The following is a 72,089-nucleotide window of genomic DNA, read 5'->3' as shown; positions in this document are numbered from 1 at the left end:
GACATGGCACTTCAGGACATGGTTTAATGGCCATTAGGGTCTTAGGTTGATGGTTGGACTCAATGATGGTAGAGGTCTTTTCCAGCAGAAACAATTCTATGAATAACACATCCTTTGACTTTCAAGGCTCAGAAGCATTTCGACTCACGATAAAGACTACTGAAAATATATAAAAAATAAGAAGACAGACTTACTTTCCACTGTGTCATGGCTCTCATACAAAAGTATTACTATTTGCTGTGATATCCCATTTTATTTCCTTTAGGAACAAAACTGTTCAGGCAAATGTAGAAAATTATGATATTCCTCCCACAACAATGTATTTTCACATGCCACAACAAGTGTATCTTTGGTGATTTGGTATCTACATACCATGCTCCTTATAATAGCTCGTATTTAAAACATGCCTAGGAAACTTAAATGTCTAGTTCTGTTTATGTTCCAAATCCAAATTTGTTAACATTGGCATATACAAGTATCACAAAAGGTGCTAGGGGCCATGGTTTAACCCCAGGGTTGGTAGAGTTTGAGAATGATTGGACTTGATGGTCTTGAATCTTTTCTCCAGCCAAAACCATTCTATGATTCTCTGATTCTGTGGAACTTGATTAGGCAATCGTATGAAATTACAAGGGGTTGTTCTTTCACATGAAAAACATAATGACTGTAACCCTTTGCATTAGTAGTACTGCTTCCTGTATGGACTGAAATAGGATTGATACAGTTTCTCCTTTCCACCTAGGTCTTACATCACTAGCTTGTCTGTGCCTTTGACTCCTGTCACAGAAATAGCATGGAGGCAATATATATGTTAAAAAGCAGAATAAATTAAAAAGTCAAAGGTCCATTAGTTAAAGGAACATGCACCACCCTCTCTCCACATAAAATATTGACAATTCTGACTGAGAAGAAATTGAGTTTTCCAAGTGGACTGGCAGTTTTCCATCAACAACATCTCAGGTTGAATCTGTATGTCTGGATAAAAGTCACACATCAGTGAAATAATTTTAGTGTTTGAAAAGTGAAAAAAACCTTACCCCTTAAATGAAAAAATCAAGCTCTGTAAGCTTTACTAAAACTAATAGTTTTGCTAAAATTCAGAGATTGGCATCCTCTTTTGATCTAGAGGTATAAATCCACCCTTAAACACTTCTAATAAAGGAAATATGTTTGAAATTCACTGAACAGCCTTTCAAATATGGCATCTGTTCTACATAATCTCTAAAAATCCAGTCTCCTTTTTACTTTTGCTTAAACATACATGTCTACCTCAGCATCATTGCTCTTTAGGGAGAAATACCAGGATAACTATGACTCCTCTGAAAGTTACTGTAGTATCTAAGAATATCTTTAATAAACAGAAGCTTTAGAGTCATCAGAATACCATCAAAATGTACACATCCAAAAAAAAAGCAGATGTCTCACATCATTTTATAATATGAATGGCCCATGAGGCTGGATAAGTGCTGTACTACCATCAGTTCTCTGGAAGGACTGGTTTGCCATGAATATGTAAGACCATGGTCCCAGTTCTGATGTTGTTTCAAATGCTCTATTCTGTCAAAAGCTGTGAAGCTGTTGAAGTACTTGGATGTCCTTATTCCATCTTTGCCACTAGTGCAATCCTTGTGAAAAAAAGACTGCTCAGAATCCAACCCTATGGATGGCACCAGAACAAGAGGACACAGACTCAAGCTGTGCCAGGGGAGGATCTGACTGGATGTTTGAAAGAAATTCTTCACAGAGAGACTGATTGCCCATTGGAATGTGCTGCCCGGGGAGGTGGTGGAGTCACCATCATTAGAGGTGTTCAGGAGGAGACTTGATAGGGTGCTTGGTGCCATGGTTTAATTGATTAGGTGGTGATGGATGATGGGTTGGACACGATGATCTTGAAGATCTCTTCCAACCTGGGCTATTCTATTCTATTCTATTCTATTCTATTCTATTCTATTCTATTCTATTCTATTCTATTCTATTCTATTTGCCATCAAAATCTTCTTAAAACATTTTGTAGGGTAGAGTGGAACAAAGAGATATGTTTTATTTAGCTTTTGTACATGATAATTTGTGTACTTTAAAAATCTTCTGCAGCCCCATGGACACTTCTGCAAGTGAATTGGATTTTGCCTTTTAACAGTTTTAGTCAAAGACAAGTTAACCTTATCACTATGCCACTTGACAATTGAGTACTTTGAAAACAGAGAAAATGAATCAATGAACAGCTTCTTTAATTGAATTTTGTGCTAATCAGCAGCAATTACAACATTCTCACAACTCTGAATTCTCAACTGAGGTCTCAGAAGTACTGCTAAGAAAAGAATGTGGGTTTTTTTTTAATGGAAAAAAGTTTAGAAGAAAAAAAAAAGAAGAAAGTAGGAAGGCAGAAAGGCAGGCAAGAATGAAGGAAGGAATTTTGAAGGAAAGAATTTAGAAGGAGGACAGGAAGAAAAAAAAAGGAAAGGGAGAAAGAAAGGAATAAAGGAAGAAAAAGAAATACAGAGAAAGAAAGGATGAAAAAGTGAGAGATATGAGAAAGAGAAAAAGAGAAAGAGAAAGAGAGAAAGAGAAGAGAAAAAGAGAAAAAAGAGAGAGAAAGAGAAGAGAAAAAGAGAAAAAAGAGAAAGAGAAAGAGAAAGAGAAAGGGGGAAAGGGAGAAGGAAGGAAGGAAGGAAGGAAGGAAGGAAGGAAGGAAGGAAGGAAGGAAGGAAGGAAAAGGAAGGGAGGAAGGGAGGAAGGAAGGAAGGAAGGAAGGAAAAGGAAGGAAGGAAAGGGAGGAAGGAAAGGGAGGGAGGGAGGAAGAAAGGATAAGAAGGAAGGATGAAAACAAAAAAGCAAACTAGCCTGTTATTGTCTTTGGCTATAAAACTATATTAGTATTCTCTGTCTAAAAATTAGCTTAATCAGCTGATGCATTCCTGTGTGATCTGGTATAGGTGATCCTACTCTGGCAGGGAGTTTGGACTGGATGATCTTTCGAAGTCCCTTCCAGTCCTTTCACATTCTGTGATTCTGTGAAATTTAGCACCACAATCAGTTTGGACCAAACATTTGCCTTTAAACAGAGAGACTAACTGAATACTAACAGTGGTGTTTATTGTTGTGTTGTTTTTTTACAGTGTTTCCTCAGTTCCCGTGGTTTTCTTCTGCAGCAGTGTTTCATAGCAATTTCCTGAATAATGGTGAGAATAGCAACCCCATTTAGCAGTGATCAGGTTTAAATCTGTACATAGAAAGAAGTTTGAGAACTGGAGGTATTTGCCTCTAAAGACCCCCACAGATATGTCAAAACTCAAAGAAAAAGTGTCAGGGCATTCATTGTCAAAGTATAGATTATACTTTGTGGGTAAGAGGCAGCTTGGTGAATAGGATTATTGCCATCTTTCTACATATTATATCGAAAGGCAAATTAATACCTTGACCAGCTATACAAACTTATAAAAGACACAGTTCAATTGATGTAGACCATTATGAAATTGTAAAGGTGACAAAGAAGACAATGTTAGTCTTACAGTTATTTTTATTGCTTTTAAATTGTAACATTAAACACATAACAGCATTATAAACAAGCTGAAAAGTTCACATAATATGTTACAACTGGGCTTCAAAGGTTGCAGTTATCCTTTGCATGTGTCCTAAGAAGACTGCATATTAAGTCTGCCTAACAAGGATGTTTAGGCTTCAAAAGAAACTGCAAAGTCTACCTTTTCAGAGAGAGAGCTTGCATTCAGGTGTAACTCTCTGTTTCATGAACTGGACATAGGCTGTTTTGTTTGGTTAACTGTATTGGAGAAAATGTCATGAAGCACACAGAAAATGCCATTTTTAAAGCCAGGTATGAATTAAGGGTGTGTTTTATCTGGGTGTTCGGGCTAGACACTCAAATGCAAGGTGCTTGCATAGTCGTATGGGAATGGGGTTTTTCTACTGAAAGGCCATAGCACTGAAGCTAGTGAACTTAGCAGACTTGTGTTGGTACCTGGACCACTAAAGCTTTACTTCATAACTGAAATTCACCTGCTGACCAAGGACAATGCATTTGCGGGAACGATCAACCTTTCTCTTGTGAAGTTGCTTCTGAACTGAACATAAGCTTAACCCAAAACATTTGCCAGGAAGTCCATTCAGATAATATGAAGCTTCCTTCTTAGCTCTGTACTATATTTAAAAAGCTGTACTAATAACTAAAAGTTAGCTAAAGAGCTAATTTTAAACCAAGTTATTTTACCTTTGGAATCCAATGCAGGAATGAGAAACTGGCAAATTCAATTCTTGTTGGAAAGATGAAAAAGCAAGGGATGGGTGGCAATGGTCCATGAAGGAAAATTTTGTATTTTTAAGGCAAAAATGTTACAGAACAGGTAGAACAATCCTGACAGAAAAGAAAGAGAGTGAGAGAGAGATAGAAGGTACTGGTTAGGAGCTCTTTGAGGAGGTATGTTTGAAGGCTGAATGAACAGAAATCAAGTGGGATTTGGGCTTTTTGTTGCTATTTTGGTTGGTGGGTTTTCTTTCTGATTTCATTTTTTCCCCTGCTAAGTGAACAGTATTCATATGACAAATATTCCTATTTTTTATCTCAGTTTTTCGTGAACCCCCAAGATGGTGAGTATAGTTATCAGCCTGAGGCAAAAGAGCAGCACACCTGTGAGCAGCAGTTCTGAAGGAGATACTGCAGTCCTTCAGGATGAAGTCTGTTTCATTGGAATCTCACACCACAGCGAAGGTTCAGACACATGGATGTGTTTATTTTGGTCACTTTGGTAATTAGTACATTTCTCAGTCAGCTACAAGCCAAGTAGTTACTCACAACACCCCAAATTTAACTAAGTCATATTACTCACCTAATGAACAAATCTTACTGTAGAAATATATAACAGAGTCTTCAAAAACTGTTACTTACTATATGCTGAAAGTGGAGGGACTTCTTAGGACATCAGGTAGTGATAGGACTAGGGGGAATGGAATGAAGCTGGGGGTGGGGAGATTCAGACTGGACGTGAGGAAGAAGTTCTTCACTGTGGGAGTGGTGAAGCCCTGGAATGGGTTGTCCATGGGTTGAGGCCCATCCCTGGAGGTGTTTAAGAGCAGGCTGGATGAGGCCCTGGCCAGCCTGAATCTAGTGTGGGGTGTCCCTGTCCATGGCATGGGGTTGGAACTAGATGATCCTTGTGGTCCCTTCCAACCCTGACTGATTCTATGACTCTATGATTCTGTGACCTGGCAATCAGGATTTGTAATAGAGAAATGGAAGGTATAAGCTTTTAAATTATTCTTATGCTTTTGAATTTGCAGTTTGAAGGCTGATTTAGGAGAACACAACAATGTGGTAGCACAGCAGCCACAGGAGAACACTACAACCCACTTGGGAATTATCAAACTATCTCAAATATGACATAAACTCCCCAAAATTCTTCACGCAGGGAGAGCAAAGAATTTTGCATGAATTGGAATACTCAGACTTTGGGCTGTTAGATGTGTGTGCTTCTACTAGATTGTATTTCCAAGACATGTTGTCATACAAGACAATGTTTTGAATAGCATTGATTTAATCTAATGGCAAATTTGGTTATCTGGTCCAGAAAAAAATGCTCTCTGAAAAGAATAACTTAATGATTGTATCCTGTTACTTTGCAGCAGATACAGAGGGAAGCAAAAATCCATGAAGTTAGTAAACTCAAACTCCCCCAAGACAACATCAGCCATGCATACACTGCATTTATGGAGGTGATATAGAAAGCTTAATTATTTTAAGCATACTTTGGCATATTAAGGTGAGGATTAAGTATCCTTCACAAGCATAAGAAATATACAAACATTTCATCAACTGGTTTTACAATGCAGGAAACAGAAGACAGGATTTCCAAGTAAGTGTCCCAAACTCCAAAAACCTCAAAGTAATTCTTCCTTTTTTCTCCTGAAATGGAATACATCCTTCCCTCCTTTGGTGAACTGTCTCTGTTTCCATAGTTATGCATATTAGAAAAGAAAAGTGTAAAACTAGGTTTACATTGTTAGAGCATTTACATTAAAAAGAAGGGCCGGTTGGATGAGCCAGGGAATTCCAGGCCTGCCAGCCTGACCTCAGTGCCAAGCAAGGTTATGGAACAGGTCATCCTGAGTGCAGTCACACAGCACTTACAGGATGGCCAAGGGATCAGGCCCAGCCAGCATGGATTTAGGAAGGGCAGGTCCTGCCTGGTGGATGTGGGGCAGACCTGTAGATGTAGTCTGCCTGGACTTCAGCAAGGGCCTTTGACACTGTCCCCCACAGGCAAACTGCTGGCCAAGCTGTCAGCCCCTGGCTTGGACAGCAGCACTGTGTACTGGGTTAGGAACTGGCTGGAGGGCCGAGCCCAGAGAGTGGTGGTGAATAGTGCCACATCCAGCTGGCGGCCAGTCACCAGTGGCGTCCCCCAGGGATCAGTGCTGAGCCCCATCCTTTTCACTATCTTTATTGATGATCTGGATGAAGGGATTGAGTCCATCATCAGTAAGTTTGCAGATAACACCAAGCTGGGGGCAGGAGTCGATCTGTTAGAGGGTAGGAGAGCTCTGCAGAGGGACCTCGACAGGCTGGACAGTTGGGCAGAGTCCAAGGGCATGAGATTTAATACATCTAAGTGCCGGGTTCTAGACATTGGGAACAACAACCTCATGCAGTGCTACAGGCTGGGGTCAGAGTGGCTGGAGAGTGGCCAGGCAGACAGGGAGCTGGGGGTGCTGGTTGACAGCTGGCTGAACATGAGCCAGCAGTGTGCCCAGGTGGCCAAGAAGTCCAATGGCGTCCTGGACTGTATAGAATAGAATAGAATAAACCAGGTTGGAAGTGGCCAGCAGGAGCAGGGAGGTCATTCTGCCCCTGTACACTGCACTGGTAGGCCACACCTCGAGTGCTGTGTCCAGTTCTGGGCCCCTCAGTTTAGGAAGGATGTTGACTTGCTGGAACATGTCCAGAGAAGGGCAACAAAGTTGGTGAGGGGCTTGGAGCACAAGCCCTATGAGGAGAGACTGAGGGAGCTGGGGTTGCTTACCCTGGAGAAGAGGAGGCTCAGAGGAGACCTTATTGCTGTCTACAACTACCTGAATTGGAGGTTGTGGACAGGTGGGGTTTGGTCTTTCTCCCGGGTGGTCAGCACCAGAACAAGAGGACACAGTCTTACAGATGTGCCAGGGGATGTTTAGGCTGGATATTAGAAGAGTTCTTCATAGAAAGAGAGATTTGGCTATTGGAATGTGCTGCCCAAGGAGGTGATGGAGTCACCATCACTGAAGGTGTTTAGGAAGAGACTTGATGAGGCGCTTGGTGCCATGGTTAAGTTGATTAGATGACTCCATGATCTCTAAGATGTTTTCCAACCTGGTTAATTCTATTCTATTCTATTCTATTCCTATTCTATTCTATTCTATTCTATTCTATTCTATTCTATTCTATTCTATTCTATTCTATTCTATTCTATTCTAAATTATGTATCAAATGAAAACGGACAATGAGTACAATTTTATTTAATTCATGAAAAGCAACAGCTTTATGCAAGAAAGTAGTTTCTTAATGAGCAATTATGTCATAGAATCACAGGATATCTTGACGTGGAATGGAGTCATGAAGATCACCAAATCCACTTTCTGAGTACAAAAGGAGCAACCTAAAAGATAAACCATGTAACTAAGGGCATTTACAAAACGCTTCTTGAGCACCAGCAGGTTTGGGGCTATGATCACTTCCCTGGGCATCTTCTTCCAGTGCTTGACCACCCTCTCAGTGAAAAGCTTTCCATAGTATAATATCCAATCTGAGCCTCCCTTGATGGAGATTTAAACCATGCCCTCATGTCACACTCACTGAGTATGAGAGAAGAAAAACCCTTACTGCATTCTTCCTCGGTAGGAAGTTGTAGACAGGAGTGAAGTCTTACCTCAGGCCTCTTAGTAAATACATTAAACTCCCCAAACACTGTATTTGAAACTATGCTGTGGTATCATGTTATATTTAGTTTATTCTCTTTCAAGTTTCTATGTTTATCATGACACTAATGTCTGCACTAAAATTGCCTCAGCATGATGTCAATAGGAAGTGCTCTCAAGAATCTTATTTTTTTCTGTTGAAGAGCACTAATGCAATACAGGAACACAGTTTGTAAAAGACAATGAGTCATCTTAGTTACTACAGGAAAGTGCATCAGATTTTTCCAGACATCTTTCCCCACCCCCACCCCTCCCCCTCTTCTTTTTTTCCAAATAGCTATTAAAAATCTGATTATTCTTATCTCTGCACTTCCTTAAACCTCATTTTTGGTGCTCTTTGTAAGTCTTTATTTATTGGAGAGTGGGAAAACAATCATGTGTTCACCAATAACTTCTCTCAGACCTTATTTGGATATACATTATTCATACATTATACAAACTCTAAATCCAAATTTTAAATTCAGATACATTCAAAGATGGAACACACACACAAAAAAACCCACACCAAAATTACTGTAGCCCACTGCTCACTTGGATTGAAGCTTTAGGCTGCCAAAATTGAATGCTAAGCTCAAATTTTCCGGAGTAGAACTAATACTCTCTGACGAGATAGGTGGCAGATCAGTTTGAAGATAGGCAAAGCATGGACTGCAACAAACCCCTGCCTGTTCCCAGGCTATTCTAAGTAAAATCATCTCTTACTAAAATCCCTTTACACTGGACAATTGTTTTTATGGTTTTTATTATGGCTCATTGACTGTAGTATCCATTGGTTTGTGGGGAGTTGCAAGAGCACTCCTGAATAAAAAAGGGCTCAACCTTGAAAATGAAAATCCCTTCTGCTTTCTTGTGTAGGTTTTGGCAGTCTCCTCTTCCACAGCAGGTGCCCATTGCCTCCACTTACCACAGACCAGTTGTGTACCACCTGATGTCATTACCTCCAGAAGATATTACCATATTCCACATATTACCTTCTAGTTCTGATTTTGCAGCATGTTTTTCTAGCTTTGTTTTGTAGGTTTTTTGTGGTGGGGGTTTGTGGGGTTTGTTTGGTTGGTTTGGTCTTAATTTTTAGACTGTCTTCTAGTGCTTGTGTTTTCAGAATAAGTTACTGGCACATGATGTTCAGAACTTAGTGTAAGTGCTTTTTAACCCTGGGTTTAAAAGTATTATTGTCATTGTTCCCTTGTCAAAAATAAATTACAGAAGTTAAAGCTAAACAGCTTATAAATTATTTGATTTTGTAACAGTGCAGCTTTTACTTGGATGTTTGTACTCTTCCTGTGTTGCCGTTTCCTGATATGTATGATCTGTAAAGAATCAAGTAAGAGAGCAGTGTAAATTATTTTCAAAACAGAACCTGGTGAAGCTTAAGCAACCAGAAAAGGAATGTATTGTTTAATTGCTAGTCTTCATGTAAAAATGCTTTCAGAGTAACTACAGAGATACATCACAGTACAGTAGAGGTTGGAAAGGACCTCCAGAGATCATCGAGTCCAACCCCCCTGCCAAAGGAGGATCACCCAGGGTAATTTGCACAGGAATGCATCCAGATGGGTTTGGAAAGTCTCCAGAGCAGGAGACTCCACAACTTCTCTGGGCAGCCCACCCCAGTGCTCCTTTACCCTCACTGTAAAGAAGTTTCTTCTCATGTTGAGGTGAAATCCTCTATATTCAAGTTTGAACCTGTTGTTCCTTATCTTATTACTTATTACACACCACCGAAAAGAGCTTGGCCCCCTCCACTCAACACCCACCCCTCAGATATTGATAGCCATTGATCAGATCCCCTCTCAGCCTTCTCAGGTCTAATCAGCCCTAGGGATCTCAGTCTGTCTTCACAGGGGAGATGCTCAAGTCCCCTAATCATCCTCGTGGCTCTCTGTTGAACTCTTTCCAGCAGGTCTCTGTCTCTCTTAAACTGGGGAGCCAAAAACTGGACACAGTATTCCAGGTGTGGCCTCACCAGGGCAGAATAGAGGGGGAGAAGAGCTTTCCTAGACCTGCTGGACACACTTTTCTTGATGCATCCCAGGATGCCATTTGCTCTCTTGGCCACAAGGGCACATTGCTGTCCCCTGAAGAACTTGCTGTCTGACAGGACTCCGAGGTCTTTGTGGAGCTGCTTTCTGGTAAAGCAGCCACTAACCTGTACTGGTGCCTGTGTCTTGTATGGATGGCTGAAATGGAGACTTGAAGCAAGGGTCAGAATTTTGTGACATTCAAATATCTAAATGAACAAAGTTAACAAAAGATTAGTAGATAAACCTTTTATTTTTTTTGCAAGATAACACTTCAGGTGTTATACACAAATAAATAAGAACCTTTCATTGGGAACTAGAGTGAAGTGGGGGTACTGATTGACACCCGCCTAAACATGAGCCAGCAGTGTGCCCAGGTGGCCAAGAAGGCCAATGGCATCCTGGCCTGTATTAGGAATAGTGTGGCCAGCAGGAGCAGGGAGGTCATTGTGCCCCTGTACTCTGCATTGGTTAGGCCACACCTTGAGTACTGTGTCCAGTTCTGGGCCCCTCAGTTTAAGAAGGACATCAAGACACTTGAACGTGTCCAGAGAAGGGCAACAAGGCTGGTGAGAGGCCTTGAGCACAGCCCTATGAGGAGAGGCTGAGGGAGCTGGGATTGTTTAGCCTGGAGAAGAGAAGGATCAGAGGCGACCTCATTGCCCTCTACAACTACCTGAAAGGTGGTTGTAGACAGGAGGGGGTTGGTCTCTTCTCCCAGGCAACCAGCACCAGAACAAGGGGACACAGTCTCAAGTTGTGCCAGGGGAGGTTTAGACTCAAGGTGAGGAAAAAGTTCTTCACTGAGCGAGTCATTCGTCATTGGAATGGGCTGCCCAGGGAGGTGGTGGAGTCGCCGTCCCTGGAGGTGTTCAAGGGGATTGGACGTGGCACTTGCTGACATGATCTAGTTGTGAGGTCTGTTGGAACAGGTTGGACTTGATGATCCTTGGGGTCTCTTCCAACCTTAGTTACTGTGATACTGTGATACTGTGAAATGCAGGAGATACTGACTCAAAGAAATTAATATAGATACATATCAGTGAAAGATGCAAACATCAAAATAATAGGTATTGGTCAGCTGTAATTAAATGAAAGGTGTAAGTGTGGTGGAGTTCCACATTTGAGTTTTAAAATGTATTGTAAAAATGACATTTCTGGGGGGAAAAAACAGAAGCTGGCAGCTTTGGTCAGGGGGACTTCTTTCTTTATTTATTTATTTATTTAGCTTTGGTTTTCTGTGTGGAATATTTGGGTTTGTTTTTGTTTTCGTTTTGTTTCAGAAATAGAAATTTAAACCATACTAGGTAATCAAAGAATATAAATTCATTTTCACTTGAGAATTGTTCAGCAAGATACATGCTGGATGGACATGACTTATCCATCAGCATTAAGCTTTTCCCCAGAGACTGTAATCTGCAATGCTCCTACTTCTTTGCAAAGTGATTGTTGTATTCTTCAAACACAAAGCTGACCTGACGTATTTCCTCATGCTAGGAGGAAAAGCAGAGACAAGGCAACAACAGCAACTGATGACAACAAAACAGAATGACATTTACCAGGTGAGTTTCATCAAAGGTTAGCTTGAACAGTTTGGTAAAGTCTACTCCATGGGGGAATTTAGTTATGTACTTTAAATTAATTTTAAGTGTAATCTGGAGACAAGAAAATACATGAGCCTGGGAAACACAAAAATAATAGTTGTGTGCGTATTTCCCTCTTACAGCATCTCTTGCCAGTCCCCAACAGCTGTGTTTACAGTCAATCCACAAGCATAAGAAAGTCCTTGTTTGATGTAGAGAACTTTCCTTTAAAGCATGCAGTTTGTGTATATATGGCTCAGAAAAGGCTGTTATGGTTTTCATAAGAAAATACACACGTGCTCCCAGAAGTCAATAATTCTTTGGACACATAAATCTTTTGCTGTGATTAACTGGAGAGAGAGGAAATAATTTGCTGTAGCTCATTGAAAATCATTTAGCTGAGATCCCATCTTTACTTCCTGCTTCCTTCAAGAATCAGGGACTCTCCATTTTACTGTTTTCTTTTGGAGTTTGTCCTTTTCTATTTTTTCCCCATTAACGGATCATATATGAATGTTTACTAATGTTTTCTCATATTTACCTTCTATATGCCAGTCCTTAACAGCATGTACACAGGCACAAAACAGGAAGAGCATTACTAAATCACAGCAGATAAATAGCTGTTTTCTGTCCTCTTCTCCTGTAATTCAGATGAAGACAGCTTAGTGAGTAGATCATAATTTTACACTTCTTCAATGTTTCATTAAATATTTGTTTCTGCAATTTATCCTCTGGAATGCAAGAAGGCTAAGTTGTTTTTTTCCCTAGGTAATGATGACAGTCTATCAGAATGTAAATAGGTACTGAGTTGCTGAAAAGGCAGGCTCAATGAGTTGACAAAGGAAAATGTTTTCCTAATGAAATGATCTGTTTCAAACAAAATGGCAAAAACTCCATTCAGAGTATACCCAGCTTTCATTTTTCTTTCAAAGGGAAAAGCAGTGCTGACAGATTTAGTGTGAAACAATGTAATTTTACTAGCAACTGTGGAAGTGTATTTATACTAGGAAAATCTAGGATAACATATTTCCATTAAAATTAATGTGTGTAATAAGACGGCCTCTGAAAGCTCTAACAGCAATACTCATTTTCAAGTATGACATGTTGGGCTGAGATGGAGTAAAAGGATTAGTTCCTCTAGAATCTGTATCTTGAAATCTGAAGTGCCCTCTTTTTTCCCTAGTGGAAGCAAGAGTATGATGCAGAAAACATTCTTGTGCTTACCCTTGAAGTCAGGACTAAGTGCAACAAAGATAGAGACAATTTATATTACCAAGATCCTAGGAATAATGTAGAAAGTTATCCTGGATCAAGTTCTGTCTTCATTGATTTGGAAGTGTGGTTCAAGCAAAGGTATAAATACATCTCAAAGGCCTTCAGTGTAAATGAGTGCTAAGGTCAGTGTAATAATTTATACTTCAATGCAATATTTTATTCAGCAAAATCCTTGACTCTGTGTTCTGAAATTATTTGAGTCTGACAATGTGATATGGCTTTTAGAGACAAGAAATTGCTGATACTGCTCAGCCTGAAGACATTTTTCATTAAGTTGTCCACGGGGGCACTGATGCTTTCTTCTAATAAAACCAGCTGGGTGGACTCTGCTTATGTTGTGTGTTGCAGGTGATTTCCCAGATTTCTGTTTCTGCACTAAATCTATTCTCAGCTGTGTAAAGAACATTTTGTTCTCCATGAATGTGATGCTGCTTCTGAAATCAGAAAGCATTCTGTCTCCAATGAATCTTACCTTTTAATTCTGTCAGAAGACAACAGACTCAATGTTGTTCTGAACTTCAAGGGCCATGAAGTAAGCTTTGTAGATTACTTTTCATCTGTGTAGCAGTAAATATCAAATATGTAGCTTTAGTTTGCAATACTTCTCCACTAAAATATCATATACTTTTCAGTAGTTGCTTGCTTATCCTCATTTAAAGGTAGCAGTTAGGGTCATGTGGTTTGTGACTAACAATTCTAATTGCAAAAAAACCTATCCTTTTAGAAGCTTCATTTTTATTTTTTTTTGACAGCTTTGACATCCAGAAGGATAAATAGGCACTGTCTTACTGTCTTGAAATAAAAACAAATTGTTCCTAGGCAGCTGAAGAGGAGGACTTCCAACAGAAGTATCTTCCAACAGAGAACTCTGCTTCCCTTCCAGTTCCAACACCACCAGAGCAACTAGGATAGACAACTGTCTTCAGCATCTGGCAGATAAATACATTTCATTTTCATTCATCAAAGCCATGGCAAAGAGGCTGCCAGAGGAATTTGATTTATTTCAGTGTTTTTATCCATCAAAGGAAGGGCAAAGACCTAGGTGGAGATTGCAAAGGGCCAGCTACTTCTTTAAAACAAAAATCTGAACTATGCAGAAGAGTATAAGAAAAAGCAGAATAGTATAAGTACAAGCAGAGTACAGAATTAACCAGGTTGGAAAAGACCTTCAAGATCATCAAGTCCAACCTATCACCCAAAACCATCTAATCAACTAAACTATGGCAACAAGTGTCTCATCCAGTCTCTTTTTCAACATTTCTAGTGATGGTGACTCCACCACATCCCTGGGCAGCACATTCCAAGGGCCAATCTCTCTTTCTGTGAAGAATTTCTTCCTCACATCCAGCCTAAACCTCCCCTGGCACAGATTGAGGCTGTGTCCTCTTGTTCTGTCACTGATTGCCTGGGAGAAGAGACCAGCCCCCACCTGTCTACAACCTCCCTTCATGCAGTTGTAGAGAGCAGTATGGTCTCTCCTGAGCCTCCTCTTCTCCAGGCTAAGCAATCCCAGCTCCCTCAGCCTCTCCTCACAGGGCTGTGCTCCAAACCCCTCCCCAGCTTTGTTGCCCTTTTCTGGACACGTTCCAGCATCTCAACATCTTTCTTAAACTGAGGGGCCCAGAACTGGACAGAGGACTCAAGGTGTGGCCTAACCAGCACTGAGTACAGGAGCACAATGACTTCCATTGAGGGCACTCGTACTATCACTACATGGGCACGCAGTGCCTACTCAACACCATGTGGTAATAAATGGAGTGTATCCACTTTTAAGTTGGCCAATTTAGAGTTCCTTTTTTCACTTTGTAATTATTACTTCACCCCATCAGACTATTTGCAGAAATGAGCCTAAGCATAATACAAATAATTTTCCCAAAGCATGTTGCAGGCAATGGAACAGAGCATTCTGTGTGTTACAGCTCATTTCTTTGCCATTAATTCAGAACATAACTGTCACAAATTCTTAATTATTTTAGTAATTAGATAAGGAAATCGACAATGCTTAAGAAAAGATAGCTACTTGCAATTGTTCCTTAAGGATGCTTAATGTAGCATGCATATATGCCTTAATCTCTGGATGGAGGAGAAAAATAAGGCAGATGAATAAACAAGTTCTGCTTTATGCACTATATATATTTGGCTTCTCTGGCTACGTATGATGGGATGTACTTACCTTCTCCTGCCCTGACTGAATCCAAAGGACCAGACAGCTACCTGCTTCTTGATAGGCAATTATGAATATAATCCTTGGTTGAAAATGTAAACTTGTTGAACATCTTTAGACTTTCAAAAATTTCTCAGTGTTACTCATCAAACAAAATAAGAAGTAGCCCTTGAAGATAATAATTGCAATTTAAAACAGAGTCCCTGTAGAGTCAAGTAGGTATTTAACACTCATAACCATATCAGAATCTGGCCTTTTGCCCAGAAGACCTAGACTATTTTAATTTCAAAATTATTGGAATATAAAAGCTTTACAGGGTCAGGTTTTATCACTCTTTAGTAACTTCTGTCCTGAGGGTTCACTGAGTACATGTGAAGAGACACACTAAGCTCTGCTGTCTGACAGAATATGAGTCACAGGTTTGAAGTTTCATAACAAGGAACAGAATACACCACATTTTTAGTGTGCTGGCAGAGTGGCATAGGATTTAGTAAGAACTTTCCATTTCTCATTGTCTCCATTAGGACATTTGCCATCACAGACTTGGGTGCTAAGGACAAACACACAAATTCTACTAGTCGGTTCCCGTTAAATCAAATGAAAGGGGTTTGATGGAGTTAAGATTTTCATATGCTTAGCTTTGGCTGATGAATGAGTTTGCCCTACTAGAGGAAGAGGGTGTCAGTATTTGAGAGAAGATAGCAGTTACTTCTCTTGATTGGTTTCTCCTCTTTTCCCAGCTGCTCTGTGGTAGGAAACAGCTGGCCAAACTTTAGTATGCTACCTTTAGTCAGTATATCTGTTTTTACATTATTCAGGCCGAAACTAACAAAACAAGAACAAACAAAGAAGAACTAACAAAACAAGAACAAAAACCCAACCAAACAAAAGCCCCCAACCAACCAAAACCTCCTCAAAACCACAAACAAAACCCCTAACAAGCTGCCAAAGAAACAAAGCAAAGCAAAGCAAACAAACCCAACAAACCAAATAAGCAAAAAAACCCACGACAAAACCAACTAACTAAAATAACACACCACAAAATAAAGAAAAAACCCCACACCAAATTGCAAAGTCAATAAATGGTGAATATGCCTTCCTTCTCGTGTGGCATGTCTTGGAGGTATAGGGTTTTTTTGTAGTGGGCTCATAGAATCCATGCTCTTTAAAATCCCAGTTAGACATCTGGAAATGTCTCATGGGTAAGGATCAGATAACAAGTTTAGGAATCTTCCCCATTCAAAGCTCTACAAAATCCAACAAGAAAAAAAATGTTTCTGCACCTTCCTCTAATTCACAACAAATTCTCTGTCCATGCACAGCAATGTGTAAAATTGTGCCTGCTTCTACTCTTCTTTCTTTAAAGCAAGAAAAGGTTCCTTAAAACTTTTGATGTAAATCATTTCTGTATAGTAAAGGCAAATAAAATCAGCTGAAGCATCAGCTGTTAGAGGTAGTCCTGACACATAAGAACTGCAGCTTTTTCTTAGATGTCACAAGGCTGTTTCCTATGAATCTTTGGCATTCACAACAATTTACCCAGCAAGGGTTGTGTGATATATTTATTTTTGGAGGTGCTTGCCACTGGCAATTCTTCTGTGTGTTTAAGTGGGCACATGTAATGGGAGGGGGATGAATAAAAAAGACCATACTTATTTCATGAAGTTGACATGTAACAGATTGCATTACATCAGATAATAAATAAGAATGTGATGAGCCACAGACTGGCTAAATGGGATAGACTGCTCAGTGTGTGTGCCTCCATTGGTGGTGGCACCATCTCGTGCAATGGCAGCTGACATCAGCCCTGGAACACACCTAAAGGAAAATACTGCCAAGCATTCTGTCCTTCTGACTTAAGAACTTTCTGGCAGCTAAAGAAACATTTTGTAATAGGATGGTGCCTTAATTAATTTTCTGGCTTTTCTGAAGGTAAGCATTGTTGAGTGAACATTGCTACTTACCTGTGCTCTGGTATTTTAGTGTTCAGCCATCCTAGTTACTAGCAGTGCTGAAAATGCTGCTAGCATGTTCTTAAAAGCATATTATTATATTCTTAGATTAAAAACAAATAAAACCAACCAGAAAACAAACAAACAAAACCCAAACAAAATAACGACTATAATATCTTTAAAAACTAGAACAGTCCATTTTCAACTTCTTTGTCCAATATGGCCAGTGCCAGTTCTGTTGGCAGCAGGAGGCAGTGCATGTGGTCTCTGTTAGGAGAGGCCAAGGGCTGTCCACGCCAGACACAGGCAGCTCCAGATGGTTCTAGTTGTCTCCAAAGCAGACCCACCACAAGGCACAGATGGGTCGACCACCCACACTGGGAATGCCTCTGCAAAAACATGTTTAAAGAAGGATGAAAAATGCTGTACAGTAGCTGTGAAAGAACAGAGTGAGAAAATTGAGAAGCAGCTCTGCAGACACCAAAGCTGATGAAGAAGGAGGGGAAACAAGGAGATGTTTCATACAGTAGGTTGTAGACTTATCGTGACTATCCAGCTTGATTGGGCTGTTATGCAGCTTTGGTCAAGACTGAGACATGTTTTAAATAAAGATTTGAATGATGACGATGATGATGATGATGATGATGATGATGATGATGATGATGATGATGATGATGATGATGATGATGATGATGTGTAAGGTTTATGGTGGGAATTCTCCAAGGTGTAGCTGAGTGTTTTGGATGTCCTTGGAGGGGGAGTGTCACGAACAGCAGGGAGAGAACAGTTCTGGACTTGGGAACAGTTCAGAAGATGTGCAATAATCTGTGCCTGCATGTATGCCTATTTCAATGACTATCAATAAAAAATAAGGACATCTATTTTTAATCATTCTCAGCTAACTCTAGAGTCAGTTTCAGTTTTGAATTGTCAGTAGGTTTGCTCTGTATGTGACTCAAACAGAAAGGCAAGTTTTCATTATTACCCCCCTGTCCCTATTTCTAGTTGTTTTATAGAACAAAACTTGAATTTCAAGATTTCCTGTTGTCATAACCCTGTGTCACTACTACCATGTTCGTATTAGATTAATAATGGGCTGGAAAGTGCCAGTTCAGTGTGACAGTTTGATGTACACGTGGAAACGGGAGAAGAAAAAGGAAACTAACATAGTATGACTGAGTCTTTTGGTAGAAGATGAAAAATTAAACTGTATTTGATAACAGAAAAAGATATGAGTAACTTACATAGACAAGAGAACAGAGGCATCCTGGGGACAACAAGAAAAATTTAAATCAAAGAAAACAAAACAAACAAAAAGCAAACAGAAACAGACAATAGCCTGCAACAATGCCTCCTAAGTTCCATGACCAAGGCATCAGCAGGAAATCCCATCTGCAGAGGCAATAAACTGTTACCTTTATGCTACACCTTCACAGTTACAATACTAACTATGCATCTTTGTACTTACCTGATTACTGTTTCAACATCTGATGGTGTAAGCACCATGAACAGGAAGGAACATGTGCAGAAACCATATGGATACTTTGTGGCATGGTGCTAAAGAGTAAGCTGTTGTAGTGCAGCTGGTGATTAAAACCTCTTTGGAACTAATCAGGCTCCAGCATCTGGTCTGCTGAAATGTGCAGACTCCCAGCTGCAAGCTGTGGGCATTTATTTGACTTAATGTGATGGACAGCAAGAATGGCCAGTGAGAAGCAGTCCAGAAAATAATTCTGCTGAAAAATAACACCCAAACCAAAACAAACAGCCAAACAGAACAAAGCCAACCAAACAGAACTGCAAAACTGTTTAAATTGTGGGAGTATTAATCTGAGGAGGGTAAGATCACATCAGAGTGACAATTACAAATTTTGACAAAAACTTAGGTTTTGAAATACAAGTAATGAGAAATAGTTATTATGGGAAAAGGCTAGAGGAGGTATCCTTGCTTGCCTTACAGGGCAGCTCTAGCCAGCAAGAAATACTTGAAAAGTTTGCATTCAAAGCACAATATTTTGAAATTTATTTTGTTTGGAAAGAAAATGTTACATTTTGTGTGCCTAGAGTGTACCTTCCCTCTCCTTCCTTCATCATGTCAGCTTTTTCCATGCCAGGAAAAGCACCAGATCAAAAGTGAAATGTATTCCTGAAAGGGTGAATTGGATCAGGAGATCTGTCTAGCAGTCAGAAAAGTTAGAAGTGAAAGGGATCCACTTCACTGTGTAATGCATCTTCTGACCAATGCCAAACTGTGGATATTTTTAGCCAGAGCAGCACAGTGTTAGTAATAGAAATGTTTAAATACCTTTCTATCTATATACATATGCATTGACTGACAGATTTTCTATTGGCACATGTAGCTTTTCTGATACTACTGACATCAGTAGCACTCAGATACACCTCTGCAGTCAGTGATGAATTGTTGAGCCATTTGTGGGTATCAGGTTATTTGAAATGATGCATTGATCTTTCACAGGGAGGTTTAGGCTGGATGTTAGGAATAAATTCTTCACAGAAAAGAGTGATTTGCCATTGGAATGGACTGTCCAGGGAGGTGGTGGAGTCACCATCCCTGGATGTGATTAAAAAGAGACTGGATGAGGCACTTAGTGCCATGGTTTAGTTGATTAGGTGGTGTTGGGTAATAGGTTGGACTGGATGATCTCAAAGGTCTTTTCCAACCTGCTTTATTCTGTATTCTGTATGGCTGACATGTTGCAGAATGGTATCTTGCGTGTTAAAACAACTGTAGAATTTCAAGCTAGCTCCATGGTGCACCATAAGAATTTTAATTTACATATGTTAAAAATGAAATGTAACAATTCCCATTAGAAGCCCAAAATACCTTTTCAGAGTGAGTATGCCTGAGATTCTTGTGGCTTGAATATCTTTCACGCAGAGAGCTTGCACACTGCAAGGCAAAGCTAAAAGTGTAGCAGCACATGGGCTAAAACTGGGTTGCTATAGAATAGAATAGAATAGAATAGAATAGAATAGAATAGAATAGAATAGAATAGAATAGAATAGAATAGAATAGAATAGAATAGAATAGAATTAACCAGGTTGGAAGAGACCTTCGAGACCATCATGTCCAACCTATTATCCAACACTACCCAATCAACTAAACCATAGAATAGAATACATAGAATACATACATAGAATAAACCAGGTTGGAAGAGACCTTCAAGATCATCGCGTCCAACCCATCAACCAATCCAACTCCGCCCAAGCAACTAACCCACAGCACCAAGTACCCATACAACCAAGCATCCTGTCAAGCCTCGCCCTGAACACCCCCAGCGACGGCGACCCTACCACCTCCTCAGGCAGCCCATTCCAGTGGGCAATCACTCTCTCTGTGTAAAACTTCCTCCTAACCTCCAGCCTAAACCTCCCCTGACGCAGCCTAAGACTGTGTCCTCTTGTTCTGGTACTGGTTGCCTGGGAGAAGAGACCAACCTCCGCCTCACTACAACCCCCCTTCAGGTAGTTGTAGAGAGCAATAAGGTCACCCCTGAGTCTCCTCTTCTCCAGACTAAGCAACCCCAGCTCCCTCAATCTCTCCTCATAGGGCTTGTGCTCCAAGCCCCTCACCAACCTTGTTGCCCTTTTCTGGACACGCTCCAGCAAGTCAACCTCCTTCCTAAACTGAGGGGCCCAGAACTGGACACAGTACTCGAGGTGCGGCCTAAACAGTGCAGTGTACAGGGGCAGAATGACCTCCCTGCTCCTGCTGGCCACACTGTTCCTGATGCAGGCCAGGATGCCATTGGCCCTCCTGGCTGCCTGGGCACACTGCAGGCTCATGTTCAGTCTACCGTCAACCAGCACCCCCAGGTCCCTCTCAGCCTGACTGCTCTCCAGCCACTCTGACCCCAGCCTGTAGCTCTGCATGGGGTTATTGTGGCCAATGTGCAGAACCCGGCACTTGGATGTGTTAAATCTCATGCCGTTGGACTCTGCCCATCTGCCCAGCCTGTCGAGGTCCCTCTATAGATAGATAGGTAGGTAGATAGACAGATAGATAGATAGATAGATAGATAGATAGATAGATAGATAGATAGATGCATGCATACATACATGCATACATAGACAGACACACACTGAGAGACTTTAAGGTCTATTTTATGTAGTCAGTGCCTGGGAAGAGATTCCAGCTTACATAATAAAAGATTTTTTTAAAAGTTATTTTTGGAGGAAGAGCTGAAATGATTCACCAGAACAGGCCATAAAGCTCCTTAGCAGCCTTCATTAAATAGAAACACAGAATCACAACAATGAAGGTTGGAACTGACAAGGTCATCTAAGGTTGAAGTGTCTCCAGGGAGATTGCACCACAGTTCTGATGTTGTTGCCATCACAAATAAAACAATATTTGAATTCAGAGTCTTGCAAACTGTGCCTGTTGCATCTTGCTCTTCTGTTTTATTCTCCAAGAAAATCTGGTCTCCATCCTCTCTATATTTTCCCATTAGGTAGCTTTATAACAGCTCTAACAAGCCATGCTTTTATGCTTTTCCAGTTTCCACTTGCAGTATTCCAGCACCCACCAATCACTGAAGTCCTGCAGTGAGTCACTCTGATGTGTTAGCATCTTTCTTGTAGTAGAGAGGCCAAAATGAGATGTGACCAAAAGGACAGCTTTTGTGTATGAATATCGTTCATATTTATACCTGGATACATCAACATGACTCTGTATCAATATGGGGAAATCATACTCTGCTTTATATGCAAATCAGTATTTTAAAGCATGCTTCTATTACATATATTTGAATAAAGGGTCCCAGTTTTCCACCATACTAAGTATTAAAACATATTGTTCTAACTAATAGAAGATTTGAGTATTTTTAACCACTTTTTTTGGTACTTCACTAGCAAAAGCTCTAATGTAGAAGTGTGAAGTACTAAAATAGGAGTAACACTTCCCAAGTTACTGCTTCAGTTCTTCTCAATTCAGGTGAAAATTACATTTCATTAGGGCTAAAATAGATCTCCTTGATTCATATGTCCAGTTCTGGGCCCCTCAGTTTAAGAAGGTCTTCAAGACACTTGAGTGTGTCCAGAGAAGGGCAATGAGGCTGGGGAGAGGCCTCTAGCACAGCCCTGTGAGGAGAGGCTGAGGGAGCTGGGGGTGTTCAGCCTGGAGAAGAGGAGGCTCAGAGGAGACCTTATTGCTGTCTACAACTACCTGAAGGGTGGTTGTAGCCAGGTGGGGGCTGGTCTCTTCTCCTGAGTGGCCAGCACCAGGACAAGAGGACACAGTCTCAAGCTGTGCCAGGGGAAATTTAGGCTGGAGGTAAGGAGAAAGTTCTCCACTGAGAGAGCTGTTAGCCATTGGAATGTGCTGGCCAGGGAGGTGGTGGTGTCATCATCCCTGGAAGTGTTCAACAGGGAATTGGATGTGGCACTTGGTGCCATGGTTTAGTCATGAGGTCTGTGGTGACAGGTTGGACTTGATGATCTTTTAGGTCTCTTCCAACCTTGGTGATGCTGTGATTCTGTGATTCTTTGCCAAAATAAACTGAAAGCCCTCTTAGAAACTATCAGTAAAATCATGGAAACCCAACATTGTTCTCCCTTCTGTGACAAGGAAGATCTGAGTGTAATCAGTTAGATCTTATATTCTGAAGAAAATTTATAAGACTTCACGAGATACATTTTGAAGTACAAAATGGAGGCAGCTAAAAGATTTAGACATCATTCATGGTGGTACTTCTGAAAACTGAAAATCTGTCATGAGAAACGGTGAACTTTTAGTGATGGACTGTCCAGAGAAGGGCAACAAAGCTGGTGAGGGGTTTGGAGCACAAGCCCTGTGAGGAGAGACTGAGGGAGCTGGGGTTGCTTAGCCTGGAGAAGAGGAGGCTCAGAGGAGACCTTATTGCTGTCTACATCTACCAGAGGGGAGGTTGTAGACAGGTGGGGTTTGGCCTCTTCTCCCAGGCAACCAGCACCAGAACAAGAGGACACAGTCTCAAGCTGTGCCAGGGGATGTTTAGGCTGGACGTTAGGAAGAAGTTCTTCACAGAAAGAGAGATTGGCCATTGGAATGTGCTACCTGGGGAGGTGGTGGAGTCACCATCACTGGAGGTGTTTAAAAAGAGTGCATGAGGCACTTGGTGCCATGGTTTAGTTGATTAGAGAGTGTTGGGTGATAGGTTGGAGTCAATGGTCTCAAAGGTCTTTCCCAAACTGGTTAATTCTATTCTATTCTGTCCTATCCTATCCTATCCTATCCTATCCTATCCTATCCTATCCTATCCTATCCTATTCTTTCTGAAAAAAATCATGCATGCCAGACTTTCCCTAGTTTGCCATCTTAGACAATCACATATTAAAGTCTTAAAAGAGGCAAAAATACCTTAACATCTTGTACTGTAGACTGTATCAGTTAGGGTTTTTTTTATTTGGTTGGGTAGGGTTTTTTTTAATTGGTTGGTTTTTATATCACAGCATCACAGAATGTTATGAGCTGGAAGGGACCTCGAGAGATCATCCAGTCCAAGCCCCTGCCAGGGCAGGATCAGCTATACCAGGTCACACAGGAACTCATCCAGGTTGGTCTTGAATATCTCCAGAGGGGGAGACTCCACAACTCCCCTGGGCAGCCTGTTCCAGTGTTCTGTCACCCTCACAGTGAAGTAATTCTTCCTCCTGTTGCTATGGAACTTCTTATGCCTCAGCTTCTACCCATTGCCCCTTGCTGTCATTGGGCATCACTGAGCAGAGCCTGGCTTCATCCTCTGGGCACGCAGCCTTTACATATTTATAAACATGAATGAGGTAACCCCTCAGTCTCCTCTTCTCCAAGATGAAGAGCTCCCAGCTCCCTCAGTCTCTCCTCGTAAGGAAGATATTCCACTGCCTTAATAATTTTTATGGCTCTGTGCTGGTCTCTTTCATGCAGTTCCCTGAGGTCTTTCTTGAACTGAGGGGCCCAGAACTGGACACAATATTCCAGATGTGGCCCCACCAGGGCAGAGTAGAGAGGGAGGAGAACCTCTCTTGACTGACTGACCACACCCCTTCTAATACAACCCAGGATAGCATTAGCCTTCTTGGCCACAAGAATATATTGCTGGCTCCTATCATTCATACCAATTCCTGCTAGTGAAATTGAATTCTGCAAGAAAAGCAGCTTTTTCATTATTACTTTCCACGTAATGAACCTACTCTAAATGTTTGTGAAGTACTAGAACTAATTTATAGGTGATTAGCACTCATTCCTGCTGCTAAGGACAGATCTTAAAGCTCTTTTCTTCCTATGGTGAAAGTTATTAGTAATAGAGTTTGTGTGGAAGACGAAAGCAAAAATAAAGCTTTAAGATGCAGCCTGAAAAAACCCATAAAATATAATCTGCTATGCTGTAATTGCATTTATTGTTATCCTTGGTGAATGTTACAAGCCTTTCCATTGAGCAGGCCCAGATGGGAGAACTGAGTAAAACCTGCAATATTTTCCCATGAAATACAAGCTTTTGAAATGCAAACCCCAGCATTTTTGATGAAGAAAATATGCTGTCAATAAAAGAAAGGCTCTTCCAAAAGGAAATGTCTTGTAACACCATACAAGTTGGTCGACGGTAGACTGAACATGAGCCTGCAGTGTGCCCAGGCAGCTAAGAGGGCCAATGGCATCCTGGCCTGCATCAGGAACAGTGTGGCCAGCAGGAGCAGGGAGGTCATTCTGCCCCTGTACACTGCACTGGTTAGGCCGCACCTCGAGTACTGTGTCCAGTTCTGGGCCCCTCAGTTTAGGAAGGAGGTTGACTTGCTGGAACGAGTCCAGAGAAGAGCAACAAAGTTGGTGAGGGGTTTGGAACATAAGCCCTACGAGGAGAGGCTGAGGGAGCTGGGGTTGCTTAGCCTGGAGAAGAGGAGACTGAGGGGTGACCTTATTACTCTCTACAACTACCTGAAGGGAGGTTGTAGACAGACGGATGTTGGTCTCTTCTCCCAGGCAAGCAGTACCAGAACAAGAGGACACAGTCTCAGGCTGCGCCAGGGGAGATACAGGCTGGATGTTAGAAAAAAAGTTCTATACAGAAAGAGTGATTGCCCATTGGAATGGGCTGCCTGGGGAGGTGGTGGAGTCACCATCGCTGGAGGTTTTAGGAGAAGACTTGACGGGGTACTTGGTGCTGTGGGTTAGTTGCTTGGGCGGAGTTGGATTGGTTGATGGGTTGGACGCGATGATCTTGAAGGTCTCTTCCAACCTGGTTTATTCTATGTATTCTATGTATTCTATGTAAGTGGTAGGAGGCATTCAAAATACATACACAAAAATAGTTGCATACATTTTTAGCAGTCTGAGAAAGTGTTCATGAAGTCATAGGATCATAGGATGGTTTTGGGTTGGAAGGGCCCTTTAAATCTCATTTAGTCCAGCTCCTCTGTGGTAAGTGGGGACAACTAGATCACACTGCTCAGAGCCCCATATAATCTGAACCTGAATGTTTCCAGGGGTCAGCAACCTACCATGTCTCTAGGCAAACTGGGCCAGTGTTTCACCACTTCACCATTTCTTCCTTCTACCTAGTCAGCACCTAACCTCCTTTATCATAGAATCAGTAATGTTGGAAAAGACCTTTAAGATTATCAAGCTCAACGCAGCTACCATAACCACTAAGCTATATCCTGAAGCACCACATCTATATGCTTCTTCCACATCACCCTTGTCCTGCCACGATAAGTTCTGTTTCTCTCTGAGTTCTTTAAAAGAATGTGTGAATGTGAGCAGATGAGGAGTGAATACTTGTCTCAGCCCAACACAGAACCTGGTTTATTCTATTCTATTCTATTCTATTCTATTCTATTCTATTCTATTCTATTCTATTCTATTCTATTCTATTCTAAGAACTGAAAAACTAGCAAGACAATTTCAGAGAGCAGTGTGCTTGAGCTAGCTTCAAACCACTGGGGACAGCCAGTATCATGGCAGTGAGTATGATGTAGAGTTTGATAATGGGGATCATATGATAGCTGAATGTTTCCAGGGGTAACTTTTATTTGTGCTGTGTTTTCAGTATAGCTTGTAGAAACCCACTAAATCAGAAATTTGGTGTAACATCAAATATGTTCACATGAGTAAGTTTTATGTTAAACATTACGCCTCTGTGTGGGATGTGTGGAGTACCTGAAAGAACTCCACCAGAGAGTATTGGATGATTCACAGATTGCAATGATTTGGAAGGGACCCTCAAATGTCATCTTGCCCAACCCTCCCCTGCAGTCAGCAGGGACATCTCCAGCTAAATCAGGCTGCCCAAGGTCACATTGAGTCTGATCTTGAATGCCTCCAGGGACAGGGTCTCAACAATATCTCTGGGCATCTTGTTCCAATATTTTACCATTCTCATTGTAAAGAACTTCCTCCTGATGTCCAATCTAAATCTACCCAGCTCCAGTTCAAAACCTCTGCCCCTTGCCCTGTCATCCTTCTAAACTGTCCCTCTCCAGCCTTCCTTCCAGGACTGGTTCAGATATTGAAATGCAGCTATGAGGTCTCCCCAGTCTTCTCATCTCCAGGGTGAACAGCCCCAGTTCTTTAAGACTGTCTTCACAGGAGAGGTACTCCAGCCCTTTGATCAGCTTTGTGGCCCTCCCCTGGACCCATTCCATCAGGTCCATGTCCTTGTTTTGGGGGCCCCATAGTTGTGCACAGTACTCCAGGTGATATCTTACCAGAGCAGAGTGGGAGAATGACCTCTCTTGTCTTGCTGACCATGCTTCTTTAATGCAGCCCAGGATGCTGCTGGCCGCCTGGACTGCAATTGCACATCTGCTAGCTCATGTCCAGCTTCTCATCCACCAGCACCTCCAAGTCCTTTTCTGCAGGGCTGCTCAGGAGTTGATCTGCTGGAGGGTAGAGAGGCTCTGCAGAGGGACCTCGACAGGCTGGGCAGATGGGCAGAGTCCAACGGCATGAGATTGAACACATCCAAGTGCTGGGTTCTGCACATTGGCCACAACAACCCCATGCAGTGCTACAGGCTGGGGTCAGAGTGGCTGGAGAGCAGTCAGGCTGAGAGGGACCTGGGGGTGCTGGTTGACGGTAGACTGAATATGAGCCTGCAGTGTGCCCAGGCAGCTAAGAGGGCCAATGGCATCCTGGCCTGCATCAGGAACAGTGTGGCCAGCAGGAGCAGGGAGGTCATTCTGCCCCTGTACACTGCACTGGTTAGGCCGCACCTCGAGTACTGTGTCCAGTTCTGGGCCCCTCAGTTTAGGAAGGATGTTGACTTGCTGGAACGAGTCCAGAGATGAGCAACAAAGTTGGTGAGGGGTTTGGAACATAAGCCCTACGAGGAGAGGCTGAGGGAGCTGGGGTTGCTTAGCCTGGAGAAGAGGAGACTCAGGGGTGACCTTATTACTCTCTACAACTACCTGAAGGGAGGTTGTAGACAGACGGATGTTGGTCTCTTCTCCCAGGCGGCCAGTACCAGAACAAGAGGACACAGTCTCAGGCTGTGCCAGGGGAGGTTCAGGCTGGATATTAGGAAAAAGTTCTATACAGAAAGAGTGATTGCCCATTGGAATGGGCTGCCTGGGGAGGGGGTAGAGTCGCCATCACTGGAGGTTTTCACTGCGGTTTACACTGGGGTGTACTAAAAACCAGAGTTCTCTGTGCATAATACAGACTTTACTACTGCAGGGTTAGGTCCCTCTGTCCAACAGTGTTACAGTGAACCTTTCAGAGGCATATACATATGCTCTAAAAATCACATGCATGAAAGGATGAAAACATCTTATTGTCCCTACCCATTCCCAAGCCTAGAAAACACTTACCTAATACGTGACCAAGGTAACTTGTTTAAGTTCTGGCCATACTGCTGGTGCAGAGCATCAAGATCTTTATCAGTGAGGATGAGTCTGAGGAGCTGTGTGTGCTAAAAGCTGAAGGCTGATGATTCGCTTCATAATATTGTTCCCTTGGAGTATGGAGAAGGCTGGGAGGAGTAAAAGGAAGACTAGGTTATGAGATTACCCATTATGCTGTTGTCTTTTCAACACTGACACAGTAGCATATAGTTACTGGCTGGGGGACTTGGGTTCACTCTTTAACTCACATCACTGAAACAAAGCAAAGAGTTCTCCTAAGTTCAGTAAAAAACTTAAGTAAATCTGAAAGTAAATATTAGGGTTTTTATGTAACAATAAAAATTGGAATTAAAATAAAATCTTGCTCATTTTGTCTGGCCAAGCAAATTGTACTTTAAATTATGTTTGTTTGTGTTGTTCTCCTCAAAGAGTATCTCTGTTCTGAAAATCACCTTCTCACCATAATGAAGCTTAATTTGCTTTTTAGGCAAATAGATGCAATTCTCTAAAGACAGATAATCAGAGAAGCAGTTTTAAGCATCTGAAAATTGATCTTCTCTACAAATACCAGTGTATTTCTAACTTCTCAGAATGTCCTGCATGCTCTAAATTGCCTCTCAACTCATTACCAAAGGCCCAAATGCACCTGCATAAACTCTCTTGATGTCCAATCTTAAGGCAGAACTTTCATTTGATTTCTAATCAAACTATTTCTTTCATCTCAGTCTCAACCTTCTGATAAACTGAACAAAGCAAGATTATCTGTTGTATCTCTGTGTGTGCATACAGATCTGTACATATAGGAACACACAGAAAGACCTAGGATGCCACTTGAAGAATCTAAATATGTTTTGACCAATATTTTGTCCATATCTACAGTGTTCTACAAGAAAATGTTTATACCCAGAGGCTGGAATGATAAGGTCAAAGGAGACAGAGAACCTTCAGGTCACTTGATAGGTCAAGTGTCAAAATTAATATCCATATATTAATGTTTTTCTACTCCATTTTTATGTAAGCTCACTGTTTTAGGTTTTAGAGTTGATGTTCCTTTTTTATGAGTTAGTAAGGAGTTTTTCAGCTTAACCTAGGTATCCATGTAGCTATTTTCTTGCCATGTTTTGCTAAAACCCCATCATAACAAAACAAAACAAAAACCCCATTGGTTTTGTTTTCATATTTCTAGCTTTTAGATGCATAATGCAGTGCATCTTGACATTTTCCAGCCACCTGAAATCACCATGGCAACTCGCTCATGAACTATTTTATTTGATGCAGAAGCCAAGAGTATTTAGTAAAATAATACAGACACAAAAAGGGAAGCATTTATTGAACCACTGAATATAGGCATGCAGTGAATACTGCTAGGGTATACTGCATTAACACCAGACCTAAGAAAAAGTAAACAAAGCGGGGTGTGGAGGGGGGTGGGGAAAGGAAAGATACAGTTTCAAGGAGTGTTTAATAGTCTGATTAAAGGTGAAATTCAGCATGCTGATTTTTCAGGCTGATGAGATCATCCAACAAAGTGTTGATGATGACTGAAAGCCCACTTTAGAAATTATTTGCAAAGCTAATTCTTGTGTTCTATACTGTTGGGTTTTTTCCTCCAGGATGTCTCTAAATGTCCTTTTAAAGACTTCTAGCCTGCATTCCTTATGCATCTAGGGATTGAATTGAACATGATTAGCAATCATCCTAGACTTCTTACCTAATTGTGTGTGTGACTTTGTGGCATATATCACAAATCATGGCATTTTGGGTTAGTTCTCTGTGCTAATCTCTGTATTTCCCGGATACAGTCCTGACAAGGCAGAGTAAGTGATAGGTTCTTGGCTCCTTTAGGTGCAGGAAAGAATATAGGATAGGATAGGATAGGATAGGATAGGATAGGATAGGATAGGATAGGATAGGATAGGATAGGATAGGATAGGATAGCATAGGATAGGATAGGATAGGATAGGATAGAATAGAATAGAATAGAATAGAATAGAATAGAATAGAAAAGAAAACCAGGTTGGAAGAGACCTTCAAGATCATTGTGTCCAACCCATCATCCAACACCACCTAATCAACTAAACCATGCAACCAAGCACCCTATCAAGTCTTCTCCTGAACACCTCCAGTGATGGTGACTCCACCACCTCCCTGGGCAGCACATTCCAATGGCCAATCTCTCCTTCTATGAAGAACTTCTTCCTAACGTCCAGCCTAAACCTCCCCTGGCACGGCTTGAGACTGTGTCCTCTTGTTCTGGTGCTGGCCACCCGGGAGAAGAGACCAACCCCCACCTGGCTACAACCTCCCTTCAGGCAGATGTAGACAGCAATAAGGTCTCCCCTGAGCCTCCTCTTCTCCAGGCTAAGTAATCCCAGCTCCCTCAGCCTCTCCTCATAGGGCTTGTTTTCCAAACCCCTCACCAACTTTGCTGCCCTGCTCTGGGCATGTTCCAGCGAGTCAACATCTTTCCTAAACTGAGTGGCCCAGAACTGGACACAATACTCAAGGTGAAGCCTAACCAGTGCAGTGTACAGGGGCAGAAAGGAGCAGGTATTTTCAGAAGAGCTTATTTTGTACTCAAGTCAATTAAAATCTCGTCTATGATAATTTTGTCTGAGCAATTTGTAAGGCTTGTTCCTAATTTCTCTGAAGCTTATTTCCACATCTACAAAAAACAGGCAGCAGTGATTCCTCTTTGCTTTTCATCTCATGTTTTTCAGCTTGTAAGCCCTTTGAGACATACCTCATTCTGTACTGTGTACATGAAGTCTGACTGCTGCTTTAAAGAAAATAACTCAAAAAACCTTCTGTGTGTGGTGGGTTTGCTCTTGATGGATGAGAGGGTGGACCAGGTACCCATCAAAGCTGTTCTATCACTCCGCTCCTTAGATGGACAGCTTAGCTCTTCCCCGTTGAGCAATACAGAGGGATGAGTAATGAGTGTTGTGGTCAGTTTGTTTCATGTTGTCTCTCATGCTTCTTCCTACCCAGGAGATGGTCTCCTGACTCTCTTCCTCTGCCAGCATGGGATTCCTTACATAGCAGATAGTCCCCTGTGAATTTCTCCAGCATGAATCCTTCCCACAAGGTGCAGTTCACGAACTCTTTCCATGCTGTGCAGTTCTTCAGGAACTGCTGTGGGGTTGGTTGTGAGAACTGTGAAATATAGTGGGCCCAATCCAGCCAGTCCCACCAAGGCCAGCTGAATTTCAAGCTGGTAGACCATTTGGGGAGAGGTGACCATGGCTACAGCTGGGCCAGAATGGCCCTGATCTGCCAAACCAGTGGCTCTTTAGTGAGAAGTTCTTACATGCTTTGTTTCACTTTCCCACAGCCTACTGGTTTATTTTATTCTTCTCTTCTCTTCTCTTCTCTTCTCTTCTCTTCTCTTCTCTTCTCTTCTCTTCTCTTCTCTTCTCTTCTCTTCTCTTCTCTTCTCTTCTCTTCTCTTCTCTTCTCTTCTCTTCTCTTCTCTTCTCTTCTCTTCTCTTCTCTTCTCTTCTCTTCTCTTCTCTTCTCTTCTCTTCTCTTCTCTTCTCTTCTCTTCTCTTTCTACTTAACCCTCAAGCCCACTGTTTTGTCTTATTCAAACAGATGTTATTTCCCCCCAACTACTTTTTCAATCTACTTCAAAGATAGAGCATTTCATTATCTCCACCTCACATCCTCTCTCACACAGTTGTGAGGTACAACATCACTATTGCACTCCAGGCTCCCACACAGATGTGCAGGCCACATAAACATTCTGTTACCTACTCCTTTCAGTTCCCACAAACTGCTCCACCATGGTCCCTCACAAAGTCACAAGCCCTGCCAGCAAACCTGCTCCTATCTGGGCTCCTCTATGGCTTTACAAGTCCTGTCAGGAAGCTTATCTAGCACAGTGTTCCCACAGCATTACAGCTTCCTTCAGGTGCATCCACCTGCTCTAGTGTGGACTCCCCCATGGTATGCACAATTATCTACTGTACTGGGGACCCCTTTGGGCTGCAAGGGGACAGCCTGCCTCATTATGGTCTTCACTGTAGGCTGTGGGTGAATCTCTGCTGCAGTGACTGGATCACTTCCTCCTCCTCTTTCTTCAATGACCTTGGCATCTGCAGGACATTTTTTCTCTCACATGTCCTCGCTCCTTACTTTGGCTGCAATTGCTGTGGTACAGGGCTTTTGCCCTGCTTCTTAACTATGTTATCACAGAGGCTCTATCTCCACCACTGATGGGATCAGCCTTGGCCAACAGTGGGTCTCTCTTGGAGACAGCTGACATTGGGTTATCAGACATGGGAGAACCTTCTAGCAGCTTCTTACAGAAGCAGCTCCTGCAGCCTCCCTGCTGCTACCAGACCTTGCCATATACACTCAATACAGTATAGAAAAACACTTCACATGGAGTACAAACCCCTTGAAGACACATAAAATGTCCCTCCAAAAATGCAACCTTCTGTCTTCCCTTTTTCATCCCATTGAAGAGGAAGTGTGAGAGCTCTTTCCACACTGAACCACTTTAGGTTCCATTAGCTTATATTTTTCAGCTGTGGCAGGCAAATCCTTGCCTGTATTGTTGTACCTTTCTAAAATGCATTTTGGCTCATTACCAGAACCATTACTAAATCATTCTTTTCTCCAGTTAATGGAATAGAAAAATTGTAAGGGACCATGGTAATTTTACTTCACTGCTGCAAGAAGCTCCTTTTGCAGAAGGCAAAGGTCATTTTGAGTCTAAAGTCTTTTAATACATGGTCACATTGTTATGTAGAAGTTTGTATTGCTCTGTGTCAGAGAACAGAGTGTACAGTTTGGGTTTCAGTGTGATTAATTCTTACAAATAGTGCAACAAAGGGTGTTTGATTTCAGAGATAATTCAAAAGCTGGTTGGTGACTGGTAACAGACTCTTGGGATTTTATATTTTTGTGTTGTTTTTCAGTACTAATCCTTTATGAGAGCTCATTTTCATTTTACTTCCTGAAATTCCTTTGATCTTACTGCAAACACATACCTCATTAAAAGGGGCTGCTCTACAACAGCCCAAAGCACTCCTAAAGGCAAAAAAAAAATAATACAGCAGCTACTGAACCAAAAAGCCCAAACCACCTACAACCCTTATCTGTATTGAAATTTCCATTTCTGATTCCTTAAAGCTGTGCCTTATTTCTAAAAGAGGGGTACATTCACAGTCTGGCATTTAAAAGACTGCTAGGATTTGCATAGTTAAGTTGCCAGGTAGTAATGTTTTGGTTAGTAGCTGAAGAAATGAGCAGGAGTTATGACGCAGCACTCTGAATCTGCCAACGAATTACATTAAACCTCTCTGATTTTGTTCAAAATAAGAGTGTGCAATTTTATTTTTTTTTTGATTGTGTGACCAGGACATGTTGTGATTTATATTTTTTTTCCCTAATACAGCCCTTTTCTCAGATCCATTCTCCTTACACAGAAGGTAAATGCAGAAAACAATTTATGTTTAAAGAAAAACACTGCTCGAAGCAAAACAAAAGACAGTAGAGGAAGCTTTGTTGTTTGTCTTAGACTGGGGAACATTCAGACTGTGTCAATGTGGTTTCAAAGAATGTTTATGATGACAGATGCTTTATATATATAGTTTTAAAGAGTCCAGAGAAGGGCAACACAGCTGGGGAGGGGTTTGGAACACAAGCCCTGGGAGGAGAGGCTGAGGGATCTGGGGTTGCTTAGCCTGGAGAAGAGGAGGCTCAGAAGAGACCTTATTGCTGTCTACAACTACCTGAAGGGAGGTTGTAGACAGGTGGGGGTTGGTCTCTTCTCCCAGGCAACCAGCACCAGAACAAGAGGACACAGTCTCAAGCTGTGCCAGGGAAGGTTTAGGATGGATGTTAGGAAGAAGTTCTTCACAGAGTGATTGGCTATTGGAATGGGCTGCCCAGGGAGGTGGTGGAGTCACCATCACTGGAGGTGTTTAGGAGGAGACTTGATGGGGTGCTTGGTGCCATGGTTTAGTTGATTAGATAGTGTTGGATTATAGGTTGGACTTGATAATCTCAAAGGTCTTTTCAACCTGTTCTATTCTATTCTATTCTATTCTATTCTATTCATATACATAAATACATATGTGTAAAGTATATATATGTACTTTGACTTCAAAGGTCAATACCTTAGACTTGTGATCCATCATAGTAATATTGTGTCAAGCACTTGATTAGATATTGAAGTCTAAATGAAGGAATAATCTGATGTTTAGTGCATGAGTCTGGATATAAAAATGGACAAATGTTTATTCTGCCATAGGTCACTAAGCTGCTTCATCAGTTCTCACCAGCAGCATAATGGTATCTACCTGGCATACATCAAAACTTAGAGGACAAAATCACAGCAACTTACCACACTGCAATGTGCCAAAGATCATTTATGCCATCATTTAATTTTCTGTAGTATAGTTCAGAACTCATGGTGTATTTTGCATAATGTTGTAGAGCAATCGAAGAGAAGCCTGATCCACATGTGAAGCTTGTGGGCTTTTTTTAAACCACCAATACAGTCACTAATGCAAATATAGTCACTAATGCAACACATATACCAGGCAGATACATACTTAGTTCTAAAGAGGTTCGGAGAGGAGAGGTTTGGAGAGGAGAGGAGAGGAGAGGTTTGGAGAGGAGAGGTTCGGAGAGGAGAGGAGAGGTTCGGAGAGGTTGAGGAGAGGTTCGGTTCGGAGAGGAGAGGAGAGGAGAGGTTCGGAGAGGAGAGGAGAGGTTCGGAGAGGAGAGGTTCGGAGAGGAGAGGTTCGGAGAGGAGAGGAGAGGTTTGGAGAGGAGAGGTTCGGAGAGGAGAGGTTCGGAGAGGAGAGGAGAGGTTCGGAGAGGAGAGATTCGGAGACGAGAGGGAAAGGGAAGGGAAGGGAAGGGAAGGGAAGGGAAGGGAAGGGAAGGGAAGGGAAGGGAAGGGAAGGGAAGGGAAGGGAAGGGAAGGGAAGGGAAGGGAAGGGAAGGGAAGGGAAGGGAAGGGAAGGGAAGGGAAGGGAAGGGAAGGGAAGGGAAGGGAAGGGAAGGGAAGGGAAGGGAAGGGAAGGGAAGGGAAGGGAAGGGAAGGGAAGGGAAGGGAAGGGAAGGGAAGGGAAGGGAAGGGAAGGGAAGGGAAGGGAAGGGAAGGGAAGTCCAACCTATCACCCAACACCATCTAATCAACTAAACCATGACACTAAGTACCCCATCCAGTCTCCTCTTAAACACTTCCAGTGATGGTGACTGTAGTCTCTATGTGTAGCTGTTCACAGTATACATGTAAAATTTATGACTGAAGCATGTATCTGCTGTAACAATAAACACTAAAGCCTGTGTCTGTACAGAATTTAACCATAATCAAGCCTTTGCTAGCTTCCAAATATCATAAATAAGACCTTCAGGAATTCACATAATGTTAACTGTGGCACTGGTACCATGAAAACCTTATGAGTTGATTAGTCAGCAAATTAAATATCTATCAACAAATAAATAAATAGAGAATAGAAGAAAACTGTCAGAACACAGTGAAATTAACACATCTTTTCCCATGTATGTTTGAACACAGTATCAGAAAGGAATCTACCTTTCATTTATTTTTGGTAAAACCACCTAAGTCTAGTTAAACATTTTTTGCTTGTTTGTTAAAGAAATCTACCTTCTGTATAGAGGTAAAACATTTTTCTACAACTATAGTGTCTCTTCAACACTGTGGATATAACCAGAGGGCATAAGTGCTTTTGATCCACTGATAGCACTAGGGGGAATGGAACAAAACTAGAAATGGGTAGATTCAGACTGGATTTTAGGAAGTTCTTCCCCATGAGGGTGGTGAGACACTGGCACAGGTTGTCCAGGGAGGTGGTGGGAGCCTCATCCCTGGAGGTTTTTAAGGCCAGGCTGGATGTGGCTCTGGGCAACCTGATCTAGTGTGAGGTGTCCCTGCACATGGCAGGGGGATTGGAACTGGATGAACCTTGAGGTCCCTTCCAGCCCTAACAGTTGTATGATTCCGTGATAATATAAGGTACAATTCATGTCATTGTGCATGCAGTAACTGTTTAGATCATTAGCAGAAGTGAGTGATAAGCTTTTCCTGGCAGTCTGTTAGCACTAGGATTTATTTAGTGTTGATATTTATTCCATTTGATTCTGTCAAAGCCAGCACTCTACATGATGCACATGTTAGAGCTTCCGTTGCTGTAAACAAGAGCCATACAACAGCACCTCCTGGCTCCTGAGTTACTGTGTGTGTAACCTGATGACAGATTTCAAACACAGGTGAAGCACATCATTGTATAGCCCCGAATCTCCCAATACCTGCTCATAAGTCCAGATCATAGAATCATAGAATGAATAAGGTTGGAAAAGACCTCAGAAATCATCAAGTCCTATTACCTAACATGGCCTGACAACTAAACCATGGCTCCAAGTGCCTCATCCAGACCTTTTTTGAACACCTCCAGGGACAGTGACTTCACCACCTCCCTGAGCAGTACATCCCAATGGCCAACAGCTCCTTCTGTGAAGAACTTTCTCCTCACTTCCAGCCTAAACATCCCCTGGCACAGCTTGAGACTGCATCCTCTTGTTCTGGTGCTGGTTGTCTGGGAGAAGAGACCAACCCCCACCTGCCTACAACCTCCTTTCCGGTAGTTGTAGAGAACAATAAGGTCTCCCCTGAGCCTCCTCTGCTCCAGGCTAAGCAACCCCAGCTCCCTCAGCCTCTCCTCATAGGGCTTGTGCTCAAGACCTCTCCCCAGCCTTCTCTGGATGCATTCAAGTGTCTCCTAGACTCACCATATAGCTACAAGAAGCCAAGCTGAATGTGATGTGTCTTCAGGGAACCTTTTCTCATCAGGGTCAGAGAAATGTCCAGATCTCTCTATTTTCTCCATTTCAACAAAACAGCATCCACTTGCCTACTAATAGTGAAATAAACATAGATAGGATCAGAACCTACCAACATCTACCAAAATATCAACAAAGGAGCACCAGTTATGTAAATCTGCACTGGTGAATGTTGCCTGCAAAACTAATTAGCTAAAATAAGGCATCTTCAAGCTGTGCAAACAGTAAAAAAATGTGAAGCAAAGGGAACCTGAAGACATAAAATGACATGACTCTTCTGAGTAATGTCAGAGACCTCACTGGGCAAAGGAATAGGCTTTAATTTGTCTTATATCTTCATGTACCAGCTATAACATCAGTAACAAGAAACATAAAAAGCCTTCTACTCTGTAAACACAACACAAAGACAGGCAAAAGAAAGCAGCAGATAAAATAGAGAGTAGATACCTTACTGAACTATTCCAACTCTGAACAATACACTACTTTAATCATAGTGGAATTATATAGTCACAGTCTAGCCATCGATGGAGATATTATCAAGGCCAAGTAACCCAATGATGAATATAGCTGACAGCCCTGAACATCATAATATCACTGTTTGCCAGAATGCTTTTTAAGCTTTTTGGGCAACAAAGTTCCAAGGATAAAGAGAGAAAGTGGAAGAAGAGGTCAGCTTCTCCATTCTATTTTGCTTTCAACATGTAACAGCTGTGAGGTTCCTTTAGAGACACTGAGACTAAAATGAAAGGGAGCACTGAGATAGTGCAAACATCTTCTCCTCCTCCACTCTCTCAGAGCTGTAGAAACTTTGACCCTGAAGACACCCTCCCTCTTTCAGCACCCACTGAAGCCAGAGCTGTAACTGCAGAAGAGGAGAAATTACTTCTGTGTTGCCTGCTTGCAATGCTACCTGCTGCTCCAGCTATGAGAAAATGCTGCAGGTATCCATCAGCCTTTTACATAAGAAGTTCTACAGTAACATGGGTTTTATCTTCCTATCACACCAGGAAAGAATCTGAATACACACCTAATTCATGCCCAGTATTTGGCAAGGTGAGTTTGCAGATCTCATGAAGGAAGACTCCAGCATTTGATATATAGTTAATGGTGTACAAGGTTAAGTGTTTCAATACCAAGATAGACTTCCTGCCCTTCTTGGTGTCAAGAACACCAACACTGATGCCCTTTTTCCCCTTCCCTTCCCTTCCCTTCCCTTCCCTTCCCTTCCCTTCCCTTCCCTTCCCTTCCCTTCCCTTCCCTTCCCTTCCCTTCCCTTCCCTTCCCTTCCCTTCCCTTCCCTTCCCTTCCCTTCCCTTCCCTTCCCTTCCCTTCCCTTCCCTTCCCTTCCCTTCCCTTCCCTTCCCTTCCCTTCCCTTCCCTTCCCTTCCCTTCCCTTCCCTTCCCTTCCCTTCCCTTCCCTTCCCTTCCCTTCCCTTCCCTTCCCTTCCCTTCCCTTCCCTTCCCTTCCCTTCCCTTCCCTTCCCTTCCCTTCCCTTCCCTTCCCTTCCCTTCCCTTCCTTCCAAATTAGTGCCCTTCAGAGTTTGGGGGAGGTCTTTGTTGTTACTGGGATTTTGTTGTTGTTTTTACTGAATCTCACATATTTATTTTCTTGCATTTCAAGACAGAAGAACAACCCACCCTTGAAAATACAATTCAACAAATTTGGGATTTGACAGAGATGGACACAGTGACCTATTATGAAAACAATGGGAAAGAAAAATTCTGATTTCCTGCTAAATCATTTCAGCTGTTTTTATTTGCCCTGGGTCAAAGTGAATGTGAAGTGCTGAAGGCTGATAATGATCTTAGTAGTACACAGAGATAATGATTACAGGATATTATTTTTTTATATCAACATTTTTAGTCCAGCTCTCATGGTTTAACCCCAGCTGGCATCTCAGCTTCAGACAGCCACGCCCTCACTCCACTTCTGTGGTGAAATAGTAGAGAGAACTACAAGAATGAAAGTGAGAAAACTCATCGCTGAGATAAATACAGTTTAATAAGTAAAGCAAAATATGTGCATGCAAGCAAAGCAAAATGAGGGATTCATTTACCACCTCCCATTGGCAGGCAGGTGTTCAGCCATCTTCAGCAAAGCAAGGCTGCACCATGCATAAAAATTACTTAGGAAGACAAACGGCATCACTCAAAATGTCCTAAATCCTCCTTCTTCCTCCAGGTTTATATACTGGGCATGATACCATGTGGTATGGAATGTCCCTTTAGTCAGTTCCTAGCTGGCCCAATTTCTTTTGCAGCCCACTTGAAAAAAGCCTTGACTGTATGTAAGCACTGCTCAGCAATACCTAAGATAGCCCTCAGTTACTGGCTTCAGTACCAACCCAAAACATAGTCCTGTACAAGCTCCTACGAAGGAAATCAACTCTATAAACTCCAGCCAAAACCAGCACACCAACTAAATTCCAGTAACTGAAGAAATTAAAATTTGTCACAGAATCACACAGAAACACAGAATTAACCAGGTTGGAAAAGACCTCCAAAATCATGAAGTCCAATTTATCACCCAACACCATCTAATCAACTAAACCATTGCACCAAGTGCCTCATTCAGTCTTTTTTTTAAACACTTCCAGGGATGGTGACTCCACCACCTCCCTGGGCAGCACCTTCCAATGTCCAATCATTCTTTTTGTGAAGAATTTCTTCCTAACATCCAGCCTAAACTGGGGGTGCTGATTGACAGCTGCCTAAACATGAGCCAGCAGTGTGCCCAGGTGGCCAAGAGGGCCAATGGCATCCTGGCCTGTATTAGGAATAGTGTGGCCAGCAGGAGCAGGGAAGTCATTGTGCCCCTGTACTCTGCATTGGTTAGGCCACACCTTGAGTCCTGTGTCCAGTTCTGGGCCCCTCAGTTTAAGAAGGACATTGAGACACTTGAACGTGTCCAGAGAAGGGCAACAAGGCTGGGGAGAGGCCTTGAGCACAGCCCTGTGAGGAGAGGCTGAGGGAGCTGGGATTGTTTAGCCTGGAGAAGGATCAGGGGTGACCTCATTGCCCTCTACAACTACCTGAAAGGTGGTTGTAGGTGGGAAGGGGTTGGTCTCTTCTCCCAGGCAACCAGCACCAGAACAAGGGGACACAGTCTCAAGCTGCACCAGGGGAGTTTTAGACTTGAAGTGAGGAGAAAGTTCTTCACTGAGCGAGTCATTCGTCATTGGGATGGGCTGCCCAGGGAGGTGGTGGAGTCACCGTCCCTGGAGGTGTTCAAGAAGGGATTGGATGTGGCACTTGGTGCCATGGTCTAGTCGTGAGGTCTGTGGAGACAGGTTGGACTCGATCCTTGGGGTCTCTTCCAGCCTTGGCTATACTGTGATACTGTGATACTGTGATACTCAGCTGTAGTAAATGACTAATGTTCCATTTAAACAATTTACAACTTGTATCCATTGCTTGTATATCATCTTTTTTTTTTTTTCCCAGAGGATCACAGACCATCTACTAACATCCCAGCAAGTTGTTCCTGGAGTTTCTTATGGAAAAAACATAAATCATATTGATGTCAATTAACACATAGCAGGCTTGATGCAGATTGCTGTTCCTTTTAGTGTAAGAAAAAACATAGGAGACTTTCCTAATCCTGGAACAAAATTTCTCTCAGCTAATCATTAGCAGAGCTTAAGGCACTTCCTTAATGAAAAAAGTATAATTTGACCTGCCATTTAAACATTCCAACATCACTTCTCCAGTATCCAGTATTATCTGAGCAAGGCACTCAAGTAGTTGTACATCGCTGTGGTCAGCTGATTTATCCTCTGTGATTGAAGAAGGTGATCAAAACCAATGGCCAAGAAGGCCAATGGCATCCTGGCCTGCAATAGGAATAGTGTGGTCAGCAGGAGCAGGGTAGTCATTGTGCCCCTGTACTCTGCACTGGTTAGGCCACACCTTGAGTCCTGTTCTGGGCCCCTCAGTTTAAGGACACAGAGAATCTTGAATGTGTCCAGAGAAGGGCAATGAGGCTGGGGGGAGGCCTCAAGCACAGCCCTGTGAGGAGAAGCTGAGGGAGCTGGGATTCTTTAACCTGGAGAAGAGGAGGCTCAGGGGAGACCTTACTGCTCTCTACAACTACCTGAAGGGAGGTTGTAGCCAGGAGGGGGTTGGTCTCTTCTCCCAGGCAACCAGCACCAGGACAAGAGGACACAGTCTCAAGATGCACCAGGGGAAATTTAGGCTGGAGGTGAGGAGAAAGTTCTTCCCAGGGAGAGTTGTTAGCCATTGGAATGTGCTGCCCAGGGAGGTGGTGGAGTCACCATCCCTGGAGGTGTTCAAGAGGGGATTGGATGTGGCACTTGGTGCTGTGGGTTAGTAGTCATAAGGTATTCGGTGACAGGTTGGACTCTATGATCTCTGAGGTCCCTTCCAACCTTGGTTATTCTATGATTAAAAACTTTTGCACAGATGGAATGAAATACATATTGAGCTGTGTAGTGGATTCCCTTCTAGAAAGCCTTGAAACAGGAGTCTGTGCATCCCTACATGGAGTACCTCACAGTAGGTAGTGTTTTCAAGGCTTTTTTTTGGTCACAGATGATAATTAAAACTCCAAGAATGAGATTTAATGTCTTCTTTCAGTCAGTAGTATCCTTAACTGATCATTACCAAAAGAAGCATAGTTCTACTATTTGGATGATCAGTCTAGCTTTTAAATATGTTTGCATCAATCAGTTTCATGTTCTAATACTGCATGGAAAGTGTTGAGTAAACTTAATTATTATTGAATAACAATAGAGTCAATCTGACACATCCTTGCCATTCCCTAATTTGAGATTGGGATGAAGAATGAATCATTTTTACTTTAATTGTACACTAACCAATGTGGTAACTACTGGTTGTGTTATCTATTCCAATTAATAGAGTTCATCATTTTTTTTCAGTACTTGGAATCAACATAACACTTGAATGAATGTATCAATTTGGTATTTTTGTTTTTAATAGGAGGACAGATACTTAAATAAAAGTCAGATATTACTTGCTTTTACCAAGATCTTAGTCCTGCTGTTAAAGAGTACTCAACAAGATGCACAGTTAAAACAAACAAACAAACAAGCAAACACCCCAGAGTGCAAAAGTAGAGCCCATTTCTTCTTCCAAAAATGCTATCAAGCCCATGTTGCTGATAGAATGGAATGAGTGCAGGTCAAGGAAATAATGCAGTCAAGATTTTAATTATTTTTCTTGGAAATCAAGCCCTCCAAAAACAGCAAACTACTTCAAGAAAACCAACTAACCAACAACAACCAGAACCCAAAACAAAGCAAAGATAAACAAACAACAAAAACCCATTACCAAACAAACAAAAACTAGAAAATCACAGAATCACCAAGGTTGGAAGAGACCTCAAAGATCATCAAGTCCAACCTGTCACCACAGACCTCATGACCTAAAACATGGCACCAAGTGCTACGTCCAATCCCCTTCTTGAACACTTCCAGGGATGGTGACTCCACCCCCTCCCTGGGCAGCACATTCCAATGCCTAATGACTCTCTCAGCGAAGAACTTTCTCCTCACCTCCAGCCTAAACTTCCCCTGGCACAGCTTGAGACTGTGTCCTCTTGTTCTGGTGCTGGTAGCCTGGGAGAAGAGACCAACCCCCTCCTGGCTACAACCACCCTTCAGGTAGTTGTAGAGAACAATGAGGTCTCCTCTGAGCCTCCTCTTCTCCAGGCTAAACAATCCCAGCTCCCTCAGCCTCTCCTCACAGGGCTTCTGTTTGAGGTTTCTCCCCAGCCTTGTTGCCCTTCTCTGGACACATTCAAGAGCCTCAATGTCCTTCTTAAATTGAGGGGCCCAGAACTGGACACAGGACTCAAGGTGTGGCCTAACCAGTGCAGAGTACAGGGGCACAATGACTTCCCTGCTCCTGCTGGCCACCCTATTCTTGATGCATACAAGGATGCCATTGGCCTTCTTGGCCACCTTGAGAACTGAGTGCTTTGAAATGGATGTTAACCTTGATCTCTTAGTTCCAGTTCTAAACCAAGGAAAGAAGATAGACCCTAAGACCCTGTTTGTTCTGACCACGTAGTGAATTAGAAATCAAAGTTACAAATGCAATGTATAAAAGTTTCAGTAGTTAAGGAACATTTCCCCGGTTCATAAATATTACTCTTTTCACTTTCAAGTGGCAGTGAAATAACTTCTCTTGCATTTTAGAAATGCTTTCATGTTTATTCTGTACAGAGAAAATGAAGAACAAAAATCCACAATAATAAAAACACCACAAGCCTCAGACTTTTTTCTTTATCCCTCAGGAAATAACTATTCAATTATTTTGTCCCAGTGAGGTACTAGAATCCTGAAGGACTGGATTCCAGGCTGCTTGTGGTGTGACAGAGTTATATAGTAATGGAATGAGGGCAGGATATGTAAGATAAAGGTAATTGTCTTATTTGGCTTTGCATACAAATCAGGAAAGATGCAAAAAGATGAACTTCCTTTGCTTAAAATTCCTGGGCAGATGTCACCCTGAAACACAATGCTTTTGGTGAAGCTTTCTGAGAAAACACATCACAGCAACTCACTACTCAAGCATACACGAGAGGTGGTGGGGTTTGGGTTTGGTTTGGGTTTTGGTTTTGGTTGTGGTTTGGGTTTTTTTTTCCTTTTCCCTTTTCCTTTTTCTTTTCCTTTTTGTTTTCCTTTTTTTTCCTTTTCCTTTTTATTTTTCTTTTTCCTTTTTTATTTTTCTTTTTCCTCCTTTTCATCTTTTTATTTTATTTGTTTGTTTTTTTCTTTATTTTATTTTTATTTTTTATTTTTCCTTCTCTTTTTTCTTTTTTTTTCTTTTTATTTTTCTTTTCGTTTTCCTTTTTCTTTATTTTTTATTTTTCCTTTTCCTTTTATTTTTCTTTTTTCCCCTTTTCCTCTTTTTATTTTTGTTGTTTTTCTTTATTTTTATTTTTATTTTTTGTTCTCTTTTTCTTTCTTTTTCTCTTTTTCTTTCTTTTTCTTTTTCTTTTTCTTTTTGTTTTTCTCTTTTTCTTTTTCTTTTCCTCTTTTTCTTTTTCTTTTCCTTTTTCTTCTTTTCCTTTCTTTTTAGTTTTTCCTTTTCTTTTTCTTTTTTTCCCCCAGTTACAATTTCTTGCCCAGTAGATTACCTGCTCTTAAGGGCTGCTTTCAGATACTTTTCTGCATTCAGAAGTCACAAGCCATGTGTGGTAGTTTGGTTTCACATGGGGATGACATAGGTACCACAGCATATCACTGCTCTCTGAAGAAAGCAAGGAAGGGTAGAACTGCAGATGAATGAAAACATATTTCCAATATGCTCTTTGTCATTTAACTGTGAGAGTTAAAATTGTGAAGTGTTTGATTACTGTATGTCCCTATTATTGCTGGGCTAGAAAATTGCTGTCTCATTCTGTATGACCAGCACCTCAGATCAGATTAAAATTAGTTTCTGTAGTGCTGCATAAACAAAACACTTGTGCATTGAAAACATATTTTGGTTTGCAGCTTCTGATTTCAAAAAAATAATAAAAGCCTCCTGTCTGAATTTAGCTTTCTTTATCTTGATTAAACACCCCCAAAAATGCTATATATATATAAAGGCACGCAGAGGTATCAGCAAGGGTTTCATTTTTCTGTCAGAACCACAAGTGAGATCAGTGTCCACATGGGAAAAGTACCATGCACTTTGCTCAGGGTGACTTTTCCAAGTATGCCCAGGTAAGTCTGAAACTCACGTGGAAACAACAGCCTTAAAATGTTACTATAATTCACATTCAGAGATACTCTGCAGAATCTCTGAAGCCCTAGACAGAAAAGGGGCCCAAGACAGCTGCTTGGTATTCGAGGATCACCTTCTCTGTTCCCAGGAGCAAAGTATACCCACAAAGAGGAAAGCAGGAAAGAATGCTAGGAGGCCTGAATGAGCAAGGAGCTCCTGGACACACTGGCACACAAAAAGAAACTCTACAAGGAGAGGAAGAAAGGACAGCTGGAATGGGGGCATATAAGGAAGCTGCCTGAGCAGCAAGGGACATGATTAGAAAAGCTAAAGCTCAGTTAGAATTAAATCTAGCCAGGGAGATCAAGGGGAACAATTAAAATTTCTATAGGTATATTAATGGTAAAAAGAAGACTATGGAAGGTGTGGGCCCCCTCAGAAAGGAAACAGGTGAGCTGGTGAGGAGTGCCATGGAGAAGGCTAAGGTTCTCAATGACTTCTTTACCTCAGTCTTCACTGGCAAGGACTCCAGCCACATTCCCAGAATAATGGAAGATAATTGCAGGGACTGGAAGAAGGAGCTGCCTATGGTCAGTGACGGTCACGTTCATGACCATCTGAAGAGCCTGAAAGTGTTCATGGGACCTGATGGGATACACCCAGGGTTGCTGAGGGAGCTGGGGATTGGGTTGCTAAATCACTCTCTATTAAGTTCCAAAAGTCTTGGCAGTCTGGGGAGGTCCCCACTGACTGGAAAAGGGGAAACATAACTTCCATTTTCAAGAAGGGAAAGAGGGATGACCCAGGGAACTATGGGCCAGTCAGTCTCACCTCTGTCCCCAGTAAGATCATGGAGCAGATCCTCCTGGAGGGACTGCTGAGGCAGAAGAATAATGAAGAGGTGATTGGGTAAAATCAGCACAGCTTCATCAAGGGCAAATCCTGCCTGAGAAACCTGGTGGCCTTCTATGACAAGGTCACAACTTTAATAGATGAAGGCTGAGCAACTGACATCATTTACCTGGAACTGAGCAAAGCCTTCAACACTGTCCTGCACCACATCCTGGTCTCCAAGTTGCTGCAGCTTCCATGGATGGACCATTCAGTGGATAAAGAACTGGCTTGACTGCTGCACCCAAAGGGTGGCTGCCAATGGGTCCATGTCCAAGTGGAGGCCAGGGACAAGTGGAGTCCCTCAGGGATCAGTACTGGGACCAGTCTTGTTTAACATCTTTGTTGGTGACATGGACAGTAGCATTGAGTGCACCCTCAGCAGGTTTGCTGATGACACCAAGCTGTGTGGTGCAGCAGACACACTGGAGGGAAGGGATCCATCCAGAGGGACCTTGACAGGCTGGAGAGATGACCCTGTGACAACCTCATGAGGTTCAACAAGATCAAATGCAAGGTTCTGCATCTGGGCTGGGGCAATCCCAGGCACTGATATGGACTGGGCAGGGACTGTTTTAAGAGCAACCCTGAAGAAATGGATCTGGGGGTGCTGGTGGATGAGAAGCTCAACATGAGTCAGCAGTGTGCATATGCAGCCCAGGAAGCCAATCACATCGTGGGCTGCATCAAGAAAAGTGTGGCCAACAGGTCAAGGGATGGGATTATTCTACACTGCTCTGGTGAGACCCTACCTGGAGTACAGCATCCAGTTCTGGAGCCCCTGTTACAGAAAGGATTTGGACATGCTGGGACATTTCCAGAGAAGGGCCATGAAGATGATCAGAGGGCTGGAGCTCCTTTCCTATGAGGACAGACTGAAAGAGTTGGGGCTGTTCAGTCTGGAGAAGAGAAGGCTCTGAGGAGACCTTATTGTGGCCTTCCAGTATCTGAAGGGGGCTACAAGAAAGCTGGGGAGGGACTTTTGAGGGTGTCAGGTAATGACAGGACTAGGGGAAATGGACGAAAAAAAAAAATGGGTAGATTCAGATTGGACGTGAGAAAGAAGCTCTTCAGCATGATGGTGGTAAGACACTGGAACAGGTTGCACAGGGCATAGTGGAAACCCCATCCCTGGAGGTTTTTAAGGCTAGGCTGGATGTGGCTCTGAGCAACCTGATCTAGTGTGAGGGGTCCCTGCCCATGGCAGGGGGGTTGAAACTAAATGATCCTTGATGTCCCTTCCAACTCTAACAATTCTGTCATTCTGTGATATTAAAGGGAAAAAAGAAAGGCAGAATCAGCAAAGGTGCACAGACCCAATAGTGAAGTTTAGAGAGCATGACAAGAGGAAAATGACATGTTGAGAAGGAAGAAGGCAAATGTAGAGTGGAGGGTTGCTAACTGAAGATAAGAAGTTGGCTGAGTAAAGAAGTCAACTGAATAAAGGATGAAGGCTGAGAAAAGGGAAAACAAACAAGCACCTGCTGAGGATGTGATAGACTGGAGAAGAAAGGTGATAAAGAAAGAGGGAAACCAAGAGAAAAAGGAAAAATATAGAACATAAATGTGTGTGTGACCCTCTTCAAGGAAAAAAAAATAAAAAGAAGGTGCATTTTCTGGTTGCAGATGCTTCAAACATCTCTATTTTTCTCCTCCTGAAGCTTTATGGAGCTATCCTGTGTCCTGCTTTCAGATTATCTAACATTTTCTACCTAATCACTGCAAACATCTGAGTGTCATAGGCCTATGGACTTCCCATCCATCCAACTGCATAAAGGAATATTATTGCTATTTTACAAAAGGGAAAATGAGACAGGGATTAAGTTATTTCCATGAGGGAGCAGAAATAAGAAGAGAATAATATTGCACTTAGCAACCAATGAAGTTATCTATCTTCCATCAGTGCAGCAGAGTCTGAAGGTAGGTGACTCACTACCCACTGCCGATTTCAAAAGAGGGATTCATTGTTTCTTTCATTTTTTTGACATTTCTCCAGCCTTGGGAAAGGATAAAGATACAAGCCCAAATGACATCTTTCTCACACAGTGGTTTTATGCACCTGTATTTCAAGCTTTCAAAAATCAGTGACATAATGTATGCCATTGAGAAGCACAGTGTACATCTAGGACAGGAGAATTAGCCAGTGGTTATATATTAAGTTCACTCAGAAGAATTCTCCTCCATTCCAATCAGAAATTTATCGTTGCACATGCTTGGGAAGAAGCAGCAGACTATGTCTTTATATCATGCCTCTGAATTTATAAGAAATCAATACTGCTGGTAATTATATATATAACTTGAACGCTGAATTTGAAAGCCCAGTAGGGTTTGCTTTTATTTCCTTTTTGTGTGTTGTTGGGGTTTTTTGTTGTGGGTTGTTTTGGGGTTGGGGTATTTTTTTGGGGGGACTGGTTGGTTGGTTTGTTTTGGTTTGTTTTGCTTTGGTTTGGTTTAGTTTGGTTTGTTTTATTGGTTTGGTTATTGTTATTGTTTTGTGGGTTTGTTCATTTTTTGGTGTGTTTTTGTTTGAGGTTGTTTTTTTGTGTGGTCAGTTGGTTTGTGATAGTTTTAGGCTATGCCTTTAAAATTTTTCACAGATCTGGAGCAGAAAAGTAGTAAAATGTAAATAAATCACTATTGGGTGTAAAAAGGAAAATAAAGACCATTCTAAACAACTCCATTGGAGAGATACATAGAATACATAGAATACATAGAATAAACCAGGTTGGAAGAGACCTTCAAGATCATTGCGTCCAACCCATCAACCAATCCAACACCACCCAAGCAACTAACCCACGGCACCAAGCACCCCATCAAGTCTTCTCCTGAAAACCTCCAGTGATGGCGACTCCACCACCTCCCCAGGCAGCCCATTCCAATGGGCAATCACTCTTTCTGTATAGAACTTTTTCCTAACATCCAGCCTGAACCTCCCCTGGTGCAGCCTGAGACTGTGTCCTCTTGTTCTGGTACTGCTTGCCTGGGAGAAGAGACCAACATCCGTCTGTCTACAACCTCCCTTCAGGTAGTTGTAGAGAGTAATAAGGTCACCCCTGAGTCTCCTCTTCTCCAGGCTAAGCAACCCCAGCTCCCTCAGCCTCTCCTCGTAGGGCTTGTGTTCCAAACCCCTCACCAACTTTGTTGCTCTTCTCTGGACTCGTTCCAGCAAGTCAACATCCTTCCTAAACTGAGGGGCCCAGAACTGGACACAGTACTCGAGGTGCGGCCTAACCAGTGCAGTGTACAGGGGCAGAATGACCTCCCTGCTCCTGCTGGCCACACTGTTCCTGATGCAGGCCAGGATGCCATTGGCCCTCTTAGCTGCCTGGGCACACTGCAGGCTCATGTTCAGTCTACCGTCAACCAGCACCCCCAGGTCCCTCTCTGCCTGACTGCTCTCCAGCCACTCTGACCCCAGCCTGTAGCTCTGCATGGGGTTGTTGTGGCCAATGTGCAGAACCCGGCACTTGGATGTGTTCAATCTCATGCCGTTGGACTCTGCCCATCTGTCCAGCCTGTCGAGGTCCCTCTGCAGAGCCTCTCTATCCTCCAGCAGATCAACTCCTGCCCCCAGCTTGGTGTCATCAGCAAATTTACTGATGATGGACCTACCATAAGACTGGTTTTACCAAAACAATTCCATATTCTTTTCTTGCTTCTTTGCTCTGGAGAGATACTAACTTGCTTCTGCTTGACCTTGGCTGCAGTGTTTTGGTTAAGTCTAACAGCAGCTTTCTCTGCTCCTCTCTCTTCTCCCTTTTCGGCAGGGGGATGGGGAGGCAGAAAAGGAGAAGCTAGTAGCTTTCCCTGCTCTCTGACAAGGGGGGTTCTTGTGCTGTTAATTGTACATATCTGTTACTGTTGTAAATACTGTGCATTTTGTGCATATTCATTGCGTTCCATTGTAGATTGTAGGTTTGTCTGTAAATACAGCTTTCATTTGCTTCCAACTGACTGGTCTGGCAAAGTTAATGTTGGTGGAGGTGTGGGGGGGCAAATTTCAACCTACCAAATGGTTCTTTTTTAGTGTTTGGTTTGGAGTTATTTTGGGTTTAGGAGAAGTCAAATGAAACACCCTCCTAGACACTTTATATGTTGTAAACAGCATGTTTACAGCAGTTCTGTAGACAAAAGGAAAGAGGCTACTGCATTAGTTTTTCAGAATAAGGGCAACTCACTTACAGGTAGAACTGTTGACTGTAGCTGGGGTGAACGCTCTGGGAAAAAGGCAAGAAAATCTGTGCAGGTTTTCTGCCAGGAAGAAACAAGTAAAAATAATTTAAATGAATGTATTAATTCACATGTTAATGAATCAGATGAAAGTGTTTTGCTTGAAACATTGTACCAGACATAGAAAAGTGCAATTTATGGTTGAAATGAGTGAAAGATTAACTATAATGTCCTACCCTGGAATTTCAGTAATTATAATAACAAAGGAGATTATCCTGTTTGATTGTAAAATGCCATCACATGCATCACTTAACAGAATAGGCAGAACCCTGCAAAGTGGCTAGGTGGAATTGATCTCAAAAAGATGAAGTGAATTTTCCCACTTCAGTAGAATTTTCTTTACATCTGTATGTTAAATATATACATTAAACATTCCTTGTGAGAATCACTTAATTTCGTAACTCTAGATTCAGTTACACATTTGTCTCTGTCACACCATCCAGTCAACTAAACCATGGCACCAAGCACCTCCATCAATCTCTTCCTAAACACCTCCAGGGATGGTGACTCCACCACCTCCCTGGGCAGCCCATTCCAATGGCCAATCTCTCTGTCTGTGAAGAACTTCTTCCTAACATCCAGCCCAAACATCCCCTGGCACAGCTTGAGACTGTGTCCTCTTGTTCTGGTGCTGGTTGCCTGGGAGAAGAGACCAACCCTCACCTGGCTACAACCTCCTTTCAAGTAGTTGTAGAGAGCAAGAAGGTCTCCTCTGAGCCTCCTCTTCTTCAGGCTAAGCAAGCCCCAGCTCCCTCAGCCTCTCCCTCATAGGGCTTGTGCTCGAGACCTCTCCCCAACTTTGTTGCCCTGCTCTGGACACATTTCAGCAAGTCAAAATCTTTCCTAAACTGATGGGCCCAGAACTGGACACAGAACTCAAGGGGTGGCCTAACCAGTGCTGAGTACAGGGGCAAAATGACCTCCCTGCTCTTGCTGGCCACACCATTTCTGATGCAGGCCAGGATGCCATTGGACCTCTTGGCCAGCTGGGCACACTGCTGGCTCATGTTCAGCCTACTCTCAACCAGTATCCCCAGGTCCATTTCTGCCTGGCTGCTCTCCAGCCACTCTGACCCCAGCCTGTAGCACTGCATGGGGTTGTTGTGGCCAATGTTTAGAACTCTGCACTTAGATGTGTACATTATTTCTGTAACAGTAAATCAGTAGGTGAGTGAAAAAAAAAAATGGTAAAGATGGTTAAAAAAAAAACCAGCACAAAAGTTTATAATCCTTGTTGCCAGTGTTATCTTTCTTACAGTGGCCTGGGCAGAAATTCCTCCATTTTTCTTTGTTGTAATTCAGAGGAAATTCTCCATTCCTGTGCTTTCACCTTCTCATGTTCATTTCCTTCCATTTTGCCTATACGCAGAAAATGAAGCCTGTAGCACTGCATGGGGCTCTTGTGGCCAATGTGCAGAACCCAGCACTTAGATGTGTTAAATTTCATGCCTGGACTAAGGTTGTCCTTGCCCCTCCTCTTGCTATTAATATATTTATAGAAGGACTTTTTGTTGTCCTTCACAGCAGTGGCCAGGCTAAGCTCTAAATGGGCTTTTGCCTCTCTAATTTTTTTCCTGCATGACCTAGCAACATCCTTAAACATTCTGTGGGTTACCTCACCTTCCTTCCAAATATGATACACCCTCTTTTTTTCCCCTTCATTCATTCATAAGCCCATTGCCCATCCAGGCTGGCCATCTGCCCCTACGGCTCATCTTCTGGCACATTGGCACAGCCTGTTCCTGAGCCTTCAAGAACTCTTTCTTGAAGTAGGTCCAGCACTCCTGGAACCCTTTGTTTTTAAGGGCTGTTTCCCAAGGTACCTTCTGAGTTAGTTCCTTAAGTAATCTAAAGTCTGCACTCCAGAAGTCCAGAGTGGAGGTTTTGTTCCTGCCCCTCTTAGCTTGACTGCAAATTGAAAACTCAATTATTTCATGGTCACTGGACCCCAGACAGCCTCCAACCACCACATCTCCCACCAGCCCTTCTGTTTCTGAAAAGGAGGTCAAGCAAAGCCTTACCCCTGGTAGGCTCACACAGCAGGTGGGATAAGAAGCTGTCCTCCATACACTCTAAAAACCTCCTAGACTGCCTCCTCTCTGCTGTGTTAAGTTCCCAGCAGATATCAGGCAGGTTAAAGTCACACATAAGAACAAGGTCTGGTGATCTTGAGGCAGCCTCTAGCTGCCTATAGAATAATTCATAAACCTCTTTCATCCTGGTTGGGTGGTCTATAACAGATTCCAACCTGGATGTCAGCCTTGCTGACCTTCCGTCTAATTGTCACACACAACCTGATCAACTCTGACTTAAAAAACAACCAAATGAGTAAGAAGGAGAAAAAAAGGAAAATCCAGAAGACACAAACTTCATCCATCTTACATACTCTGTGGCCTCCAATATTGCAATATATTAACTTTAAGAGAAAAACACTAGAAAAATGTTCCTCTCTTCCTGATCACTAACTGTGATACAGATGAAGAACAAGATACTGGTAAAAAAAATCTCTTAAGAGGTGTGTGTGTACATTTTCAAGTAGTAGAGTTACCTGACATTGCCGTTAAAAACAATCAAAAAAGAAGTAGAGTTGTGTCTAAATTCATTGGTAAATAAGAGAGTATTAACAAGAAACTAAGCCTACTTCCTCTAATCTTTTCCCTTATTTTTTTTCACTTTAAAATGGAAAACAACAGAAAGAGAGAAAAAGAGCAGTGAAAAAAAAAATGGTTTGATTTACAAAATTTATAGCTTCTCCCATGGTTAGTAAATAGAGCAGAGTAGAGTAGAGTAGAGTAGAGTAGAGTAGAGTAGAGTAGAGTAGAGTAGAATAGAATAGAATAGAATAGAATAGGTTGGAAGAGACCTTTGAAATCATTGAGTCCAACCTATCATCCAACACCATCTAATCAACTAAACCATGGCACCAAGCACCCCATCAAGTCTTCTTCTAAACACTCCAGTGATGGTGACTCCACCACCTCCCTGGGCAGCACATTCCAATGGCCAATCACTCTCTATATGAAGAATTTCTTCCCAACATCCAGTCTAAACCTGCCCTGGTGCAGCTTGAGACTGTATCCTCTTGTTCTGGTACTGGTTGCCTGGGAGAAGAGTCTGGCCCCCGCCTGTCTACAACCTCCCTTCAGGTAGTTGTAGAGAGCAAGGTCTCCTCTGAGTCTCCTCTTCTCCAGGCTAAGCAACCCCAGCCCACTCAGCCTCTCTGCATAGGGCTTGTGTTCCAAACCCCTCCCCAGCTTTGTTGCCCTTCTCTGGACACGTTCCAGCATCTCAACATCTTTCCTAAACCGAGGGGCCCAGAACTGGACACAGTGGTCTAACCAGTGCAGTGCACAGGGGCAAAATGACCTCCCTGCTCCCGCTGGCCATACTTGTCTCAGATATTTTCAGAAATTCTTCCTGGATATTTTCATATCTGCAGTGAACACTTTGGCTACTACAACAGAAAATGTGCTGGAGAAGATGACTCTCAAAAGCACCTTTTTGATCCTTTTCTAGTTTGTTTGTCCTGGCTTTCTTTGAAAATTAGATTATTGGAATATTAGAAAATATAACACATTACCCATAATAACAAATTCTTTAGCCCACTGAGCGACGTCTTCTCTGAGAGTTCATATTCCCTGTCCAGAGAAATTTAGTGAGCCTGAGCTCCCAAAAGACCGAGGCACGAGCCAGTGTATGAGCTACTGGAAAACCTACTTGTGCACTGCCTTTGATTGGAAATAACAGCTCCCATTATTTCCTCCCAGGTGGAAACATACAGTCGTAAATAGATGGTAACAGTTCATTGGAATAATCTCCCAAGGGAAGTAGTAGATTCCCCTACAATGGGCAGTTTTAAAGACTCAGCCTGAGGGTGTGCTGGACCATCTCACTTAAATTTTTATTGTAACCTAGCAAGCTTGAACCAGGTGATCCTTGGGGTCCCTTCCAACCTGGCATTCTGTGATTCTGTGTAACTTTAACCTCATGTCAGTGAGTGAGTTTAGAACAAACACAAAGGTCCCTTTCCCTGAAGAGTATAATGCTGCAGCCTGGAGACCATTACAGCAGCAACAGAAGTACTCAAGACTAATTCTTCTAAGGGAGAAAATTATCCCAGAATACATTTTGGAAATACATGCAGTCAGTTCTGAATGCAAAATGTTAGCCTTGCTTCACAAAAATGCAGCCAGAAGGGCCTGTATCTGAAAAAAGCCAAGCCCTGTCCCCCCACCCCAAAAAATCCAAAACACAAAGGCAACATCTTTTAGATTAATATTATGACTATGTAATTGATATATCACTAGTGGCCTTATGGGTTTGTGTTTTTCTTGGTAAATCAGAGCTTCTAGAGGTATCCTTAAGAAAGGTTACCCTGTAGTTATGGCCCATGGAGAAAAACAAAAACAAAATACTGGGTCAGCTTTTTGCCATGTTAGAGGACATCTTGTGTGAAGAGTAAATTCCAGGCTCTTGAAAGACATTTGTGTTACTTTGCTTTTCCCTTCATCTACTCTTCTCTTCATTCTATCATTGTTACTTGTTTTTTTCCCTTCATCTACTCTTCATTCTATCATACCACCTATTACTGTGGTGTCCACACAGCAAGGAACAAATCAAACTTCAAAGAAGATCTTGTTGACTTTTTTTTTTTTCCTTCCATTAGACCAGAAAGTCTTTAATGGAAAATATCCCACTGAGAAAAAGGTGATTCTATTTACTGACTTCTTTCTTTTCTCATCCCCCTCACCCTCCCTCACACCTTTTTTTTTTTTTTTAGTATATGAATACAGCTGTGTGAGGTTAGATATATCTTCTTAGTGTATCAAGGCACTACTGCTGGATCCCCAGAGGAGAAGTTTGGGGGTGGTGCATCAGGATATGTGCAGGAAAGGAGAGTGACAAAAAAAAAGAGCTTAAAGTGTGTTATAATTTCCCATCACTCCAGGCCATAAATTAACAATATTGGTTGCATGCAAAGTATCACAGTAGTCTTCTGTGCATAACACTTCTTGTCTTCCTCAGCTTTCTTGTTAAATTATCTACATCCAACCACTGAACCTGGGTTGAGAAAGGAATGCCATTAATGCCATGAGAGTAGCAGACATCAGCTGAGAGTTTTTATGTTTCTAATAATCATCCTTCCAAACACAGTCTAGGTAGGAGTCCCTATCTGAGAGAGACTAAATCTTACCTCTCCTGATGGGACTCAACAAAGATAAAATCACCTTTGCTGCTGGCCCAGACAATGGACCAAGGCTACTGCCATTGATACCTTCAGGAATATGCATAATACAAGATCATCCCAACCCATCAGATACCCCTGAAAGGGAGGATGGTGAGACTATGGATTCACCACCTGGCCCTTGATGTGTATTGGGTGTGTGGGCAGGTAAATAGCGAAGGAGGAGGTGGAGGCCTCCCCCTCTCCCTCCCCGCCCTTCCTCCAGACCCCTGTCCAAACACAAAGGAATACACAGGAAGATTTCCTGGGGAACAATACCTGGACACTTATCTAAGGACAATTTCCTGGGGGACAATACTGGGACACATACCTAAGAATTAAAAACTGTATAAAAAGACCTGAGCAACTACTGGCTCAGGAGAAGAAAAACACAGGAGAAGGACAATGCCGCTGAGAAGGAAAACATGAGAGAAGGAAAAGCCTAGGGCAATGCTGCTCAGAAGAAAAACGGAGAGAATACCAGGAGAGAAAAAATGACAGAAACATCACCATGGAGCCTGGAAGAAGCAGACCAAGAGGAACCCTCTCTCTGTGTCCTAAGTTCCGCCTGCTGCAACTCATGGAGCTGAAGAGGCTGCCCAGTGGGCCACAACTCTTCTACAGCCAAAGCTACAGTACACTTCCTCCACAGACTCAAACTGTCTTGGGGGGTGAGGGGTGTGGTAACATAATTCCTTTCCTCCTCTCTCTCCCTATTCTCTCTCTCTCTCTCTATTCTTTCTCTCCTTCTGATCCATCCACTTCATTTGTGTAATAAATAGTCTAGCTGTTGATATTTTGGCCTCGTTTGTGCCTCTCATTTCATAACATGGGACTATTCAAAAGAACTGAGTCTCTTTCCCTCTCTGGCCCGAGACACCATCCCAAGATTATTTTAAGACTAAAAATTAATTTGATCAGTGATAATTAAAAAAAAAATGTTAAGTGAGAGGTGGACTAATATTGTGAAAAATAATAATTAAAAGAAAATTAGGAAGACATACTACAGAGGGAGTTTGTGAGTTTAAATAATCTGCGAGTAAGTTAGAGCTCATCAATGTACCCACAGTGAAGGAGCTACAATTATGTAGCTATAAACCATGCTTTTTGTAAGAAAAACGCCTTGTGAAGAGTGTGCAACACATTGTGCTTCTCATGCTGTGGTCTGACAGAGATAAAGATGTGCTAGCAACAATTTTGCCAGCGAATCCAAGCAAACTTAAAATAAATACAGTGATTTGAAAACACTTGATTCAAGAAAGTGTATGAAATTGCCAGGAGCACTGATGGCTGCTGAGATATGTTAGTAAATTATATGGTAACAATAGCTTGAGAATTAAAAAGTCTGTAGACACAGGGTAAGGCTAAATGATTAACAGTAGATGTTTTGGCTGTCTATAGGCTCATTTTGTGGCAGACTGTGTTGTTATCGTATTATGCTGATCTGCTTTAGTGGAAAGAGCTTTAAAAAAATCAATTTAGCAAATTCTAAGGGGAGAGTCTGAGAACTGGGTGTCTGAACATCATCAGTTTTATCTATAAAGAGACTGCAAGTAGGGTATGCACAAGTTAGAATTATACATCATTATTTGCTCAAGACACAGACTGAGGAGATTTAATGAAATACAACAAGGGCAAGTGTGGAGTCTTGCATCTGGGAAACCCCATGGACCACGATAGACTGGGGGCTGATCTGTTGGAGAGCAGCTCTGTCAAAAAGGACTTTGGAGCTCTGGTGGATGGAAGGATGACCATGAGCCAGATACGTGCCCCTATGGCCAAGAAGACCAAAGGCATCGTGGGGTGTATTAGAAGAGGTGTGGGTAGTGAGGTTGCATCTGGAATATTGTGTCCAGTTCTGGGCCCCTCCATTCAAGAAGGACCTCAGGGAACTGCTTGAAAGAGTCCAGGGCAGACCCAGAAAGATGATTAAGGGGGTGGAACATCTTATGAGGAAAGGCTGGGGGAGATGAGGCTCTTTAGCTTGGAGACTGAAGGGTGACCTCATTGATGTTTTTAAGTATGTGAAAAGCAGTGTCAGGAGGATGGAGCCAGGCTCTTCTCAGTGATGTCGAATGACAGGACAAGGGGCAGTGTGTGGAAGCTGGTGCACAGGAGGTTCCACATAAACATGCAAAAAAACTTTTTCACTGTGAAGGTGACAGAGAACTGGGACAGGCTGCCCAAAGGGGCTGTAGCATTTCCTTCACTGGAGACATGCAAAACTTGCCTGGATCCATCCCTGTGTGACCTGCTCCAGGTCCTTTCCAACTCCTAACATTCTGTGGTTCTGCAATTCTGTGAAGGTAGCTGGTTGTAACCAGCTACTTGGCTAAACCTGGAAGCAAAGCCCTGGTGAGGCATCTGGACAACATTTGCTGCAGGGTAGGAGCAGTCAAAAGCTGTAGCATATGTCCAGAGCTCTGAAGGGTGAAATAGTACTCTTTGTCTACACTTCTTATACAATGAATGCCCTATTAATGGTTTGGCTGGTTCTCCGAGGAGGAAAATGTTTGTTTCTCAGGCAGATCCTGCTTTATTTTTTAAATAAGCTCTTGGGAGAGAGCTGTAGTTTCTACTTCTATTATATGAAACCCTACATACAAAGCAAGCAAGCAACACAAGGACCAAAACATGTGCTAAACTGCTCATCAGTTTGCTGAGGCAGTCAAAGGGGTGATACCAATGAACACCATGCATGCTGTGAACTGAGATTTGTACAGCATTTCCTGGGCTGTCTGAAGAACCTAAATTTTATGTTTAGACGTATCAGTGTTTACAGAATTAACCAGGTTAGAAAAGACCTTCAAGATCATCAACTCTTGGGTGACAGGTTGGACTTGATGATCTTTGAGGTCTTTTCCAACCTTATTGATGCTATGATTCTAAGTCCAACCTATCACCCAACACCATCTAATCAACTAAACCATGGCACTAAGTGCCTCATCCAGTCTCTTCTTAAACAATTCCCGTGATGGTTTTACTCTTTTGTGGGTTTAGCCTTAGCACACAAGGGATAAAGTAGATAAAGTACAAAAAAAAGTAGTTGTGAAAATTTTTTTTCTATTGGTAGAAAATTCTCTAGGATTTCTGTTTCCCACTTAATTCCACCAAGTCACATATAGATCAAACAATCCTGAAAGTAACTCCTGAAGTTTCCAGTTTGGCAAGTTGTAACTTCAGTAGCAGCTAGACTGAAATCTATGAGAGGAACATGTACTAAAAGCTAGATGTGATAAAATGCACTAAGAGGGGCTGTAATGCCACAGAAAAGTGCAGTATGTTGGGAAAATTAAAACAAATAAACAAACAGAAAAGGGTTTAAAATGCTTTTAACAACAAAAAGACATTGTTATGGCAAAAAAATATTATGAAGTTCTGAAGTTATAAAGTAGGCTACATATTAACTGCACAGAATAAATTATAATCAGAGGGTCCTAAAGTAACACTTCATCAGGGTCAGAATTCTGAAAGGAAAATAAAATTGTAATGTCTTTTTTGACAAAACTAACCACAAACATGATTTAATATTACAAGCCATAGAAAGGAGCTGTCTCCAAAACCGAATGGAAACACAAGATTACAGCTTAGAGGTATTTTCTCACTGACATCAGATTTACTCCTGGCAATCTGTGTCTTTAAAGGAAGTGCCTCTTTTCAAATCAAAAGGCTGTTTGATATAAAAGAGATGCCATGGCACACATGGTGATATGACCACAAATACTGTAATGTAAGATAAAACATAAGGATCATGTCTCTGATGATATCCAGTGCCATAGAATTACAGAATCAGAATTGTTAGGGTTGGAGGGGACCTAAAGGATCATCCAGTTCCAACCCTCCCTGCCATTGGCAGGGACACCTCACACTACAGCAGGCTGCTCACAGTCACATCCAGCCTGGCCTTAAAAATCTCCAAGGAGGAGGCTTCCACCACCTCCCTGGGCAACCTGTTCCAGTGTCTCACCACCCTCATGGGGAAGAGCTTCTTCCTAACATTCAATCTGAATCACCCATTTCTATTTTTTTTCCATTCCCCCTAGTCCTATCACTTCCTGACACCCTAAAAAGTCCCTCCCCAGCTTTCTTGTAGGCTCCCTTAAGACACTGGAAGGTCACAATAAGGTCTTCTCAGAGCCTTCTCTTCTCCAGACAGAACAACCCCAACTCTCTGTCTGTCCTCATAGGACAGGTGAAACATGGTAATTTGTATCTTCCTATGCCATTACATAAAAAAAAAAAAAAAAGGGGGGGGGGGGGATGGGGCAATAACCAACCAACCAAAAAACCCTCCACAACCCTAAATAACCCAACCAAACAAGAAATCAACACCAACCAGTGAATGAAACCAAACCAAACCAAAATCCCAAACAATTACTTGCCCACCTCCACTCCACACTAAATGAGCTGAACTGAAGTTCAACTGAAATATTCTCAGACTTCTATATCTTGGTGTTTGCATTCAGTTCAGGAAACAGGAACTAGAAAAAGTCACTCCAGGCCATGGTGGGCAGCATTCTGGTCAGTAAATGGGCTGGGCTTCAGAAAACACTGCCAGTTGTAAAACTGAAGCCATGCTGCATGTGGTAAGCAGCCAGCCAAGCCAGGACAGGCAGTGAAGGCACTGAATGCTTCTCTGCAAGGTTTGATTGCAGTTTTGGGCAACTCATTTTTTTCTTCCAGCTAACTTTCCTTCAGCCACAGAAATGAGGAAGCTGGGGTTGTGCAGCATAGAGAAGACCCCAGGGGGACCTGAGTACTTAGAATCATAGAATCAATAAGGTTGGAAAAGATCTGAGAGATCATCAAGTCCAACCTATTACCTAACACACCTCATGACCGTGGCTCCAAGTTCCACATCTAATCCTTTTTTGAACACCTCCAGGTGACTCCACCACCTCCCTGGGCAGCACATTCCAATGGCTAACAACTCTCTCAGTGAAGAACTTTCTCCTCACCTTGAGCCTAAACTTCCCCTGGCACAGCTTGAGACTGTGTCCTCTTGTTCTGGTGCTGGTTGCCTGAGAGATGAGACCAACCCCCACCTGCCTACAATGTCCTTTCAGGTAGTTGTAGACAGCAATATGGTCTCCCCTGAGCCTCCTCTTCTCCAGGCTAAACAATCCCAGCTCACTCAGCCTCTCCTCACAGGGCTTGTGTTCAAGGCCTCTCCCCAGCCTCATTGCCCTTCTCTGGACACATTCAACTGCCTCAATGTCCTTCTTAAATTGAGGGGCCCAGAACTGGACACAGGACTCAAGGTGTGGCCTAACCAGTGCAGAGTACAGGGGCACAATGACTTCCCTGCTCCTGCTGACCACACTATTCCTGATGCAGGCCAGGATGCTGTTGGCTCATGCTTAGGCAGCTATCAATCAGCACCCCCAGGTCCCTCTCTCTTTGGGAGCTCTCCAGCCACTCTGACCCCAGCCTGCATGGGGTTGCCGTGGCCAAAGTGCAGCACCCGCCACTTGGACTTGTTGAATGCCATCCCATTAGTCTTCACCCATCTGTCCAGTTGGTCAAGGTCCCTCTGCAGAGATCTCCTTCCCTCTAACAGATCAACTCCTCCCAACTTGGTGTCATCTGAATTTCCAATAGCTGAAAGGATTTTACACGAAGCCAGGACAGTGACTTTTAATGAAGATGTGGACAGACAGGATAAGGGGGAATGGCTTTAAGCTGAGGGAGAGCATTGTTAGACTGGATCTTAGGTAAGTTCTTCAGCATGATGGTGGTGGTACTCTGGAATAGGCTGCCCAGGGAAGTTGTGGATGCCTCCTCTCTGTCTTCAAGGTCAGGCCTGATGAAGCCTTTAGCAGCCAAGTCTAGTCAAGAGCATCCCTGCCCATGGCAGGGAGGTTGGAGCAGACAAGCTCTGTGGTCCCTCCAAACTGAAGCCCTTCTATGATTAGTACAATTAAAATATCAAATAAACATTAAAAAAAAAAATCCCCCAAACAACAATAACCAAACCCCAATATGAAACTAAACAAAATTTCCCTCCTATTTTCTGACATAGATTACCCAGATACATATCTCAGCCCTCATGCTTATGCAGAGTTACAAAGAGCAAGGTCTGAATATGTCTTTATTATGTGGGCAAACTGACCATAATAGCATAAAAAAAAAAATCTTCCTCCTGTTGTTAATGGTGAAGAAAAACAACTAGAGAGTTTCATGAGAAGAATAGCTGTGGAATGTATCTGTAGTGAAAATATCAACTAAACCTTTTGCCTCAAAGCCTTGTTGCAATGAGCACAGCGCACAAAGTAAATCCGGGCTCTTTTCATGAAGTGAAGGATGTCAGCTTTACTAGGGAGCGTGGCTGTGGGGTCAGTCACTCAGCCAGAGAAACTCAGCTTCTCTGGAGGTTTCTAGAATCACAGAGGTAACCAACCCTAAACAAATTTCTTGATGCTTTGGGTTTGCAGAAAAGAAAGTCATGATAGTTAAGATCAGCAGAAAGATGAGAGCATGGGAACCCCAGCCTCCTAAATGTTGAATGTATCATCTGCTAGAGAAATAACCTATACCTTTCATGAACAATCACACTTCATGGTAAGAGTTACTGTGTGTTTGCCCAGGGAGGCGGTGGAGTCACCATCCCTGGAGGTGTTCAAGAGAGGACTGGACGTGGCACTTGGTGCCATGGTCTAGTCATGAGGTCTGTGATGACAGGTTGGACTTGATAATGTCTCGGTCCGGAGAGGGAAAGAGACTAGTTCTTTTGAATATTCCCGTGTTGTGAAATTAATAGGCACAAACGAGGCCAAAACATTAACAGCTAGACTATTTATTACATAGAGAAAATGGAAATAAGAAGGGGAGAGGGAGAAGATAGAGAAGAGAGAGAGAGAAGAGGAAAGGAATCATATTACCACACCCCTCACCCACCCCAAGACGGTTTGAGTCTGTGGAGGAAAGATGCTGGGTTTGTAGAGAAAGGGTGCTGAGGCTTTGGCTGGAGAATAGATGAGGTCCCTCTGGGCAGCGTGGGTCAGATCCATGAGTGGCAGCAAGCGGGACTTAGGACACGGAGAGAGGGTTCAGTCTGCTTCCTTCCTTCTCAGCGGCATGGTCCTCCTTCAGCGTTTTTCTCTCTCTGCGTTTTTCTTCCTCCGCATTGTTCTTCCAACTGAGCCAGTAGTGGTCAAGTCTTTTATACAGTTTTTAGTCTTAGGTATGTGTCCAAGCATTGTCCCTCAGGAATTCAGGAGCCAGGAAATCATAAGTACCCAGATATCATTCCCCAGGAAGTCTTTTTGTGTATTCATGTGAGTTTGGACAGTGGTCTGGATGGGGGGGGGGGGGGGGGGGGGGGGGCGGGCCTCCGCCTCCTTCCTCTCCATCTCCCTGCCTACCCACTTATCACACATCAGGAGACAGGTGGAGAGTCCACTGACTCATCACCTTCCCTTCCTGGGGGTATCTGATAGCTAGGAATGATCTTGTGATGGCTGGGTCCTTGGGCTATTGTTATAGGCCAGCTGCAGTCCAGTGTTATCACGATGCAGTCGCAAGGTGATTTGCATCCAGGATTGGTACTGTCTGGGCAAGCAGCAAGTGATTTTATCTTTGTTGAGTCACACCAGGAGTAGACTCTTACAGATGATCTTTGAGGTCTCTTCCAACCTTGGTGATTCAAAAATTCAAGTCTGCTCTTACACTCCTGTCCTACATCCAACATAAAGTCATTTGCTGCATCCATTGCCACGTGTTCTTGAATTACACCAAGAGGACTTGGCTTCACAGCATACCACATAGTGACTTACTACTTATTTACTAATTTGTATTTTTTTTCCAGTATGAGTCCAGCTTTGTAGTTTGGGGAAAATTGGACAGCACAATGTCATTAGAACTTGTTCTAAAAATAATCTGTTAAACAGTATAGCAGATCAGGAGAACAAACTCTCTTTTTCTTTTACTTTCTGTTTGGTTTTATTTTTCATTTATTTTTTTTATTTTTCCTATTTATTTTTCTGGGTTTAGATTCTTTTTCTGTTTGGGTTTTTTTTTGTGCTTTGTCTTTTTTTTCCCTTTTATATTTATTTTTCCTTTTCCTATTTTGTTTCCTTTTCCTTGTTTTTTCTCTTCTTTTTCCTTATTTTTTCTCTTCCTTTTCCTTTTCTTTTCCCTTTTGTTTTTCTTCTTTATTTTTCTTTTTTTTACCTTTTTTTTCCTCTCCCCTCTTCTTTTTCCTTTTTCTTTGTTATCCTTTTCTTTTTCTTCTTTTTCTTTCTTTGTTTTTCCCTTTTCTTTTTTCCTTTCCCCTCTTCTTTTCCTTCTTTTTCCTTTTCTTTTTCCTTTTTAATTCTTTTTTCCTTTTCTTTTTCCTTTTTTTATCTTTTTCCTTTTCTTTTTCCTTTTTTTCTTCTTTTTCCTTTTCTTTTTCTTTGTTATCCTTTTCTTTTTCTTCTTCTTTCTTTGTTTTTCCCTTTTCTTTTTTCCTTTCCCCTCTTCTTTTCCTTCTTTTTCCTTTTTCCTTAATTCTTTTTCCTTTTCTTTTTCCTTTTTTTTATCTTTTTCCTTTTCTTTTTCCTTTTTTTCTTCTTTTTCCCTTTCTTTTTATTATCCTTTTCTTTTTCTTCTTCTTTCTTTGTTTTTCCCTTTTCTTTTTACCTTTCCCCTCTTCTTTTCCTTCTTTTTCCTTTTTCCTTTTTAATTCTTTTTCCTTTTCTTTTTCCTTTTTTTATCTTTTTCCTTTTCTTTTTCCTTTTTTCCTTCTTTTTCCTTTTTTTCCCTTTTTTCTTTTTCCTTTTCTTTTTCTTTGTTATCCTTTTTTTCCTTCTTTTTATTTGTTTTTCCCTTTTCTTTTTTTCTTTCCCCTCTTCTTTTCCTTCTTTTTCCTTTTCTTTTTCTTCTTTTTCCTTTTCTTTTTCTTCCTTTTATCTTTTTTTTTCTCTTTTTTTTGCTTTATTTTCTTAAGTTGTCAAGACAGCTATTTTTTTATTGTTGTTGTAATAAAAACAAGGCAATAGATTGTAAGCCCAGATTTCTGGGGTTGCCATTGACTTCAGTTACATGCTTTGTAGGAGCTCCTAAATTCTATACATACATAGAAAAGAAAATAGAGGCCAAAATGCCACACACACCCCAAAAACCAACCTCCTACCCCTCAAAAAGCCCAAAAGACAAAGTAAAATTCCAAAATGTTTTCAAATCAATGATCCTAATTTTTTTCATCTAAGGGAGCCATACCTAGTTTTGCATTTACATTCATACTGATATTTGTGTTTTTGTGACACTGTATATTCTTAATATTCTTAATTGGGAATTAGATCAAATGGGTTTTGTTTTTTAATATTACTCAGTCACACACAGTATGCACATGCCAGTTTAAGTTCTGATTTTGGAAATAATCTAAGTTTACAAGATTAATGAATCTCGTATTCCTGAATGAAAGCAACATCATACATTTAATGAGTTACTCAGTTTGGGTGAAACCATCTAGTCTGAGACAAACTGTAAAGGACAAGAACTCAATATTTGAACTCAGCTGGAAAATACTGCAATTAAACTGAGGCAGTGTGCTTTGGATGATCAGGTAGGGAGATGGATGTGAACTGGTTGAAGGAAAGAAGTCAAAGGGTTGTGGTCAATGAGACAGAGTCTAGTAAGAGGCCTGTGTCTAGTGGAGGCCCTCAGGGATCAGTACTGGGACCAGTACTGTTCAATACATTCGTTGATGACCTGGATGAGGGCACAGAGTGCACTGTCAGCAAGTTTGCTGATGACACCAAGCTGGGTGGAGTGGCTGACACACAAGAAGGCTGTGCTGCCTTTCAGTGAGACTTGGACAGGCTGGAAAGCTGGGCAGGGAGAAATTTGATGAAGTTCAACAAGGGCAAGTGTAGAGTCTTGCAACTGGGAAGGAACAATTCCATGCACCAGTATAGTTTGGGGATGGACCTTCTGGAGAGCAGTGAAGGGGAAAGGGACCTGGGGGTCACAGTGGATGGAAGGATGACCATGAGCCAGCAATGTGCTCTTGTGGCCAAGAAGGCTTCTGACATTCCAGGGTGGATTAGAAGGGGTGTGACCAGTAGGTGGAGAGAGGTTCTCCTCCCCCTCTACTCTGCGCTAGTGAATCTGGAATATTGTGTCCAGTTCAGGAAAGACAGAGAGCTGCTTGAAAGAGACCAGCGCAGAGCCACGAGGATGATTAAAGGAGTGGAACATCTTCCGTATAGGGAGACACTGAGGGAGCTGAGGCTCTTTAGCTTAGATGAGACTGAGAGGTGACCTCATCAATGTTCATAAATATGTGAAGGGTGAGTGCCCAGAGGATGAAGCCAGGCTCTGTTTGATGATGCTCAATGACTGCAAAAGAGGCAACGGTGGAAGTTACATAAATGTAGAACAGAATAGAATAGAATTAACCAGGTTGGAAAAGACCTTTGAGATCATCAAGTCAACATCCAACACTATCTAATCAACCAAACCATGGCACCAAGCACCCCATCCAGTCTCTTCCTAATCACCTCTGGTAATGGGGACTTCACCACCTCCCTGGGCAGCACATTCCAATGGCCAATCTCTCTTTCTGTTCTTCCTAACATCCAGCCTAAACCTCCCCTGGCACAGCTTGAGGAGGCATAGGAAGTTTCATGTAAATATGAGGAAAAATTTTTACCCTGTGAGGGTGACAGAGCACTGGAACAGGCTGCCCGGGGGCTTGTGGAGTCTCCCTCTCTGGAGATATTCAAAACCTGCCTGGATGTGTTCCTGTGTAATCTGGTGTAGGTGATACTGCTCTGGCAGGGGGTTGGACTGGATGATCTTTTGAGGACCCTTACAGCCCCTGAAATTCTGTGATTCTGTCATTCTGTGATATCAGTGAAAAATTCAAACTGGCAGTGTATGGAAGCTCCTTATTTGCTTTATACTTCAGGCAATTGTCATATACATGAACTCATTATAGAACAAAACTATAGTATATTGACATTGTTATTCCTATACAAACCAAACAAACCAGTGTAAAAAACAAAGATTGCCATTTGAGCTAGATGATGATTCCAAGTGCTTATCCTCTAACTGACTTTGTAAGACACGAGGTGATGATCATACCTTTGTATACATCAGATAATTCTTGTCTTCTCTGGGGTTTATTGTTTGTTTTGGGCCTAGTATGGGTTATGTTTCAAACATCTATGAAATTAAATTCACTGAAGAAAACTCTCCCCACTCCCTTTTTTTCTTCTTTTTTTTTTTTTTCAGTTATTGTTTGGTTTGATTTTACATTAAGCAGAAATGAAATTAAATAATGTCAGGAATACAGTAATAGAAAATGTTGGCAGAGAGAATTTTTGTTTAATACTGGCAGTTATTTTCCTCCCTAATTCTTACACTAATGAATGCAATAATATATGAGTAGAATAATTTACTATTTGCAAATTCCTAATTACAATTTTACATAAAGTTTATATATTCAGAATGAATAAGCCATGGAAGATTAACTCCTCATAGGTTATTAGGAATTTAAAGACTTGCCAGATGTCATTCAAAAGGCAGTTTTCAATAAGGCCTTGGATTTAATCTAGAAATGTGTAGAAAATCTTCCCTTCATTTTCTGCATGTAGGCAAAATGGAAGGAAATGAACATGAGAAGGTGAAAGCACAGGAATGGAGAATTTCCTCTGAGTTACACCAATGAAAAATGGAGGAATTTCTGCCCAGGCCACTGTAAGAAAGATAACACTGGCAACAAGGATTATAAATGTTTATGTTGTTGTTTGGTTGGTTTTTTTAAACATCTTTACCCTTTTTTCCCACTCATCTACTGATTTACTGTTACAGAAATAATAAGCACATCTAAGTGCAGGGTTCTACACATTGGACACAACAACCCCATGCAGGGCTACAGGCTGGGGTCAGAGTGGCTGGAGAGCAGCCAGGCAGAAATGGACCTGGGTGTAGTGGTTGATAGTAGGCTGAACATAAGCCAGTAGTGTGCACAAGTGGTCAAGAGGGCCAATGGCATCCTGGCCTAGATCAGGAATGGTGTGGCCAGCAGGAGCAGGGAGGTCATTCTGCCCCTGTATTCAGCACTGGTTAGGCCACAACTTGAGTCCTGTGTCAACTTCTGGGCCCCTCAGTTTAGGAAAGATGTAGACTTGCTGGAACATGTCCAGAGAAGGGCAACAAATTTGGGGAGGGGTTTGGAGCACAGCCCTGTGAGGAGAGGCTGAGGGAGCTGGCGTTGCTTAACCTGAAGAAGAGGAGGCTCAGGGGAGACCTTCTTGCTGTCTACAACTACCTGAAGGGAGGTTGTAGACAGATGGTGGTTGGTCTCTTTTTCCAGGCAACCAGCACAAGAGAACAAGAGGACACAGTCTCAAGCTGTGCCAGGGGAGGTTTAGTCTGGATGTTAGGAAGAAGTTCTTCACAGAAAGAGTTATTGGCTATTGGAATGTGCTGCCCAGGGAGGTGGTGGAATCACCATCACTGGAAGTGTTTAGGAAGAGACTGGATGGGGTGCTTGGTGCCATGGTTTAGTTGACTAGATAGTGTTGGGTGATAGGTTGGATATGATGATCTCGAAGGTCTTTTCCAACCTGGTTAATTCTATTCTATTCTATTCTATTCTAGTCTAGTCTAGTCTAGTCTAGGCTAGTCTAGTCTATTCTAATTTAAAATAATTGAATATACTTCTCCCACATCTCAGTTTAAATGTTTGGCATTCCTACACATACTATAAAGGTTTAAGGGAATGCAATTCTCAGTCTGTTTCTTTGGCAAAAGAAAATTAACAAAAGACTTAAAATTCTGTTTAGGCTGCTGCTTTGTTTAAATCTATTCTGACATAGTTAGTGTGTGCAGTCTTGTTAATATTTGTCCTTTAATCCTTCTGATATGAGAGGAATGACATCATCAGCCGAAAAAAACCTCAGTGACAACAGCCCTATAGCTTTTCCTGAGTATGGTATTTCCTCAGTTTGATTATTCCTGGATTTCTCAAGGACATATGTGCTGTAGGATGCCATTTCTATCTTTCCAAGAAAACTCATAGAAGTGAGGGAATTTGCCAAGGTACAAAGTGTAGGAAGAGGACAAAGCAATGACTTCACAGCATTTGGTCTTGTAGACGAAAATCAACCTGATTAGTTTAGAGACAGGTCTGAGAAAAGTGGAATAATCCTATCTTCAGTGCCCAGCCCCAGGTAACTTGGACCCTCAAGCTATTCTAAAACATTGTCAAATAATTTAGAAATGGCTATAATAATGACAACAGTCGTGGTATTAGTAGTACTGGTGGTAGTAGTGGTGGTAGTACTAGCAGTGGTGGTGGCAGTAGTAGTAAAACCATCCAGCAGTAAGATCAAGAGCTGGCACAAAATGCAAGCAAGGACTATCTATAAAAATTAGTATAAGAGACAATTAAAGCTCATATTTGGCCTTGTAAATATCTTTCTATTTTCAGTAAGTAATACACTTAGTTATGCCTAATGATTTCCACAGATGAGGCTGCAAACTGCAGACCACAACTGTTCTACAGTATGGATATTAAAAGCAAAACTAATACCAGTGGTTAAAAGCAAGAGCTACCTATGTCCTTGATTTTTATTTTGTGATAAATCATCTGTGTTTGACTTGAAACATTAGAGCTGAAGCTGCTCATGGACATCTGGAGAAGTCTTGTCTTTTGTAGACAAAGTCTTGTCTTTTGTAGAGCTGACATACAGCTGACATACAGCTGGCTGATAGGAAGCAACAGGAAGCAACAGGAAGCAACAGGAAAACTCCCAGAGGAGCAATAAGACTTCTAGCCTTGACAAAAGTACCACTTCAGATAATTAGTGTCTAAAGAAACTTTAACTGACAGTATTTCACACCACTTCCCACAGCATCTATCAAAATTCAACTTCTAACAGTCAGTTTCATGATTTAGTGAAAGTAAGTTTCTGGGATTACAAATATACAATTCCACAAGCTTCAGTCCATGGGGAGCTGCATGTATGACTAATTTACACTGGAATATGTGTGTCAGCAGAGCAAATACAGTCAAATGTCTTCTTGGTAGACCAATAAAATCAAGATCTGCTAACAAACAGAAGCAGGAAATGTTAAGACACACAGGAAAACACCCATACTTCAGAGGACAGCTTTCTACAAGACTAAATTAAATTTCCATTGAGCATTTAATCCCTTCACTGGTATTTTATGGTGGAAGAAGAAAAGATTTACACATAAATAGATTCAGCCAATACAATGAAGAGGAGAATATCTGCTTGCTAGGATGAGAGGAATGCCAGCTAAAGCATAGGTTTAGCCTATGGTTTATAAGTAAAGCCTCTTTCTCATAATTCTGTACTTCTAAACCTAAGCATTATTGGAAAGACAGCTTGTATGAAACAGCTGTTCTAGTACCATAGCTAAACAAAACAAATCATAAAGCTGACCAAGAAATTTTAGAAATGAATAAACTAATACTTCTAAAAGAATAGATTCTTGCTTTTTTTTAATACTTAATAAACTACTAATAAATTAATTTGGAAATTATTAATAAATATAGCTATAAACCCTCACTTTCTGTCCAAAGTCTAGAATAAAACAACAATAAAAAAACCCCGCCCACTTTTTCAAATTATTTTCACTTTAGATTGTTTCTGAAATTCTAACTTCTGATCAGTAGTGTGTAAGGAAGTAAATTTGATTATAGAATCACAGAATCAACCACATTGGAAAAGACCTCAGAGATCATCAGGTCTAACCTATTGTGTAACACCTAACACCTCATGACAATTAAACCATGGCTTCAAGTGCCACATCAAATCCCTTTTTGAACATCTCCAGGGATGGTGACTCCACCACCTCCCTGGGCAGCACACTCCTATGGCAAATTGCTCTTTCTGTGAAGAACTTTCTCCTTACCTTGAGCCTAAACTTCCCCTGGTACAACTTGAGACTGTGTCCTCTTGTTCTGTCACTGATTGCTTGGGAGAAGAGTCCAGCCCCTGTCTACAACCTGGCCTGTTTCAGGAACAATGTGGCCAGCAGGAGCATGGAGGTCGTTCTGTCCTGTACTCAGCACGCGTTGGGTCACACTGTGAGTACTGTGGCCATTTCTGGGCTCCTCAGTTTAGGAAAGATGTTGAGTTGTTGGAAGGTATCCAGAGAAGGGCAACAAATTTGGGGAGGGGTCTGGAGCACAGCCCTGTGAGGAGAGGCTGAGGGAGCTGGGGTTGCTTAGCCTGGAGAAGAGGAAGCTCATGGGAGACCTTCTTGCTCTCTACATCTACCTGAAGGGAGGTTGTAGACAAGCAGGGGCTGGTTTCTTCTCCCAGGCAACCAGCACCAGACAAGAGGACACAGTCTCAAGCTGTGCCAGGGGAGGTTTAGGCTGGATATTAGGAAGAAGTTCTTCATAGAAAGAGTTCTTGCCCATTGGAATGGGCTGCCCAGGGAGGTGGTGGAGTCACCATCACTGGAGGTGTTTAGGAAAAGACCAGATGGGGTGCTTGGTGCCATGGTTTAGTTGATTAGATGGTGTTGGATGATAGGTTGGACTCAATGATCTCAAAGGTCTTCTCCAACCTGGTTAATTCTATTCTATTCTATTCTATTCTATTCTATTCTATTCTATTCTAGTCTAGTCTAGTCTAGTCTAGTCTAGTCTAGTCTAGTCTAGTCCAGTCCAGTCCAGTCCAGCCCAGTCCAGTCCAGCCCAGTCCAGTCTCCCTTTCAGGAAGCTGTAGAGAGCAATATGGTCTCCCCCGCAATATGCAGCCCAATTTGGTAGCTGAGTAGGATTGGGTGGTAAGTAACCTTTGCATTCATCAGTCATGCACAAAAGAATGTGCAAGGGCTTTTTACATGTGCACCTAACACCACATCATCTCTTTTGGTCACATACTCCGCCTGGAATCCTACAGGACCATGGTGTGTTCTGTACTTGCACGTCCTTCAGTGACAGAAGTTTACTACCACTTCTTCCCTGGTTACACCAGAGAACATTATGCCTCAGATCTAAAAGGAAGAGTACATTTATTTCAGTGATACAATTATTTTATATAATCTTGAAAACTTTCACCATTTTCTGTGAATTTGGAACATGTTAAGCCATAGGTAGACTACTGGGACCACAGGACAAGAATAGAATAGAATTAACCAGGTTGGAAGAGACCTTCGAGATCATCATGTCCAACCTATCATCCGACACTACCCAATCAACTAAACCATACAACCAAGCATCCTGTCAAGCCTCGCCCTGAACACCCCCAGCGACGGTGACTCCACCACCTCCTCAGGCAGCCCATTCCAGTGGGCAATCACTCTCTCTGTGTAAAACTTCCTCCTAACCTCCAGCCTAAACCTCCCCTGACACAGCCTGAGACTGTATCCTCTTGTTCTGGTACTGCTTGCCTGGGAGAAGAGACCAACATCTGCCTCACTACAATCCCCTTCAGGTAGTTGTAGAGAGCAATAAGGTCACCCCTGAGTCTCCTCTTCTCCAGACTAAGCAACCCCAGCTCCCTCAATCTCTCCTCATAGGGCTTGTGCTCCAAGCCCCTCACCAACCTTGTTGCCCTTTTCTGGACACGCTCCAGCAAGTCAACATCCTTCCTAAACTGAGGGGCCCAGAACTGGACACAGGACTCAAGGTGCGGCCTAACCAGTGCAGTGTACAGGGGCAGAATGACCTCCCTGCTCCTGCTGGCCACACCGTTCCTGATGCAGGCCAGGATGCCATTGGCCCTCCTGGCTGCCTGGGCACACTGCAGGCTCATGTTCAGTCTACTGTCAACCAGCACCCCCAGGTCTCTCTCAGCCTGACTGCTCTCCAGCCACTCTGACCCCAGCCTGTAGCTCTGCATGGGGTTGCTGTGGCCGATGTGCAGAACCCAGCACTTGGATGTGTTCAATCTCATGCCGTTGGACTCTGCCCATCTGCCCAGCCTGTCGAGGTCCCTCTGCAGAGCCTCTCCACCCTCCAGCAGATCAACTCCTGCCCCCAGCTTGGTGTCATCAGCAAATTTACTGATGATGGACTCAATGCCCTCATCCAGATCATCAATAAAGATGTTAAAGAGCATGGGGCCCAGTACTGATCCCTGGGGCACACCACTGGTGACTGGCTGCCAGCTGGCTGCGGCACCATTCACCACCACTCTCTGGGCTTGGCCCTCCAGCCAGTTCCTAACCCATCGCAGTGTGCTCCCATCCAAGCCATGGGCTCACAGCTTGGCCAGGAGTTTGCTGTGGGGGACGGTGTCAAAGGCCTTGCTGAGGTCCAGGTAGACTACATCCACAGCCTGCCCTGCATCCACCAGGCGGGTCACCTGATCATAGAAGGAGATCAGGTTGGTCAGGCAGGACCTGCCCTTCCTAAACCCATGCTGGCTGGGCCTGATCCCTTGGCCATCCTCCAAGTTCTGTGTGACTGCACTCAAGATGACCTGTTCCATAATCTTGCCTGGCACTGAGGTCAGGCTGACAGGTCT

This window comes from Dryobates pubescens, chromosome Z (genome assembly GCF_014839835.1).
Source record: "Dryobates pubescens isolate bDryPub1 chromosome Z, bDryPub1.pri, whole genome shotgun sequence".
Taxonomy (NCBI): Eukaryota; Metazoa; Chordata; class Aves; order Piciformes; family Picidae; genus Dryobates; species Dryobates pubescens.
Note: the sequence above shows the minus strand (reverse complement) of the source record.